The sequence below is a fragment of the Semicossyphus pulcher genome, unplaced genomic scaffold (genome assembly GCF_022749685.1).
Source record: "Semicossyphus pulcher isolate SPU_LCO1_2020_fin unplaced genomic scaffold, fSemPul1.0.p SCAF_4, whole genome shotgun sequence".
NCBI classification, from domain to species: Eukaryota; Metazoa; Chordata; class Actinopteri; order Labriformes; family Labridae; genus Semicossyphus; species Semicossyphus pulcher.
The window spans coordinates 4,658,335-4,719,282 of record NW_027211715.1 but is presented as its reverse complement, the minus strand read 5'-3'; the positions used below and the strand labels follow the sequence as shown (position 1 = coordinate 4,719,282).

The following is a 60,948-nucleotide window of genomic DNA, read 5'->3' as shown; positions in this document are numbered from 1 at the left end:
CCAATGAACCTAACAAGCATGTCTTTGGTTGATTAATCCATCTAAGTGCAAAAGGCCAATATTTACACTTGATTCAACTCTCAAGAATAACAACGTAACGCAAGAAAAGTTTGTGTAACTTGCATTTTATCTGCATAATAAAAAAACAAAATTGCTCTTCACCAAAATAAAATTTTAAGACTATATTTTGGCTCATATTGTGGTCACATTATGCACATCTTCATATAAAGCCTAGAAAATCAAAATCAAACAGAATGGGACACAAACATACACAGCGCTCAAAGAGTTAAGAGGGTTAGGGGGGGACTTTTTGCCCCAAGGCCTCCTAACATGTTGCTTCGGCCATGCACCCCGGACCAAGTGGGTCGACTTTGAGGCACACACGTTTATACAATTAAATTGGGAGCGTTATTTACATAAAGTCAGATACCGTCTTTTATGGTCTTTCGCAGGGGTAATCAGATCAGTGTAATGATAAGGCCTGTGTGCTTTGCTGAGTCTGATGCAGCCTGTTCTTCCTCTCTGCTGTAAACTACGCCCTCTAAACAAACAAAAGATACGGAAGAAGGAAGTTATGCACCTGTTGCTATTGTGCCTCTTGATCTAACTTTCAACACTCTCTGCTACCTGCGATAATTAAAGGTAAGTAAATCCTTTTTACTACCAGCTCTTTGAAATTTTGTCCAAACTCAATCGGGGATTTAATTTTTGTGGCGCGAGTTCAGTTTCGATTCTGAGAAAGTGATGTACATATCACATGAGCGACAGTTTGACAGGTCGAGTAAAGTGTTCCTTTCACTTGTTTACAGAGTCGGTGTTGTTGGTATTTAAAGAGTTGTTGTGAAGTCCCATCATGGCAGAAGCTAAGGAGGAAGTAGTGCCCAGTGAGGAGCAGCAGCAGCAGCTCAGCTCCACTTCCGATGGACCGGAGGACACTCAGCCTTCTGTCCGCTCAGAGGACACAGGGGAGCGGGCAGCGAAGGGCGAAGCGGCCCCTTCCATCCCCCAGCAAGGTGCTGGCTCCGTGGCGTCACCTGTGGACCAGTTTAGGTTGAGGAGGTTCTTCGTGTTGAGGGTAAATAGTTCTACTTTTTAACTTCACAAATTAGCACTTTGTTCTAGCATGATTTGTTTGTGCTACTTCTAAAATGTGCGTGAAACTCATACGGTACTTAAATCACTTTAATTTTTTATTTTGTTGATAGCCTTATACTTCCATACTTCCTAGCATTATATTACACCATATTTCAGAGGCGGTTCCGCTCTCTTTTTTAGCCTTATACTTCTACTTTACATTGTCTTACTAGTATATTTTTGAAGTTATTTAACGGAAAATGACAAGCTTAAATGACAGCTTAGCTTTCGATTTGGCCACAGTCCCATTGTAGGTCACAATTTATGTGCTAGCCTGCTAATGCTAGGTACAGTTTTGTTTTGTGTTTTAGTTGTAAATTGTTTTGCGCCATTATCCATTTTTAAGTCATTTTTTCTTAAATTTAGTTGGAATCTATAATAAGTAGTAAATATTTTATCATTCATTTCAATATCAAGTGACCAGACATGACAGAAAACATACATGCTAGTTTAGCACTTGCAGGTTGAACCAGTATTAGCTTAATGCTTATCTTCCACCTGTTGTCCTGCAGCAGGTCGCAATAAAAACAGTTCTAGGAAACAGATACTTGACAGGTTGATTGTGATACACTGGCATTGATTAACCAATACTCCACTTTGACCAGCAAGTACATTCAAATCCTACTTACATGATATCTGCTCACTGAATTATATAGAGAACAGTATTACCCTGTTAAAGGACTATTCTGGATACATATTTATTTAAAGCTGATAATACATCTGCACTCACTTAAGCAACATCAATCAAAAATTACTCTCAACAACTGTATAAAATACTGGGTAATTAAGTTTAATAACTGCTATCATGTAATTTTATTTTACTAAGACTGTAATGTAAAAGGATGACTGTGCCATAGAGGTGTTGCTTGAACTCTAAATTGGCTCTAGTCCCTTAAATTGGCCCAGCGGTTTTATTGCAGATATATCAGTATCTGTTTATAGTTTGGCCTATATTTATCAGGATATTGCAGCACTGAAAAGCCAAATATATGCTTGAGATAATTTAAAAGCAGCCTGCTCATTACATAGTGTGTAAACTTGTATTATTATTATTTTTTTCACCTTGTGTGCATGAATTAACGTCATGTATGTCCATGTATGCACACACACACACACATATATATACAGCATATAGAATACGACATTTTACCACATTATGCAATCAAGTCAAATTAACGGTTGTAAACTGGAGTAAAATTATTGACACAGTGTCAACTTAAAAAAAGGAATATTCTCAGCATCCCAAAGGAAGTGTTATTGGATTGCAATGGGAAGTCAGTCACACATCCCATGTTGGCTCAGATTACTGTACGACTGTCAGCAGCCCTCACTATGAACTCCTAATCTTTTTAAGTTCTCCAGCTTGGCATTGAAATAATAAAGCACAGAGTGGCAAGAGTAGAATCACTGTCACATGTTATTAGAATGACACGTTGTGTGTGTGGATCGCGCTGGAAATGCCTGCAGATGACATATGAGATGTGTAGTGTTTTATACACTGAAGCTGTTCCTTCAAATACATGAGTTACACAGAAGCTGCACGCTCAGCTTTCTTCATTTGCAGTCATTTTTTAATACGCCGAGGCTTCATGTTTTCGTTTTATTGTTATTTAGTTTGACACACAGACGCGCTGACATTTTGTTGGAGTACCAGTCCCAGCTGCACATCTGCCTCAAAGATTACCCCTTAAGCTTTTATGTGCACACATTGTGTTTGTCACAATGGAAAATTATAAAGTGACACCCGTGCATTTCTGTCTCCGCAGCCTGGCACTCTGAATCAGGCCATCAAAGACGTTGAAGCTCTGGTGGATAAAGAAGTGGATGGCAGCGTTCACAGCATTTGGCTGATGGCAGAGTGAGTTGATGATACCATGTTCTGTTACACAGCTTCTTGTTAATGTTGACATGCAGGGAATTGTCTGCACAGTGAACTAACACTTAACACCATCCCCAACTTACAAATTATAAGCAGTATTTAAACCCTTTATAATTCCCCAAATTCTTCTGATGTACATTATTCTGTAATACAAACCATTTATTGATGTTTTTTAATCAGTGTCTTCACAATTAAAGCTATGTAGCTGCTGTTACTGGTGTTTTAACAGATAATGAATTATTGATCACACAGTGTACACTGTCAATTATGCCATTATTGGGCCTCAATCCCTCAGAAATAATTTGGTCCTGCATTGCCTTTATACCGTACATTCCTATATAACTATATATTTATGAGTACAAGTATGGACAGCTTGTGGCGCAACTACAGCAACACTAACTACCACTATAACCTATTTAACTGGCTTGATAAGGCGTGAGAGCAGAGATGTGTATGCGTCATGAATATTGTAAAACAAAATATCTTGAATAATAATAATAATAATGATAATATTAACAAAAAGGCCTTCTACTATTTTTAAAATGTGTGCTAGATGAGTGCCGCCTTTTGACACAGAAATGGGCCATAAAGTTTCTTATTGTTTTTTATTATGAAACTACTGGTACACAGGACATGAGGCTTAGTTTTTATTATCAGCATTTATTTTGCTTCATAACATTATCCCTTTTGTAGCCTACTGTAGTCTGTGTTTGTTCACCTGTTAAACTTTCTGAAATAGTAGAAGTTTGAAACATGGATGGGTCATGATTTCGAGAGGGGTGTGTCTGCAGACCTGCAGTCTCAGGCCAGTTCCTTTGCAGGCTCAGGACAGGAAGGCTGAATATTCGAATAGTCATTCGTTTTCAAAAAATAAAAAAGTTCATAGAACTATTGTCCCAGCTTCAAATGCATGTTTTCCAAAGTTTTTAACCAGCGCCTGGTGGTGCTGGTCATACGGTGGCTGTAGTGCATCTGAAAGCTGTTTGCTAACTGCCATTAATAACATAAGAGGAAGAAAGCATTATCAAGCAATCTTTATTTGTATAGCACTTTTCATACATGTAAAATGCAGCACAAAGTGCTTCACATAGACAGAAAATATAAACAAAAAGAAACAGTCACCATCCCCTTCCCCCCAATTCATGCACAAGCCTAAAGAAAACATGTAGAGGAAGAGCTCATTGAAAACAGGAACTGATGAAACTGAGGAAACGCTGTCATGAATTCATGATGAGGAAACACTGGAGGTACGATAAGTACCAGGTGCCAGTAAAACAAGTGTGGTGCTAGAGATTTGGAGCTGGAGAAAAATTACTTCTGCAGGCGTCAAAGAGTTCTGTGTGGAACAAGAATGAGGTGAGGTGCAACTTGGAAAGGTAAAACTAGCATATCATTATAATGATAATAATAATATATTTTGTTTATATTGAACTTTAAAAAGTACTCAAAGGCACTTTACATGAAAGAAAGAACAGAAGCAAAAATTAACAAATATATTAAAAACCAAAAACAATCAAAGTACAAAAACTTACAGTTAAATAAAATATGTATATAAAGGTAAGAGAAAGTTAAATGAAGAAATAATAAGAGATCATGGGTTAAAAGCAGATTTAAGTACTGTAGGTGGGTTTTGAGTGCAGTTTTAAAGGAAGGAAATGAGGGAGAGTTTCTGAGGTGTTGGGGCAGCAGTGGAAAAGGCTCTGTCCCCCCAGGTCTGGTGTTTGGTCCGGGCGAGAGGGGTGAGGAGGTTGGCATCAGTAGATCTTAGGTTGCGGGTGGGACTGTATTGGAGAAGGAGGTCAGTGAGGTAGGACGGGGCAGGATTGTGAAGGGCCTTGTAGGTGATTGGTAGGATTTTGAATTGGTTTCTGAATTGGATGGGAAGCCAGTGGTCTTCACCAACGATGTCATTTTAAAGCAAAACAAGATCAACAGAGTGGTGAGAAGGTAAACAGTCTCTCTCTCTCCTTATGTCTGCGTGTGTTTGCATGCACGGTGTGGGAGGGGGTTGGGGTTCTTCAAAAAGTGGTTAGTTCCCAGTGAATATCGGAAAATATTTTTGCTTAATATGCCCATCCCTCGTTTAAAAGTGGTGTCTTTTGTCAAAACACTAAATTAATGACGTAAAGTGTTAAAATAATTTGTTACCTTGTTCTTTAAGTCTGTTTTTTTAGTTCTGCCTTCTGCTTCGATTGGATAAGACTAAAATCACTCAAAGTGCTGTAACTGGAGTTACACTTTTTTCAGCTGAGAGGGATGAAGTGACTGTTGATATACAGTGAGTGTACACTATCCTGTGTTGCTCATCCATTATCCAGCATTAACATATGTACTGTACATCTACAAATGACACACTGCCTATAGGGAGAGAGTGTCTTAAATTCTACACATATAAATATGATCTATAATAATACAGGCCCCCACTACATAAAGATAAACAGATATCCTCATTAAAATGGAAACTAATGCTCTTACAAACCTTAAACTCCAAACACTGTCACATACAAGTCGCAGCAGACGCAGTGATTTAAGTGCCCGGAACACGGAGCAAAATGAAGTGACTGCAGGACATTTACCAAGTGCACTTGCAGATGTCAGGTTGAATCAGTCCTGCAAAAAGCTTTCAGGAAACATTTAAAAGGCCCATGTGAGGATGAATAATACATCCCATTTATGCAGCTCTGTCCGACACACGTTCACGTTTGTCCTACATTTGGCCTCGATGTAGGATTTCTTGCAACAGAAAGAGTGCATTATATGATAATTCAGTGACGCGTCTGCCTTTCCCAAAGGGGAGCCGGTGACTAATGTCAGAGAAATTCCTCAAACGTGTCTTTGCTGAGGAGGATTTTTACGAGCTTTAGAAAGTGTCAAATGATCTAATTTCATCTATTGTTGATTTTAGAGTTTGTTCTTGATTTTCTGATTGGTTATCCTTTTTGTAAAAGCATTTTCTTTGATAGAGTTTATCATGGATTACTTTATTTTCAAATACAAATCGGGAGTAATATAGAGAAAAATACTTGCATAACACTTTCTTAGACCACACCACACTTTTACACTACATGTCACATTCACCCTTTTACACACACATTCAGACACTGTTGGCAGAGGCTGCGATGCAAATTTCCATATCCAATCAGGAAATAGCCTTTCCCGCTCAGTCATACACTGACGGCTTTGCCTTCGGGAGCAATTTGGGATTCAGTGTCTTGCCAAAGGACTCTTGGACATGTAGACTGCTGGAGCCGGGGTCGAACCTTCCAAAATTATTCTGGCTTTTTGGCTGAGAGTTAGATGAGAAGATATGTCGATAGATATGTCAACACATGATGCCTTACGGGGGAAAACACCCAGCCTGCATATGTCCTCAGGTAAAGAAGGTGAAAAGGAAAATCAATACCACTCTTATCACTAAATGACACTAAATATGAAGGTACAGTAGCGCTAGTCGCCAGTTTGTTGAACCACAAAAGATTAAACAAATGTATTATAACTGGCTAAATAGCAAAGTTTAAAAATACGCCAGTAGATGTAAATTTTTCCTTTGAACAGAGACAAGCGAGCTGTTTGCCCCTGCTTCCAGCTTTATTGCTAAGTTAGGTTAATTGACTGCTGGCAGCAGCAACCTATTTACTGTACAGACGCGAGCATAGTGTCAATCATCTCATCTAACTATTGGCAAGAAGGAGCACAAACATGGCCCTAGTTTAGCTCAGCTGGGTTAAATCAGCAGCCCATGTACAGAGGCTACAGTCCGCGATACCCCACCCTGGTCCCACCCTCAGCCCTTTGCCACATGTCATCCCTCTCTCTCTTCCCCTGTTTGCAACACTATCCACTGTCCTCTCTATAAATAAAGGCATAAAGGGCCCAAAAATCTTCTCATCTTTAAAAAGAAAGAGCTCAAACAGGTGTATATCCAAAATATCAAACTACCGGTGTGTGCGTCACAAAATAAAAATATGATCCACTCTAATATTTTTAAGCCCCCCTAAAATTCAATGCGCACAGAAGTAATCGGCACAATTTACCACCGTTTCTTTTTAATGAAGAGATATTAACAGAACAAAGAAATACTTTTTAATTCAGCTCATATACTGAAATAGCACAGACATGAATATTTTTTCTTCTAAAAGTCCAAAACTTGTCAAAATAACTACAGAACATGAGGAAACAGAGTCCAGTTTCTGTACGTGTGTCTGCTACACCTGCTGCAGCAGTTCAAGAGCTGGAGCATCACTTTTCGCTTATGCTCGCTCAATGTTTTCAGGATGTTTGTTGAACTGTAACATTGCACTGGAAGAAAACTTAGAGGCCACAGGGGGCAACATACATGTAATATTTGGTGGTCACAGAGTAACTTTTTGTTGCCAGCTGCCTTTGGTTTTGTCATCTTCTGACTATGCCAACAGCGTATCAGACACCGGATCTCTGCAACACACTCATTTCATTAGCACAGTCGAAGCCCGTCACCCGTACCTTTCCCATAATTCCTTGGCTCGCTTGTTTTTTGGCCTCAACTTCCAACAGCAATCAGGAGTGTTACATTTGGATTTGGCTCCAAGAGAATCCACGCTGCCATGATTTAGTTGCCTGGTGAGGGAGCACCTTTACGTGAAATGGTGCTTTTTTGACATCTAATGATGAGTTTGGTTTGTTTGTTTGAAGGTGCTTCTGTAGTTCTATTCTGGTTTTTTTGGTGGTAAAAATTTAGCATCTTAGAAATGCTTGCATGCATATTGCATGATCTTTGCCAAGGGCATCTTTGGAAATTGTGAAGCTTTTACAGTTCATTATTGAGCAGCTTTGCTTTACATGTTTTTTGTATTAACTTGAAATCACCTCCTGCAGAATACTAACATCACTACTGCTCACAACACAAACTCACAGTGGTTTTCAGCATAGAGGTTTGGACAGCCAGAAGGAGTCACAAAACAGATTTGGGCGTCTTTAGTTTAGTGGCTCCTCGTCCTTCCTTTAAATCAAATCAAAGTCTACTTGCGACCCTCGTCACAGGTTATGGATTAATGGGGACTTGTTTTATGGCCAGTTCAGCGTAAAGACGCTTTTTCCTTTATGGATTTTAAATAGAAAGTCAAGAAGAAGGACTCTTACTGGATGGGACTTGTATTCTAGCCAAGAAGAAGACTGGCACTCATCCTAAACAAAAACAAACAGGATATAAATTCCTAATTAGGAGTCAAAGGCATCAGACGTGTCACACATTGAGGAAAGCATCTTTGTGTCACTGACGTCCCTCTCCTCCTCTGCCTAACTCCTCTCCTGCAGATAACATTGTTTAAAGTAAAGAAGCTTTGGCTCAAAATTTGTGAGCTAATAATTCAATTAACGTATTCCAATATTGTCCCCTGTAGGTCTAACAAACTGCCTCTGTGTTTGTTTCAGGGTGGATCACTGGAACAATGAGAAAGAGCGCCTCGTTCTCATCACAGACAGCTCTCTGCTGGTCTGTAAGTACGACTTCGTCATGTTCATATGTGAATACATCCAGAGGATCCCCCTGAACTTTGTGGACCGCATCTCCTACGGCACCTTCAGCTTCCCCAACAAATCCATACTGAAGTAAGTGCAGTGTTCATTTTGGCAGCTATTTTAGATTTAGGCGAAGTCTTTACATGAAAATACTTATTCGCTTTAGTCACATTGTAGTCATTTTTACACTTTATAGTTTTAGTCGAGGAAAACTCAAAACATTTGAGTCCAGTTTTAGTCCAAAAAAAAAAAGTCATCACATTTTTGTCAGAACATTTTCTCTTTAAACTGATTCAATCAGCCTGCCACAGGTTCAATCTGCTGTACAGGCCTTTCATCCCCTTTTTCTGTGAGCACATTTTAGTCCCGTCTCATCTCGTTAACGAGAACAAAACAGACGTGTCGTCAGAGTTTTTGTTATCAAAGATCTATTTTTAGCTCATCAACGTCTCGTCTTTGTCAAGGTCAAAAGGTCGTTGACGAACAATCTTCGTTAACGAAATTTAACCCTGAGTAAGTGTTACCTCTTTAGCCCACAGTTAGTCCTTCAACAGAAAACTTCTAGTCTGTTAATAAAACTGGTACCTTTGGGAAATGATAACCCAGCTAGCAGGGAACGTTCCCATAACATCAGCTAACATCACCTACAAGTTCTAATGACGTTTTAAAGAAAACATTTTAATCTAACATTCAGAGAACGTTTTAAGGATGTTTATCATTTCAGATAAAGTTCTTGTGACGTTAAAACTTTAACAACAAAACTTTTTAACTGCAACATTCTGAGGATATTTTCAGGATGTTCGTAGGGCCTGAACTATCAGAACGTGATTTATAAAACGTACCTGAAATGTGATTTAAACATTCTCACTGCAACTTTCTGAACATGTTTTCAGAGAACGTTCTCCTGCTATTAAAAGGAACATTCTGGGAACCAAATAAAAACTTCCTGCTTAAAACATTACATTACAAACAAAACATTCTTAGAACAAAACAATTCTAGCTGGGAACCAGGAAACTTCTCAAGTTAAAGGAGCAGTTCTCCCCTGGAAAAAGCCGCTGTCAGTGAAAGCTGGTGTTCTCTGTAATCGATAGAAGCAATAATATTTGAAATTGGCGCCATAGCTGTGGAGAAAGTTGTACAAACAGCTCGTGGTTTCACCCATTCTACATTCCTACAACACCCAGCATGCATTGCGCCCAATCCCTCTGAAAGGAACGGCCCAGCGAGAGACACTGGAGTGAAATACTACCGCTTTCGCTGCAGGCAACGTCTCAGAGCGGGACAGAATCTGAAATACGACGAGAATATACCGGAGGATTGTCTGAAAAACTTCGGGTCTGCAGTCTACATTTCAAACCTGAAGATTTTGAACGAGACATGACTCAGTTATACATGTTGAATGACTGGGAGGGAAAACAGGAGAGCAGGCAGCGTTTTAAGGCACCTCGTGGAACAAATGATTACATTTTACAATGTGTGATTTTTTAAAACTAAACACTGCAGACATCGGAGGCGGGCGTCCTAGATTGAGGAAGTGTAGTCTGGCGTGCTCCCTGGCCTCTGCCAGATGACGCGTTTTACGTAGTCTGGTGGAGGTTTTCCAGGGCCCATTGGAGAAGCGGATAGCGTCCTCCAAAGACACGGAGCGAAATTGCCGTTTTTCTACCATAATGGCATTAGCTCCCCATAATAGCATGATCGGACTGAGGTTGAAATTCGGCGGACTGGCCCTTTAATAGAGACACATTCATTCATTGACATGTGGAAAGTGTGCATTGTGTTACAGAGAAAGCCTTGGGTCTCTGGTGTCCTGACTCATTTTTAGTAATTTCCAGTAAGTCTACTTTAATAAAGCTCTTTGTATTGTTTAGTTTCTGATTAAAAAATTAAAACCCTTACAAATATTAGCTGTAATTATCTGCTCTGCGCTCTAATTTGCTTCACAAAAAGACAAATTTGTTGCTAAAAAAAATCCCTCTCAGCACCTGATTAACGACGGAGCGCAACACGAAACAGGCCGAGTCACTTTAATCGCTAGTTTATAATCGTTTCATAACTTAAAGTAATGCACTTTATCTTACAACACATTCTCAAGTTTTGTGAGGATTTTAAAGAAGTAATGAAAAATGCAGTATGCATGATTTACTAAAAAGTCTCCACGTTGATTTGGGTTGTCAGTGAGAACGGCGACGCGGTGCTGAGGGCAGCATCAGACGGCTGCGCGGTCAGGGGGAAACATGCAGACGATCGTGCAGGGAGCAACTGGGGACACGCGGAAGAGCTGAGCTGAAACGGTCATGGCAGCCAGACGAGTGTGTGGAGAGTTTTTTGAGGCTAAGGAGTGCAGAGCTGTCACTTGGAGCTGTCGCTTAACTGATTAGTGGCAAAATTAATGTAGTCCTTTCATCTAAACCTTTTAAAGACGGCTCAGGGGATACCAAACCAACTAAAACTAATTTGATGAATAAAACGTAATGTGCTGTGAAGAGCTTAGAGAGCGCTGCCTTTATTGGAGGCTTTATCTCTGCACATTACGTTAAATTATACATAAAACGCTCTTGAAAGCCACCCGGGAGTCCGACAGTAAAGAGACGGTTTCAAATGAGAAAGACTGGAGCCTCAAACAGTTCCTCTCTCTGTCTTCATCTGCATCGCTCCCTCCCTCTTTCTCCTTGTCTTCCTCTCTGTCGCTCCCCCAGGAAGTGTCTAATTTTCTGTCTAGGTCATTCTGTCTTATTTTTGGCAGAAAGTGATCCGCAGTAAAGTTCATGTATGTATGAAAATGAAGCCTCCCCAACACTGTGATAGTACGCTAAACTTTGCTTCCACATCACAAAATCAGTGTGACAGAAAAGCACTCAGAGTCAGGCTGTGAGGATCATTCAGACACCCTGATTTATAGACTCCCTTTTTTCCAATAGCTTCCTTTTAGGACTTCTGAAGGCACCAAAGCTGTAAACACAAAGCTGGTTTATTATCCGCCGTTAAGCTGGTATATTTAACTTTACAATCGGCCGCTTGTTAGCACATCCGGCAGACCGGAGGCAACATTAGCACCATTTGGACTCTTATCTTAATTCAATATTTACCTTCCTTTTGGCTCTGATTATGGTTTCCATCAACTCCAGCGGGGTACATCTCTTCAAAGGGATAGTGTTTTTTTGAGTTGGGGTTGAATGAGGTACAGAAGGAATCTGCACAGCATGCGCTAGCAGAGGTCAGGCTACTGCTGGAGGAACGGGTGAACGGCAGAGCTGAGAAAGATGGCGACCACATGTAGGGTCGAAAAATACCTCTGCCCCTGTTTGGGACCTAATGAGAGAGGTGAGCCAGTCGTTGATGAATCTGTGTGTACTACGTGCCTCAGAAAAGTGTGCGCTAAACATGTCCACGCAGCACTTTGTATGGCCAGCATGCCGTGTATTATGCCGACAGCGTAGGATGGAGGATGGCTGCCGAGAGTTACAGTAGGAGTGAAACTTAAAACAGGCGAGCGCAACGACCCGCAAAGCGGAGAGAAAAGGAAAGAGATCAGCGACGTTAAGCAACAGTTCAGCTGTTTTTGTCGCGTGTGTGTGAGATCTGCAAGTCTTGTAATTTGTGTTAACATTTCATATAATCCTGTGTTGTGTAGCAAGACACAAGCCAAGTCCCTACAGACTGAGCTACCGTCTCCTCCACAGATAGGCTGGCACCAAATATCGATATTTTTAATTTACATGAATGATGGTAACGTGAACCGGAGACTATCGGCGGAAAATAGCAATTTGCTGAAACCCGTTACGGTACATCTTTCTTTGTTTTGTGTAAGGTTAATGTTTTTGGGGCATTGTCCCTGCTCTAATAAAGAAACATAACATAACAGAAATGAATTGTCGAAGAAGAAGAAGACAGCAGGATGTCGACAGCGGTGAAAAGAAGTTAAGAGATGCAGCAGCCACTTCCAAATCTAAAGTCCTAAATAATTTTTCTGTCGTTCTGTCAAATTAATTTACAGACTGAAAACACGTTCATTGTTTCATCTCAGTTTGTGTCCTTTCAGTGAAACTGACACCAAATTGCAGTGAATGACTACATTAATCCTGCACTTCACCTTTTTAGGGGCATTTTCTATTCTTCAGTTAATCACATATCATGATGTATAGTTATTAGGGCTGTCAGTCGATTAAAATATTTAATCGTGATTAATCACGTGGTTGTCCATAGTTAATTCGCGATTAATCGCAAATTATCGCATATTTCTTACCTGTTGTAAATGTACCTCAAAGAGAGATTTTTCTAGTTCTTAATACTCCTATCAACATGGGAATGGACAAATGTGCTTCCAAAACAACATGTTCTAAAACAATGACAAACACTGTCCAGAATATTCTACAGAATAACCTCAAAGGTTCTGCATGCTCAAAAAATATGCTGAAAGCAGAACATGGCAAACTGAAGCCCAACAAGCAACAACAGACGGCATGTTGACCTGAATGTAACACAAGTAATAAGTCACTGAGTCTGCAGCAGGAGATAAAAATAACATCATGTTAGTCAAAGTTTAATCACTTAAAGACATTTTCACAACCTGGCGCTCTCTGCATCAGCTGTGTGCTCGGCCAGCAAGCGGTATTTAAGACTCGGCGTACTCCGGTGGTAACTCTGTTCACATCGTAAATACAAATAACTGTTGTCTTGTCCAGAGAACCATCGAGCAGGGCTTTGAGGCTGAACTTGCCATTTAAAAGACCCTTTTCGTTATCCATTTCTGCTCATGGAGGTCTGCATGCTGTCCACAACATTACTGCTGCAACGCTTCCTGATTTCCCAAACTACGGGGCGGGCGGAGGATCATAATAATAGAATGCGTGTGTGTTAGTCGCACGTCAAAATAAATCGTGGCGTTAAAGGGAATGTGCGTTAATGTGTTATTATCACGTTACCTTTGACAGTCCTAATCGTTATATGATTGTCTTGCAATATATCAATAACCGCAGAATCGCTGTATCGTGATATTATCGTTATCGTGGGCCATGTATTGTATCGTGATTTACCCTGCGATTCCCACCCCTAGTGGTTAGCCGTACTGAACATAAACATCAACACTCCACACGCAGAACTGAGAATACTTAGCTGTTTTGTAGTGCAAAAGGAAACAGCTTTACTGTGAAATGTTTCAAAATAAAACATACTCTCAAACTGGTGAAAATACATTTTGCTGCTGGCCCCGTCCACACGGGTATATAGCTCATCTTCTCTCTCAGCACAGCGTCTCACTTCTCCAAACAGGGCCGTGCTATAAGAGTAATGATTGTAGCCACATTAGGATACATAAGAGTGGTATTAGGCTTCTTATCTCGCAGTCTGCATGAATAGAAAAAGCACAATCCTTGAAACCTCATCTTAGTTCTTTAAGGTGTTCGCTCGGGTCTTTTGTGTGGAGTCTGTGCTGCTCTGTGTAACTGTACAAGTGTCCTATTGAATTCTGTCGTTCTATTGACACGGAAAGTGACATCTGCATAAAGACTCATCAAGCTGCACTCAGAGAATACAAAGAAAAAATAAAGATTTCTACATTTACGCAGATTTATGTTACTTATTATATTAGTGCTCACATTCAGCAGAGTGAGAATTCAGTCCACAGCTGACAGTTGTCATCTGACCACTTGATGTCAGTGTACATCCTCCGTACAGGCGGTTCAAGGCAGGAGCACGCCGCATCATATTCCTTCATCTGTTTGATGTTGTCATGGATGATTCTGCAACAGCGTGTGTGAATCGGCGCTACTAGAAAGTCCATCTACGGGCAGACTGCATCACATATGACACCTTCAGAGTTGCGTCAGAAAAGCAATTCCCCTCCTCCTGAAATAATTATAAATGGACAAGAGGGTGGAGGATGTTCAGCATGTTAAATATTAAGTTGTGACTCAAAAACATTCAAAACACACGTTTCAAAAGTACAATCTGTCTCCTTTTAGATTTATATCCAAATGTTCTTGTAGATTTAGTTAGTTTGTTGCCACAGTTGATGATAAAATGTGATTTAATCAGAGTTTAGACATAGCAGACCATCGCAATCATGCCTTTGGATATTATTGTGCTACCCTGTAAATCAAGGCTTTCTTCTTTTAAGGTAAATATCTTACTAACTTACTAAACTGACACCTTCGTGAACATTTGACCCCTGCATTCCCAGACCATCAGCTTCAAAACAAAAGACGTCAGGCCGCCTCTGTAGAGCGTCGTGTTTGGCGTCAGCTCGTCGTTCAGCCTCCCCAAAAACCTTGAAGATGCCAATGGAAAGTGTTGAGGGAGTGTCAGTATTTTTAGCGCTGATGATTTTGTTTTCATCGCACACTCTCCAGGTGCTCCCATGAAGAAAAAGCACACTGTATATATTCTGCATCTGTTGGGAAAGATGCGTTTTAAGTGTCTTCTTTCCAAACTGTCTAGACAAACTAATTACCAGGCACATCATCTATTTTTTTTATTCCTGTCTGAAAGAGATGGGTGTGTGAGTTTAAAGAAACCCCACTAGAGGCTGGTTCAGTTTCTGTTGTAGGAGGTATATATATTTATGATGGTTGGAAATAATCCCAGCCCTGCTCTCCTCTGTTCCCCCTCTGTTCCTCGTCTGATCAGACGGAGCTTTTTCTGTTTCTGGATACAGCTTCAGAGGGAATGATGCCTTATTTAGCCCCCACCTTCAACTACTTAACATTTAAAACTTTTATTAACTAGAATATCTTCCTCACATTGTCAGTAATATAACATAATAGTTTATTTTAATACTCCGATCAATAGGTTGTTAAATCTGTGCAGGAGTTCGTCTCCCTGACCACACCTACACCAGCCCAAGCAGCTTACACCTTCAGACAGCAGAGGGCAGTCAGTTCATAGCAGCTACTTAAGATATCATCAGCATAATGTTCTGTGTGAGACCTCATCACATCATAGTTTAGTCAGAGCCGCGACTGCTGCGACGTGAAGCAGGCGAGTTAAATGTTGAGGATATAAAGAAGAAGGGTGTGCACACACACACAATCAGACTCTGCAAACTTGTAATTCGTTTAAAAGCACTCTGAAAAGACGAGGCTGAAACCTTTTCTGGCTCATCCTTGGTTTGCAACATCCTCGATTAGTCACATAAATAAATAAGTTGCAAAAATTGAAAGAGTATGAAGCCAAGTTGCACCCTTCAAACCACAGCCTCTTCTGGATTACTGAAAGGAGTTTGATAAGCTTCCATTAGTGCAGAAGAGAGTTGCATGTAGCTTCTTAGCTGTTTGAAGGCTGAAGTCAAAAGGAGATCAGAGAGGCAAAACAGTGAGTGACTGTTGCACTTCCCGAAAGCTCAGAGGACAGATAATTTGGAACTTGGAACACTGGATCCTACATTTCCCATAATGCATCGAAAGTGTCTCTTAGTTTTAGCCCCTCAGCCTCCTGATTTTACTGTGCTTTGTTTCAAATCACTTCAGTTTTCTTTTCGCTGTAGTACATACTGCACCTGCCCTTACAAAGTACACACTCTGCATGTAGTATGCACACTACTTTATCATAACATTGCAGCTTGAACTTTGACCCTCTTGTGCATACATCCCTCGTAGTCCCTTGCAAAAATGTTTTAATGTTATTGATAAATGGTTGCCTCGGATATACAAAACTCCATGTGCAGGCAGCTTAATGGCTGTGTCGTTGCTTCTGCTGCAAAGGATTGTGGGTCTGAATAGCCTGTAAAGCATGCTGGCTTGCAAACAGCATACGATGCGCATGAAGTGGAACGTACTCAATCTTTTTCTCGTATACTAAATGATACAGAAGTGCGAGTAATAGAACAAAGCAGACCTGTTTGAAACACCTCTTGTGTGTAATGTGATAAATATTTAGAGCCCAAGCTGAAATCACCCTGATGACATCACTATTACCTAATTAGGGATACTTTTTAAACTGTGGGACGCCCCCTCAAGAGCCTCAGAGAACATTATATATAAAACACATTATGGGCCTAATTCGCTAAAGGATTGCGCTGCTTTTGCTTCCACTAAACCTGTGCAAATGACACAAAAAGACTCGAAGAATCTCTGTGCTCCGGTGCTGTTTGCGTGTATTTCAGTGAGTCAGACATTCAGGGAAAATTGGGTTCCTGCTGGGTTGCAGTGTTATAAGGGATAGTGCAATTTGCTTTGTGAATCAGACCTTATGACGGAGCAGATAGAGGGGGCGAATGATGTGCAATTTATGGTGCTATCAGCGTCTTGGTGAATTCCTCCCTAAATCTCTAATTATCAAGAGAATGTGTTATTAGCTGGAAGCACCCACAGTATTAATATATAGATCAAAGAGAAGGCGTGTTTCCATTAAATGAAAGCCTGACTGATTTTTTAATGATACCATTATTAGCTCAATAACATGTCAAAAACAATAAATCGTCTAATGGACATTTAACATAGTTGCCTTTTGTGAGGAATGCCTGCCATACACTCGACTTTAAGGTATAATAAGGAGGATTTTTCCTTCCATTTTGTCACATTAACACATTCAAACTGGGCCCCTCCTCCTTGGCTCTTTGCACCAGAAGCTCACTCTCACGCTCTTGTGTGAGAACACACCCACCCCGCCGACCTAACACAGCAGCATCACGGTTACCGTTGCGCTAGCATGCTAACCGCTGGTTACCGTTGTCCTACCTGGTTTGAGGCACCTACCTGTCCAACAGAAATAAGGCCAACTCTGCATCGCTCTTCCTATCATGAGTTATTCTAGTTTAGTTATGTTTTGAGTTGTATTTTGGGGTTCAGATATTATTTCCTGTTTTACTTGGTCACTTTGTCTCCTGTTGTCATGTATTCTTATTGTTTAGTTTTGTGCTTAGTTTATTCCATGTTCTTGTCATTGTTTAGTCTACTTTAGTTCTGCATTTCGTTTGTTTCATGGGTTAGATTATTTCCTGTTTTGCTTCGTAGTCCCGTCAGTCCTGAGTTTGGTTTCAAGTGTTTCCTGTTTTATTTTGTAGTTCTTGCCCCAGGTATGTCATGTCTTGTTTTTCTTCCTTCCTTTGTTCCGTTTCCCGCCTTTCAGATTGTGTGCCCTGCCCTCATTGTGTTCACCTGTGTTAATTAGTCTCACCCGTCCCTGATTACCCTGTGTGTGTTTAGTCTCTGTGTTCCTACCCTTCTGTGCCAGTTCACTGAGTCTTTGTCCGTGACCTTCCTCCTGTGAATTTGTTCCTCGTGTTTTTACACTGGATTATTCTTCGTGCCTCCCCTGAGTAAGTGCTCTGCCATTTTGGATCTGGCCTCTTGTTTTATTTAATAAATCTTTAAGTCTGCACCTGGGTCCTCCCCCTTTTTGTTTCACCTCAAATCGTGACTCTTTCGCCATGGTCACCGGTCTGAAAGGGGCCCTGTTGCTAATTTGAACCACTCCCACTCTCACCTGCACGCTGTGATTGGCTCAGGGAACCACAACAGCGCCCCTCCTGAAAACGTCCCGTGCAAAGCAAAACAACAGAATAGATGCAGAGGGAAGGGTCTGCACACACACTCACCAACACACATGTATAGAGGCCCACAAGTGAGGATATATATTATAGTTGTGAAAGTCTATATTTTATTTTCTTGTAAAATCCTACTTATTATACGTTTAAACCAAACACTACTTTTGGCCACAGCTTCCTTTGCCTTCCCCTCCATGTTTACTGTCTATCCCAGCAAACATTGACGCCGCTTGTTTGCTTCTGAAGAGGGCCCGTCTATTAGTTTTAAAACTTCAGATTTGATTTAGCCTCATGTAAAGACAATATATATATTCTTTATCGAGACTATATCCCCACTCTATATGTTCAGGAAGCTGGAGAGATTCTGTTCACTCAGAAAACCGAGCGTACAATGTAACCAAGCGTTCTGTGTTATGCACAGCATTGTGACAGTTTATGATGCCTGCTGGGCATTTTGACACTGAGGACTGACTATATGCAAATAGATGAGGGAAAAAACCCCTTATGTTACATAAATGTCGTCACTGATTAAACTTCACACTTCCTGCTTCCTTGAATGAGTGATTGAAAGTTACCCTCAACCGCACTTTGAAAAGTAGGACAAACTTTGCATGAATTGCAAAAAAACAAAACAAATAGAGACATTAAAAACGAGATCTTTTATATAACTGAAACACTTTATCTCCAGGTATCGTGTTCTACCTGTGGCGTGACTCCCGTTTCAACACTAAACAGAATAAACTCATCCCTAAAAACAAAGCAGAGATCAGGAGCAGAGTCTGCACACCTGCTGCTCCCGGGGTGTACAGCATGAATTGATAACCACCAACAGACGAATAATGTTTCTCGCATGCTGTTTTAAATCCATACACCTTTGGAGCTGTTTCAGCTCGTGGCCTCTGCTTTTTCAAGGTGGAAATATCTTTGCCAACAGCCTGCAGCTATGATATCACAGCTTTTGCATCATGACACCTACAGAACATGGCTGTATGCTCCAGGTTTGAGAGGTTGCAGGAGCAGCTTTATGGTGAATAATGTTAATACAGTTTGAGGCCTGAATATCATAGAGGCTTTGTGTTTAACAGTCAATTCTCTTTGTTTTCCTTTGTTTTTCTAGCCATCGCTCCACCCTTTCCCTCTCCTCTTCGCCCTTTCACATGCTGAATGAAACCTTGTTGGATGGATACATGTATGGATGGCTGACAAACCTGCAGGCACTATTGAGCAATCGGACCAGATTTGTTTGTTCGCTCTGAGACAATGTGGGACACTTGCCATGTCAACTGGAGCTGGGCCTGATATTTATCTTGTGTGTTGACTTATGAAGCTGTAGCACTTGAAAGCCCGGGGAGGAATTTTTCGTCACTTGCCTTTAAGCTCAGAATTCAGTGTTTCTCTTATGCATGTGTGCACTTTTGTGTAAACACTTTGGATTAAGTGGAGCTGTATTGGAAAGGTCAAAAGAGGGTGCATTCCCTCAGTTTGGCCTCTTTCTTGAGGTGTTTGTTTGTCAGTTCTTCGAAATGTCTCCTTGAGAAAGAGGACAAACACGCAGCCTGCTTTCACCGTTTCTGTGCTTTGTGACTGTTTCCAAGTGAGGCGCAGTGAAAGTCCAAACCCCAGCTCTGCCACATAAACACAGTGAAGACTTCCAAGGCCTCTGGCTGCAAAGCCCAGCCCTGCTCTGCCTGTTTGGGCTGGTCCCTCTCCCAGTGATAGCTTACCTGTGGAATTTACCAAAGCTTTTTTATATCCCCATTTATACTACGGCAATGGCTGTGTGCTCTCACAAAGGGCAATGTGTACAAATGTAAACCCGCCATCCCCGTTCGCTTCTGCTGAAATATAATCAGTCTTTTAACCCGGGCTTTGCTTTTGTACGTCTTCTTTCTGTCCTCCCCCTTTCCTCCCTGCACAACATTTGCTCTGGAGGAGGCACAAAATGTTCGGCAGCAGCAGCATTGTCATTTTGAAAGCACTTGTGTAAACAGGGCTGGATGATTGCATTATGATGCAGCCCCTCCCTGGGCTGGTGACATATCAACAGCCTCAGCGCTATTGTTTAGCCTCAGGTGTTTAATTCTGTTTGGCAGGAAGTGTTCTTGCACAAGGTATGTGGTGAAATCAGAGTGACAGATCATTAAGAAAATCAGAACACTGTTGGGAAATCGCCTGCATCCTCATTTATGTGTCTTCTTTTACTTTTTCATGCAAAGCGGCAGGTTCATTATGAGACTGAACCTGCAGACCTCTAATACCACCAACAGTAGTTACAGCTGTTGACAGATCACAATAGCACCAACAAAGGTTTTTTAATTGCAACAACAAGCTCAACTTTATAATTTGATGTGTTCAAGTTGCCTTTTGAAAGCTGCCGACGTCTACTCACAGCAACGAGTGGTAAATGAAAACAGGTAGAGGTGACAAAGGCGGCAAGGGCTGATTTTTTGGTTTGGTTTCATACATTGACTGTATATCAAGATAGCCAATAACGCCCCCGTGACGGGCGCTGCCAACTTGTGCTGGTGACTTCATCTGGAGCCAGAGCTGTGCAGGGTGGAGCCGCCGTAACCACTTCCTCTGACCAAAACACACAATTAAGTTACCGAAAAGAAGCAGCAAAGATCACCTCAGCGTGTTTAACAGCAGAACAGCTTCCTGTGTCGGTCTGAAGCAGATATTCTCGAAGTTCTCAGTTTCGTTCTATTTGGTGCCACCTAATGGCATGAGTTGCGGGCGCATATGTCCCAATTTAACCAGACGTCCACGGTTGGCTCCGGTTGTAACTCTTGATTTTCCTGGCTGACGGTCGCTTTCCTTTTTAGACTGTTTGCTTCATCTGAGCGTCGAGTTTGTTTCTTTCTCTTTGGATTTTCACTTCTTGTTGAAGTTGTATCTGTAGTCATCCATCTTTTCTTTGTTTGTTCAGCCATAGTAGATTACTGTTTACTCGCAACACTTGCAGAGAGCGGAAAAGCAGCCGCTTAGCTCCGCCTACCCTCTCTGGCAGACCAACCACTGCTGGCTGATGGAAAACGCGTCACAAACTGGGCGCTGCTTGTGAATTTTTTCCACTAATGTTGCACCAGACACCCAGTCCATAATAATACTATATAGTGCAATAATACTAATTTTAATTAGTTATTTGATGCTATAAAAAGGGGGCGTGACCTCATGATTGACAGCTCTGTTGACAAATGGGGCTCCTGCAGCGTTCTGTCCCCGAGTAGCAGAGTGGAGGAGGAACGGCGAGAGGAGACGTAACTAACACTAACACTACAGTCATTGAACTTTCCATCAGCGTGAATATCTGCTTCAGACCGACACAAGAAGCTGTTCTGCTGCAGACTGAGCCCATCTGAGGGCTCCAACACGTCAAGGCCACAAGGTCAATGTGTGTTATGGGGTAGCGGAAGGGGCGGGATGTTAATACCGTGGCTCCATCAGCCGATCTCTACTGCACAGACTCTGGATACAAATGTGCAAAATGTGACAAAACTGTGATTTAAGCACAGAAGGGTGATCGACACGGAGGGCAGAGAGATGCTGGACACTGTGAAGTAGGTCCGTGCGACTCCAGTCTTTTGGCTGCTTTGACACTCTCTGTGAGGCTATGCCACTTTTGAACCTTAATCATGTCTGCTGCGCCTGGGACGTCTTGGTGCGTTGGATTTTATAACTGAATATGAGCAGGTTGCAAACTCTTGCTTTCTCTGACTGTGTGGAAATTTGAGCTTTACACAACACAGGTGATGAAGAGAGGCATTGGAACACGAGTCACAGGTAAAGACTCATGATGGCTGATTCAGGAGTGTGGCGATGGACTGAGTAAAAAAGGAACAGTAGTGTCAGGGCAGGGGGGCTGGTGGGTTTAAAACCCTGATGTTACGATGTTAGAGGGCTTCCTGGTCGATGACAGTTAGCCTTTAGCGATGAGTGATGGCATCATCAGCCGGCCCAACCCTGATTAACATTGTTATAATTATGCAGCACATTAATGTTGCAACAATGCACAGTGCCTGAAGAAATGACGAAGTCTTGACAGTCGTGTCTCATATTAAATCTTGTTTGATGACAGGCGAGGGCAGATTTTTTACGAGCGTATTCTATAAAAAGGATAAAAAAAAGAGGTTAAAAAAACACAGGTAATAGGTTTCATCTGTGTTATCGTGTTGCACTTTAGACAAGCGCTCAGTTGGTTTAAAGTCAGCGACTGATTTAATGTTTGTTGTGCGTATAGATTATTTCCACCTGACTTGTTCTGTTGTTTGTAGTGTCATTAAAAGACTAACACTTTTCTTTGTTCTTCTACTACGAGTGTCATTATGCTGGATTAAGAAGTCAAACCTGTCACTGCAGGTTTTTCTAGCTACTGTTTTGAATCAGGGTTTACCTGGCAGTTGTTTACCTGCTTTGTTAAACACGTGATGATCAGCCGGTTACAAAGAGAAGGGAACAGGTTTAGCTTTGTTACATGAATCCTAAATTGGGTCACAGTATTTAATTGTACATCATCAAAACATGTACAAGGCATCTAGATGAAACATTAGTGCACAGACTTAGATTTAAAGATTCTCTGACAAGCTTATATATGCGGTGAATTTTGTCTCCAAAACGTGCAACAAGCCTTATTTAGTGAGCCATCATCTTAAGGTATAACACGGTGGCCGACAGGCTGCAAATTCAGAAATTATGCCAATTCAGAAACACATGCAAAAGTCCAAAACAAATGCAACGCCGGAAACGCGCTGCAAATGAAACAAACGTGCTGCAAAAAGCCAAAACACACCCAGAAAACACATGCACAAAAACCTGCTGCAAATCCAGTCAATACAACAGAAGTGCTCCAGGCCTGTAGGGGCAGCATATTTCTTCTAATGGAAGCTGCTTGGGCTGGTGCTGCACGATTGCCCTTGTAGGCCACCGTAGTTTAAGTTGAATACCCAGAGCATATTAGTTGCAAGTAATTTCATTGGATGTGCAAATGTATTTCTGCAAAACAATTGATTTTTAGTAGTTATAAATGTATCTAACAATTAAATTCTTAATATCAAGTTAATCTAAAATATCATGACAGTTTTCTAGAGCCTGACCAGACTGACGTCAAAGTTTGGGAAGTACTTTTTGAACATAGGGGCTGTGTAATGGAAAGAATAGAAAGAAGTTAGCTTACGACCGCCGAAGCCTTGCCTGTCTGTATCCTGCATCTCCCTGGTTCTGCCTGAGGTTTCTGACTGTTGAATGGAAGTTTTTCTGCCACTGCCGCCAAATGTTGCTCATGGTGGATTCATGTTGGTTCTCTCTCTAAATAACATAAAAAGAGTACGGTCTGACCTGCTCTTTTTGTAAAGTGTCTTGAGGTAACTTTGGTTATGATTTGTCGCTATACAGCTCAATGCCAAATGAGCTGTTTCTACCATCACACACTGAAACTCTGACTGGCTGCAGCTGAATTGCTTTGCGGGAAAAAGAAGAAGAATGTATTGAATAAAAAAGATTATATTTCTGTTTGATCTGAAATCCACAAACGTTATAGGACTTTGCTGCAAACTTGGTGTCGTACTCTTGAAGTTTACTAACACTTACAACCAGGGGAAGCAACAAATCTTCACAACCAAGAAGCTGGAAGCAACAAATATTTTGCAATTCTGATTGAAAAATATAAAAAATGTTAATTTATGATTTGTTAAAAGTTTTTATGTTCATTTGCTATACTTGGATTTGTGTTGCATGTTCCTAAAGTAAAGTCAGTAATGATGCAGGGCACCCATACTGCCCAGTGTATCACAGTGGAGCATTTGAAGAGCCACTGAAGACAGACCTTTCCCATGTTCAATCAGCTGCCGTGACTGGAGGAGACGGCTCCTACAAACTGGATTTTGAACTAATATCAGAGAAATGCTTTTTAACTTTTGCAGATCTCTTTTGTGTTTTAGGTTTGTTTTTTTAATATTCTGCAGAATGTTAAAGTTGGCCTACAGAGAGATGCAGAGGAGGGTGTGTTGAACTCTCAGTGACCTTGCTCCTTTTGAACGGTAACAAAGATACTGTATAGCCCACAGATACTTCAGTCTTAAAACTATAAGAGCCCCAGATCAAATGTGATGGACGAACAGTAAACACAGAGTTGTAAGGATCTTCACAGCGTGTAGATCAACACCAACATAGTTTCAAAGGTGGGATCTGCGAGTGTTCGGAGGTCTGTTTGCTCTCAGTCTTCTGAGGTTTCATTCAGCCGAGGAAAGACATAACCCCGGGGCAATTTCATTAAACCTTCAGTATTTACTTTAAAATGAGTCAAAAGGAGGAAAAGGAGAAGAAAGAATAAGATGAACAGTCTGTAGATTAGCTCTAAACCTGGCAAACAGAGATTCCTCTCACATTAAGTATTTGCCCCGAGGACAGATTAGTGTCATTTATTTTAAATATTATTCTTACTTTGTTTCATGGAACCAGCAGGTCTGGTGGACACGCATTGGTGAAATAATGTGGGCTGTTGGTAAAGCAAAAATAATGGTCCTGAATTACACATTGCAAGGTAGCTGGAAGTTTTTATTTATGTGCATAATGTAAAGAACTTTAAGGCTAAAACAGAGAGACAGTAAAGGTACAGGACACTGAACCTTTGATGCAGCTCTGGATTTTCATTTGTTTTGGACACTGCATGAAGGATTTAATATTTGGTGCTATAGAAGAGACACAAAGACGTACTAAACGTGCTTTTTGTTTATGTGCAACACGTGCAGACCAAACAATGGAACATTGATTTAAATCGAAAGATGTTTCTCTCACAAAGCTTTCTTTCTCTGCCAGCAGCTGGTCCTGTGATTCTAGACATAATGGTAAATTCACTTCTTAGGTAGTCTTCTGATCGCTCAGCGTGTTACACTACAAGGTGCCAGGCTGCTCACCGTTACTGATCTACTTTACACAAAGATGGCTCCAGGAGCTATTTTAAAGCAAATCTAGACATGGACTGCTGGAGCCGGGGATCTAACTGCATATCTACCACTTAAAAGATGACCCGCTTTACCTCCGAGCCAGAGACGCACCATGTTACTGCCATTAAGATGTCTGAAGGGAAAGACTCTAAATATCCATGTGGAGTTTGAGATACAAAAACGTCCTGTTTGGTGGCGAAATCTCAATGTTTCACAAAATAAAAACGTACATTTTTGTTGTTAGGGTCTGTGTCCACTAACGGAGTTTTTGTGCTGGCAGTGCCCACGGTCTTGATTTCAGAGCACTTCTCATCGGCACTTACTGTTGCTAGGTAATGAAAGTTGTCTGTCGACACTTCCCTCGGTAGTGACCGTTAAGCCTGTTTTAAATCGCTCTGTATGCTTCATATTTGCTTTTATTCAAGGAAATGTTACAAAGAAAACATAAAAACGATGTAAAGGAATCGTGTCCTGGCGTTAGCAGCAGCTCAAGGAAGTTGTACCCTCAAAAAAATGAAAGGATTTACTTCTTCTCCGCTAATTGTTGTTGACAAAGTTAATTTTGGAATACCCGCCCCTTCTTGATTTTGATTGGTCGGTGATGGAGAAGTGACACTGACGAGCGTGGCGGTGTTCCAAAAGTTAAACTATTTTCAACTGAGAGCACGGCGACAAAAAACAGCTGACTCCAAGGGTGTTTTAGCGCTGAGGACACTGAGCTCTGAAAACGCTGCACAGGTTGGTTTTGTACCGACAATAGGCGCTGCCAGCACAAAAAATGCCGTTAGTGGACATGGGCCCATAAGGACTTTTTTAATGGCTGAATTAATTAATTTCCTAGGATGAATTTTTCAAGTATGAGGCTTGTTAGTGACCAAAAATACACTTTAATTTCAAAATATATTAAGAATGGCTGACTTTCTGTTTGGTTAAAGTCATGGCACCAAAAGACTTTTATTTTTTAAGTCTTGTTATACGATAAATTATTACAAAATTCAACATCAACAAATTGTGTCTGACATGTTTTTTCTGCAAAATACGTTTAATTACCTTGTAAAAATCCTCCCAAGGCGTCTCCTCCTTCTCCCTCGTTAAAAATTCCCCAATCTGCATAGGCCCCGCCCACTATGCACATTTCCAACCGCCCCCTCTCTGCCATCGTTTAGTGGCAACTAACTGTTGAAACTTAGCTAGCTTGAAATGTAGTAATTAGTAGTAGTAGCAATGTTAACGTTAGTAGTCAGTAGTGAGTTTGTGTCACCCCGTCCGTTAACGGGATTGGCTCCTTAGGTTTGTGACGTCACAAACCTGCCAATCTTAAAACGTGTTGTTCGGCCTGTCCTTGGTACACTGCAGGTTAAAAGCAGACAGGCCCAGTCATGGAGATGACTGCTGATGTTGTCCCTGATATTTCTTGTAGCACATGAAAGACACCACATGGAGATGTTTACAAGGTTAAACACTTGATGTTCACTGGAGGGGGTCTTTAATAAATCTTTAGGCCTTGCTATGTAGTCATTGGATGCTCCTTACTGCGTCCAAAGAGGCAATAAGAAACCAGAATACAGTAAATACAGAGCCAGCATGAAGTTCCTGCAGTTTGATATACTGTATTTTTAGCACTGTTAGCGTTCCTTATCCTACATGATGCCTTGAATAAGAGCTAAAGTAGAAAACGTGTATGCCATTAGTTGTAGCTATTATGGATGCAGCCAGAGGCAAGAAAAACCATTTAAATTCATTGTTTTGTGTCTGATCAGGTGACAACATGAACTGTGGAATATAAAGATTTGTCACATGGTTGAGTAAACGTGTCGTTTTGTTGTGTGTGTTTGTGTGTAGGAGAGAGGGGGAGGGGGTGCGGGTCTTCTGGGACCGGCTGAGAGAGCCCTCCTTCACCTCCAGGTGGAACCCCTTCGCCACAGACTTCCCCTTCATCACCTTCACCCACCACCCTGTGAGGAACATCGGCGACAAATTCACGACTCTCTGCGACGTAAGTTCACCAATCAGTGACAACAGGGGACATTGTTTAAAGGTTTAGTTCACTCAAATCACACAAAAACATTTGACCTATTTTCTCTCTTTGATCACAAGCTGTGGTTTTAATGTTGTTTTCTTATTTTTGACATATTAATCTTCCACAACCGAAAATCAATGAGGAAGACCGGTATGAAACTAAAGGTGCGAATAGCTTTGACAAACAAAAATTCCCCGCAATATTTCTTTCCAGGAACAATATCCACACTGCAAAATGTGACATTTAAGTAACAGCGAATATCTTTAATCAGGGATAACTTTATTTTTACTTTATTTATTAAATTTTTTAAGGAACAATGCGTATTAATCAGCATTTCTGTAAATATGCCAGAGTTAGCCAAAAGGCTAGTTTACATCTGTAGTCCCTGGCCAGATGTTAAAATAAGCTCCCTAGAGAAAAAAGACAACAACAGCTTGTGAAAAAAACAACAACATTGATAAAATATACAGTTGCAATCAGACATATTCAACCCCCTCACCTCGAAAGACATTATTGTGAAGCGCCTGGCCTTTGTCATGCAGACATCCCGCTGGTCCACGTGTCCAAAAAGTTCCAGTTTGGTTTCGTCTGTCTCCCACAACTCTGCAGTCTCATCCAAATTTCTCCTGGCGTATTCTAGTCGACCTTTAATGTTCTTCTTGGTCAAGAGTGGAGTGCGTCTCGGAGTCCGGCCATGAAGTCCTTGTTCATTCAGTGCTCGCTGAAGCACTTGTCCCGGCCTTCATCAGGTCATCCTGTTGGCATTTTGCAGTAACACAGGGTTTTTTCTTAGTTGTCCTGATTAAGTTGTGAAGGGCTCTTTTGGGCTTTCTCCCTCGGCCAGGCAGGTTTGCAACTGTTCCATATGTTTTTAAACTTCCTTATAATGCTCTAATGGTGTCTCTTGGAATGTTTTATATTTTGGAAATCTTCTGTTGCCCTTCAGGTGCGATGAAATAATTTCCTCTCTCAGGATTTGTGAAAGCCTCTTTGTCTTACATGCTTGCAACTCACCTTGCACACCTTCATGGGTGGGGTTTATCTATGCAACACAGTTAAAGCAAATTAGGGATCATTATAGAGATCCCAAAGGCTTCATTATGTTTTCACTCCACTTAAAGCCGTAACAACTTTCAAAAGGTTTTAAAAGCAGGCATATTTTAAAGAGGTTGATTGTGACGTGGCTATATTAGCAAAATTTTACATCATACATTTTCTTTGTTGATTTTATGCATCACTCAACTGATAGAGAAGTCACCCAAAGCAAAATCCTGACAGTCTTTGTGGGGTTGAATATTTCTTATTGCAATTGTATATATAGAAAGTGTCATGATGGTGTTAAAAGTTAAAAAGTTAGTAGCCAGTGGCATAAAATACACAAAGCATGCAGGACACACCAACAACATTAGACATGTGCTAATAAAAACACCCAGGCAGGATTTTACAAAGGCACATGGAGCGAAGCACGCAGCATCACATTAAACAGCATTAGGCAACAATCAGTTAAGACCGGTTCAGATCAATGATTCACAGCGAGACTGGATTCAACTGTCAAAAGAATCCCCTGACATCTGATCGTAAACGTTCGAAAACTGGGCCGTTCACATCAAAGCAATGCCACGCAGCTGACCGTCTCCATAGCAACGTCGCACTGACATACCCCACTACTTCTGCGTTAATACTATAAGGATCGTATGAGGCCTAGGTCACATGAATTATCACAATGTGTCACAATGTTAGCTGTAACATTGATTCATAAACGTCTAACGTCGAGTTTGGAAAGAGGATCTGGAGCCGTCTTTAGCTACTGCAGCGCCAGAGACAGGGTGCCTATGCCAATTTATGCTGTTTCCTGACTGGCTGAAGTGAAACAGCTACATCATTCAGTTCTAAAACTGCATTTGGAGATTTGACAAGTCAAATCTTTTGCAACTCTACACAACGGCTTCAAACGCTCTGCAACTGCATAAGACATGCGCACAACAGGACAACATTTAACAGCATTGCACAAGTATTGGCATCAAGCAAGCAGGCATACCAATCATAAAAGAAGCAGTACATGCAATACATGTGAAGCACAAGAAACAATGTGAGAGAGCGGCACCAGAAGCACACCACAATGGACAACACAATGAACAGATTCACAAACAACATGACACAAACTTTATCTCGCATGATATTTCTTATTACCGGGTACATTTTTCTGTCGGAACTTTCACTTAAAGTTTATTTGTCCTAAATGATCTTTATAAAACAGTATTTCTTGTTACAGAGGTTTTATTTGTGGTTCTATTTAAAAGGCTGTTTGATCAACTTTGGACTCTTTGGACTGATTCCAGTAAAAGATGACGTGTGTTTCCGTGTCTTTTATCTTAGAACATCTCTGCAAATAAATCTCTTACAACAGAACAGCTGCAGGTCTCTGAACGGACAGGAGAGAGTACATTATCATGCTGAACTGAACTTTGAACTAGTCAGAGTTTCTGTGGAAATATCTGATTTGATTGTTTAATGACTAATGCAGGTGGAGGCGTGTGCTCTGAGAATCATTGAGACACTTAACGTGGTCGGATGAGTCATCGCACAGAAAAGACTTACAGGAATTAGGCTTCAGATATCATTATGTGTAATCTGTCAGTTTGGACGCCTCATCAAACACTCACACTTGGGTCCAAAGACCTCACAGTTATCAGTCATATATAAAGAATACATATTTAATGTTTTAGGTTCAGACTCATTTACTGACACATCTCAATTTGGTTTCATAACTAAAAACAAAAGAACATGGTGTGTTGGCAGAACTTTAAAAGGACTTTCAACATCACCCAGATGTTTATGAGCAAGCAGGTGAGTCAGCCTGAGGAGGAGAAAAGAGCGGAACAATCTCATTCTGGGTAATTTCAACAGTGTCAAAGGTTTGGTAATATTTTAAACCCTCCACACGAGCTGTTTGAGCCAGTATGCAGAGTCAGAGAGAGAAAGGTGTGATCGGACACATTTCAATGACTGCACACAAATGGTGACGGGCAGCTGAGCCTGAAACATGTGTGCAAAGACCTGGAAAAACATTTAGCAAGAATCCAAAGTAATGATGATGTGACACAGTGAGTGGGCAACAAGTAGTATTTTAGTTTTTACAGTGTAGTGTTGATCAGCTAACTTCACAGTTATTAGTACACAATGAAGAATGTCCCAACATGAGTGGGGTAAGCAGGAGAGGCTTGATAAGATTTAGCAGAGAAAGCAGACAAAATAAAAGACTGTCTGACCTCAAAGCAAGTTAAAAGACTTCTGGGATCAAATCTAAAGGTATAAAATAGTTATTGTTATCAACAGCGTGTGTGTGTGTGTGCCATAAGCCCATTTCACACATGCACTGCACTCCTGAAAATGTCTTTTTGCAGACATTTTCCTGCCAGCCTCCGAGTAAAATGTAAGTCGATGTGTTTGAATGCAGCAGGTAACTTGCCACGAGCAAGTAGGCGGAGTTATGACATTTGCCTTAAAATTCAGTGTATAAGACAAACTTTTAATACAGTTTTTTTCATCTAAAAAGTGGGCTGCCTCCTATAAACCGGTGCAACCAGTACACCGGTATAAAATGCAGAGAGATGTATTTTATTGTGTTATGGTATTTTACGCAGGCGATTGTGCTATAAGCTAGCTAACGCTTCATTCCGGACATGCGCTGTCACGGACGTGCGACGTCATGACCGCCAGTGCAGCCGCCACCCTCACATCAATCAAGCTGGACACCAGCAGCTCGCAGGATTGCAAACTCGACATGGTGAAAACAGATGGTGGGCTGTGATTTGTGTGTGTTTTAAATGAAAATAAAGTAAAATAGTGTTAAAATAACTTCCACGTTTTTATTGATAAATAGCTATAGAAACCGTTTTCCCTCGGGGATACTCCCGTGATATTCAGTCTCATATTCCGGTGCGACTTATATTCCGGATTTTACAGTACGGACACATAACACATGAAGAAGGATCATTTACAAGTTGACGACAGCAGAGAAATCTGCAAAGTGGAGAGATGAAGAGATTTAGGCAGTTTTCTTGAAATTGTGAGGAGTGCATGAGTGTATTAAGCAATATCACATGAGAGGGAGTGATGTTGTACCGAAGCACTGCTGTCAGTCGGTCGTAGTAAGATAATCTTGCTTTTATACAACAGTTACACAAGCTGCAGATAGAAGGTAAAAGTAACAACAGATTGTTTTTTGCTCCACCAACTCGACTAGTTCCACAACTTAACTGAACTGCTGTTGCCAAGCAACCCAAATTATCTCCTGCTCTCTGTGTCTACAGGTAACCACAGATCAGCTGTTTTTTTATCATGTACATTTATCTGTTTGTTTTAATGTATCATCAACCAGTGAAATAAGAGTCTGCTGTGTGATTCAGAGGAACCAGCTTGATTAATGTTGACATACACGGTCTGCTGTAACATTAATAAATAGTATTCAGAACACCTGGCTGAGGCGGAGTGATACACAGAGTGAAAAGTCCCAGTGATGTTGTTCTCTATATCAGCACTCATGAGCTGTGTCCCAATCCAGGGGCTGCAGGCTTCGAAGGCCGTATTTGAAGGCTGATTGCGTCACAGCCGCATGTGGAAGGCTGTCCCATTTCGAAGGCTCCTTCAGATGCAGCCATAAAGGATCCATCGGGTGCATCCTCTGTGGCCCAACATACCAACATATACCATAACAGATTCAGTGCCTATTCAAACGAGATGGCGGACTCTAACACGGCCGAGGAATATACTTTTAAAGGTTTTTGGTTTCAACTCAGTTGAATGGCTGCGATACAAATGTTAAAAAAACAAATTGTCTTTAAAATCATAAGTTACGTGACGTTAGTTATGCTAGCTAATTAGCCCACTAGCTACCTTTTGCTAGGCGACAGGAGCAGCGTTTGGTGAAGCAAGGGTAACAGCTGGTGACGCACACGGGAAGTCCTCCGTGGACCAGACCGTCTCATTGCAGTTCGGCTTTAACGGTCTGCGCAGGCCATGAACCGAGCATCCTCCGTGGACCGCCTCCTTTGAAGGATGCAGCCCGTGGATTGGGACAATGCCTCTTGTCCAATCAGATTACTTGGTCGGAACTAACTGTTGTATAAGAAGTCTTTTTTCCACGACTCTCCCTGTCTACCCATACACACTACAACCCAATACAAAATAGAACAGGGTCAGCAGTGTTTCCAATATGCACACGGATGTGCATGTATTATTGTGGAACATATACTGAGGGCATTTATACATATATATATATAGAGTATCCCTGTGGCCTACTCAAATATATTAAATCACTCAATATAGGATATTGTAACCTCCTGTATGTCGCGCCCTTACTAAGGCAAGGAGTCAAAGAGCTGTAAAAAGGAAGTAAATGTGTCCCACCTTCTCGTTCACAGATCCAGACCTTCCGTGAGCAGCTCAAAGATGCAGCGCAGAGAGTCCACGCCATGAAGCCGGTCCCTGGGAAGGCCAACGGCGTCCTGGTCCTGAATCAGAACATCCACATCGATGCCTACGTGGGCATCATGTCTTTCCTCGGGAACCAGAACAAACTGGGATACTGCATGGCTCGAGGAAACATCGGCTTCTAACTCGTGTGCATTTATATAACAGCCTTGTAGTTCAGACTCTTGAATTCATGTTCATATGTTTGTTTATTTAAATTCTACAAGGATTGACCAAAGATTCCTCCACATTCAGGTTTGTGTCACAGTGAAGCTGGATTGTCAGGATGTTCTGTGTGAGCTTTAAAGACTGAGTGATCTCCCCCGCTGCTTATTACCAGTGTGTGGTGTGCGAGCACTCCGAAATATCCACATTTCAACACTGCTCTTCACTGGATGACGGATCCCCCGCTGCTCTCAAGGAGCTTTGTATTTGCTCCTCAGTGATATGGTAATTCAACTCTTTCGCAATGGGACTCCTTTCTTCCTCCCCCGTTCCTCTGTTAAAGCTCATTCCCATGCCGTTCAGCCCCTTAGAGATTCACTGGAGCATGGGGGCACATTTGTCAGTTTAGTTTTATCATTGCTGGTGTATTTTTACAGTGAGTACAGTGTTGGAATTTCCCTTGATTTGTGTGTTTACTGCGCGTCACTCTGCAGTGTTTTAGTATCATCTGTTTGTCTTGTGAGCCTGTGACAGACGAGGAACCGCAGTCTAACATATTTTGTTCTCTTTTCCCTTTAAAGCTGTATAAAACATGCAGATTTGTTATGCAGATTCCTTTGCACTGTTTTTGTTCAGTGCACTTTATCAGACCTCATCCCTGCTAAATAAGAATGTATGTTTGTTGAAAGATAAACCAAGTGGGGCTATTAGCACCTCAGAATTGCCACAGCTTGTGATGTGTTTTGTTGCAGTCAATTTTTGTAATCACAAATGTTTTCCCTGGTTGTTCAGACACACCTGTGGTCACCGTGGTAACAGGAAGGGCAGTTTAATACAACAGTGAACCCTTATTGAACACATATTTGAACAGAAGTAGAGCTAAAGATGTGCAGACTTAAATTCATATTGTTTTAATGAAACAGGTGATTAATAATGACTGACACCACATTTTCATGCTTCAAACAGTGCAGATAGTTTTTCACACAGCAGGACCCACTCGGTTACCTTGCAGAGAAGTTGGAGGTGTGCATCCTAAAGCTTCCACGTCCACACATCACATTTCTTATTTTATATATGTAGACATTTGTAGACAATGTAGAAATTAGACATTTTGTAGACTGTATGTTGGAAGTGGACACAGCCAAGGTGATGTCACGTTGAAATGGGCTTTTGGACAATCCTTTTGAAGCCTTGAGTTTGGCATTGAGATTTGCCATCACCATCTTCTTGTTGTTTTTGGAGACAGAGGTGACCATGTTGGTGGATATATTTATTGCTGCGCCTCGACATATCTGTCAATAACCAGGGTTCCCACGCGTCCTGGAAAACCTCAAAATTTAGAGATTAGTTTTCCAGTCCTGGAAACACCTGGAAATTGATTAAAATTACCAAATATCCTGGAAATAATTTATGTTGTCCTGGAAAATTTAAATTTACTTTAGCCCCTCACTCAGTTTGCATACATAAAGCTAGGTGCGTATTTTAGTTTGAAACATGACTGTTGGTGGGATAAGCTGTGCGGTAAGAAAGGTTTGCTCTCATCTGGCACGCAATGTCTCCTCCTAGTGGTGGCGGTATTTTTAAACCCATTGCGTTTCTGAGTTTTGACCCTTTGAGGTTGCTGTACCTGGTTAGTGTGCAGTATTGAAGCAGCAGATTGTTAGCAATGTAAAGTGAGCAGCTAATAGTTAGTAAAGTAATTTTGTTTGTTTAGATAATATTATTAGCGATCGTGATGCTCATTTCCGCAACTAAAACACTGGATCTTTTGACTTAAAATTACTTGATATTTTCTAATTTCAGCTCCGGTAGCACAAGTTTGCTGTCTCGGCTCCAGGAGCAGTCACATTTGCGATTGAGTCCTGCGAGCGATATAAGGTTGCCGCCTTGAGACACTTTCTAAGCAACTGAAAGACGATAGAAAAGTATGACACTGTATTAGAATCTTTTTGTCCTGGAAAATGATTTCTTAAAAAGAGTGTGAACCCTGCTATCAGTTAGCCACACCTTAAACCATACCCTGCATCATCATCTATCTTATTTTTAATAGGACCACAGTTTACGAAATCAGCATCATGCTTTAGAGAAGACTTGAAACTAGCAACTGAGATCATAAACTCTTTTTCAAGTCTTTTTCTCATCTGATTACATTCAATATGACTTCTTTTTGCAGTCGCTCCCTGCTGGCCATTCGAAAGAATACAGCTTTAAGGCACTTCAACATTGGCTTCACATTTGAAACCAAGAGGCTATGATAACTTCTTTTATGAAGTCAGTGTGCTGAACAAACAAGTGGAAACTGTCCTGATGTCCTGGTGAAGCTGTGTGGTTCACACACCTACAGATAAGTTTACCCAGGGTAATGTTAACCAGCCAGCTAACCGGGACACACAACATTTGAATAGAACAACAAACACTTGGAGCTGCTTGTCTCGTTATTGTGGTGACATTTCTGCCATTCTGGAGAAGACTAACAAACTCCCCTCACCTCCATCTTAGCTAAGCTAGCACGCCTTCTAACAGTCTGCACCCACTGACCAAACTGACTTTCACTGTGCATCAAATTCCCAGCAAGACGGAGAACAAGCTCACTAACATATCATCACTGGGGCGCTGGTTTAGCTGTAGAGCAGCGGCCCCATGTACAGAAGCTACTGTCCTCAATGCATCGGCTGCAGGTTTCGACCCTCGGCATCTTTAAAGAAAACAAAGTAACAAAGCATTACAAGGATTAGCAAATACCAATATTCATATATTTGATTGCTAGATTTGAAATTGCTTGTAACTGAAAATAGTCCCGTTACTGTTACTCTTTACTATAACACATATAGTAAACAGTAAGGCTGCTATCTAATGGATACCATTATAAACAGTAACGTTGGATTGCATGCATTGCATTGCAAGTTAATAATTACAGCTTTAAAGTGAAATAATTACATCAGATTGTTTTATTTCTTGTTTATTTATTTGAGACGTTTACAAGAGCAGTACAAAAACACAGGATGTAAACGTGAGAGTGTGCAAGAATGCTCATTTACAAACATTGTCCCTGGGCAGGCAACAAAAGCAGGAATGTTTCATGTGAAAATGTACAGATATATACATAAAAATTTTAACTGCACGTCTATTCCTAAGTGACAGATACAAATGACTACAGACGAACTAATCCTGCAGTGTTTAGTCACTTCTCAGGGTTTCTCTTCAGGAAACAGGGTTAAGTAGTGACCGTCCCAGCATTACTTGCAGCTGTTATTCCACAAAGTAAAGTTAATGGTGAAGTTCAGCACCTTCAGTATCGTGTATCATTCCCTGAGGGTTTGAAGGGGTTAACATGTTTCCTCAGATTCCTGGATCAAGCGCTGCTCTGGCCCGAAGCGAAGCAGCTCGTCCATATTTCAGCTCTGCAGGTTGTAAAAGATGTTCAGAAAACAGAATTAACTGCCGGATAAATGAGCAGATAAACTTCAAGAGATATTTTCGTTAAGGTCACCTGATTATTATTTGAAAAGTTCCCAGCTGTGTGTTTTTATTTTGTTCTGGTTTCCATGGGTTATGTTATTACCTGTAATTATTTTATTCTCTAATTGTCCTGACTTTATCTTAGCTGCAGGTGAAGCAGACTCCCAAAACACTGAGGCGTAGCACGACAATGAAGGCTTCAAACGCTGTCATGTCACAAATCATTGATATAATGAAGGATTTCCTCACATGATGTTGTGATCATGTTGTTTCTGTTCCAGTGATGCACTTTACATGTCCCGTCATGATTGATCTGAACTCCTATCTAACCTTTCCTCTCGTTTTCTGTCAACCTTGTCGTTGAGTCTTTAGGTAAGAGCATCACTTCACTTTCCCGACGTCTAAATGTGATGTGACTTACTTTTAATGCCAAGATATATAGAATAAACACGGGCCAGTCTAGGTGCAGATGTGCGTGCAGGAGAGCAGAGGGAGTGTGGGTGTGTTGTTGTGTACGCTCCAGCTCTGTCCTCAGATGCTCTTTTGCAGCTTTAGAGATCATTATGTTCAGCCCTGGAGGTGCTTCATCTGAATAAGAGCTCTGATTTGCTCTGAAAGTTGCACGTACAGTCTGTACCGCTCAAGATCCACTGATGAGGCAGCACTGACACGGGCACGTCATGTTACAGACATTTATTATGCGCAGTTATTAGACTTAATTGAGGGATTTCCAGAGATGATCAGAGTTTTTATTTTATATAAGTGTTGGATATACTGTCCGCAAAGGTACATAAAAGCAACAATAACAGATCATACAATTATAAATGTTTACATCAATAGGCAACGTAGTTAAAAAGCAAGACTAAAGCAAACCAAGAGAGTAACATGTGGAGGTTAAAGCAAACACTGCAGACACTCTCCACCCACAAGCTCTACGTCCAAATTGGGGGCCTCACCCGGCTCCCTTAGCCACATATCAAATGAAGGCACAGCATCAAACTTAAGTAACTGTAACATAAGCTTTTAAAGCCAATGCACTACCAAGATGCACCAGTCGTTTGTCGCTGGCAGAGTTTAGAGCAGTGACACGTAGGCCCCACAACAGCCGATGTTTTTGTCCATGAGAAACAAAATGATGCAGTCCCTTACAGGGATCGTTCGGGTTTGGTGAAGTGGGGTTGTATGAGCTTCAGCGAGTGTTACGTTTGGATCATACACAAAAAGGGAGAAGACTCAGACGCAGACAAGGATATTTATTCATAACGAAAAAGCAAAATGCAAAACAAGAGGCTTTCTGTGAGTCCAGGCAACAAATAATCCAAAGGAGGAATAAAACAGCCAAAGATGAAAAAACACAGGGAGTAACAAGGACTCTGGGAGAAGGGTTGACGAAATATGAAGGAAAGGTTTCACAGAGGATCAGCGAAGATTGACCAAGGGTTTCACAAAGGAACACAAACTGAATACACACGTAATCAAACACAGGTGAAACTAAAAAGACACAGGTAAAAACAATAAGGATGGGGCACATCAATACAAAGGCAGGAAGCAAAGAAACACGAGGGTAGTGAATGACAAAAAACTAACAGGAAATGATACTAAACAACCAAATACAGCCAAACAAGGATCATCCATGACAGCAGGGCTCTGAAGAAGCAGGCCGGAGTTCCTGCACAGAAGCTGAGCTATGAACCTCTGTACAAAGCATGCGCAGTAATACGGAGCAGTTGTACGGTTCAAAACATAGTCCCAAAGGAAAGGACTGTCAGATGTCAAAGTGAAGCGGTTCTATATATATATATATATATATATTTATTTATTTTTTTCTTTATAGATGTAGCATGCTAGATGTTTCTTGTGACCCCTTCTGCAGTGGTACAGAGCTGGTATATTCTAAAAATACCTTTAACCTTTGCATTCAGTGAAAACACGCTGAAAGCTGAGAAGCCCTATGTGGACAAGCATCCATACATTATATTTACTGTTTCCCCGTGATAATGAGTTATTTCCGGCTGTTTTCTCGAGATCCCAACTCATTTTCTGATGATCCAGAAAGCAGAGATGTGGACTTGAGACTTGGTGACTTGGACTCGAGTTGACTCAAGTCACTGTTTTGATGACTTGACAAAAAGTAAATAACTTGAGACTCGACTTGACTTGAGGCCTGATGACTCGGATGACTTGCGTGTGTTCATAAGTTTGAATGTTAGCTGTTAAATATAAAAAGATAACATTCAGTGTTGTCAAGTTTCTAACTATCAAGTATGTTCGCAGCGCAAACTGGGAATCATGATTGGACGACTCAAAAAGCTCCCCGGTATGTGATTGTCATGACTGGATGAATGGCTGTCAGTCAAACTCCTCACTATGGCAACAACATCAAAGCCCCCAAAGAGAAGCCTCATCAGTCGTACTCGTTACTACTCAATACGGTCTCAGAGCAGACCATCATCATGGCTGCGTCTGTGCCAAGATAATAGAGATACGATTTACTGTCATACTCTTTGAACAGGTTATATAAACTGGCCTAAATATCATTATTAGACGGGCTGCTAACACCTTGTGTTTTCTCTTTATAAAGACCGGATACTACAGGTGAGAGTGCTGGATGTAGGGTGGGAAAAAAGTGACTTGACTTGGGACTTGACTTGCCTTAACTAAGGACTCGATTTGACTTGACTTGACATAACCTGCGACTTGATTGACTTGCCCCAAGAAAAAATGACTCGAGACTTGCTTCAGACTTGGACCAAATGACTTGAGACTTACTTGGGACTTGAGCAAAGATGACTTGGTCACAACACTGCTGGAAAACAAAGCAACAGGCTGGTCACTGTGATATTACAGAGCAGGACGTGCCATGCTGCCATCGCCCACACTAATGACGTAAGTTAGCATGTTTCTATTGCTTTGTGCTTTTGCAGCTCTGGGGATACGAGTTCTGATCATCTAATGTTACGGTGCTGCAAGTGAATCAGAAACAAATAAGTTGAGATCTTGAGAAAACAAATGTAATTTACTCGTTATAATGGGAAAACGGAGTAAATAAAATGTATGCATGTCCGGGGCCTCCATACAGCAGCCCCATGTGTGTGCAGTGGCTCATTCGTTGACAATCTTCCCGATTTGCCACTTCCTGTTTGGTTGCTGGAGAGAGAGCACCTTGTGGTTGGTGACATCATTCATGTCATTGAACTTCCTGATTTACATGAGCATTTTTAGAACTTCAGAACAAGAATAAGTCTGGTCTAAACAGGTCAGACACACGTTATCTGTGACAGGAAATTGCTTAAAAAATAGTTTAGCAATGAGGCCTCTATAGAACCACTCTGGCTTAAATCTTGATGAACACATTAAACAACCATATTATGTTACTTGCTCCTAATCTGTCTGATTAAATTCCTCATCACGTTTTAAACACAGTACTGTACGCGTGTCTTTGTCGAAGAGCAGCACATGGACTCACAAGATAAATGACTTTCAAAGCTAATGATTGCATTCCTTTCTGCAAAGGTAAGTTAGCGCCGCGGGCTAGATAATATGGCTTCACTTCACTCCAATTATTTTCCACCAGCAGAACATCCAACTGATCAACTGGCAGTTTACGGCTTTGGACTGACACCAGGCTGCACTTCTGACAGGGGAAAAAAAGCCAGAATGAGAGTCTGAATTCTGCAAAATAAAAGGCCCTGAGAGTTTTCTTCACTTTCTGATGGAAACACAAGAGGCATGATGTGTTTAAAAACAGCATAAAGAAAGCCAGTAAACATAAGGCCTGTTGGAGAGACAGCCTGGTCCAAGTTTTTTTGGAGGTCAAGGTCACAGAAAGTTGTGTCGGAAGTCTCCTCCGTGTCCGACTCGACAGGTCCAAGTGGATATTTTGCTTGATTGTGATGTGAGATGATTTTGCCCCGCAGAGGAATGTGATCGGGAAAGTGAGAGGCTTAAAAACTGCCCATCAGCGCCTGTGACCCCGCATGGCCCCGGCTAACAACCAGAGCTGCCTGGGATGCTCGGGGCGAGTAACATAAGACAAATTCTGCGAGACACTGTTGCAACCCTGGTGTGGCACGCAGTCTTCTCATCTCACTGAAATACCTTCAAAGCCCTCATAGATATGCCAGCTTGGATACCAGCTTCTTTTCACAGGTCATGCAACCTCCGGTCACCGTTTTACTTTCTCTCACATGTGTGTTGCTTGTTTGTTTGGTAAACATGTTACACCTGTCACAGGAATGCTGGTTGCTAACGGGCCAAGTCCAACAGCATTTATTCTGCCCTGCAGACGCTTTCCCCTTCTTCTCGCCTCGCTCCTTTTTCCATCTGTTGCCCTCGCAGCGGTGAACACAGTAAGTGTGAAGCAGTGAATGTGTGAGGAGAAGCGTGCGTGTGTGTGTGTGCTGTTGGTGGATGTGTCAGCACACGCGCACAGAGGCTACTGGGTTGTTGTTTGGATTGCTGTCTTGTAATGGAGATAGAGACACTGTTTTTATTTATCCCTCCCCCAGCTGTCACTGTTGTGTCTGGAGCGAGTTCGCTGAACTCCGGGCGATGGGACACTTGGAGAACTGTCAAATCCACTAACCCTCCCAACTATGCAGAATGCTACAGAACACTCCCTGATTCTTATTATGGACAACAAAAGCTGAGACGGACATTCAGGAAATGTGCAACCTTTATCTGACTCTCCTACCTTTATATTTCTATGAAGAGTGAAAGCAGAGCAGCAACAAACAGATGATTATTACATTTTTTATGCATTTAAGAAGAAGAGTTATGCCGCTTCTCATGAAGGGAAATGACAAAGGTTGTACTGGAAACAGTGGAAACATTTAAACCTTAAACCTCAAAATTCAAATGCTGTGAAACCAAATGAAGCAGTTACATTATATTATAAATATCTTAGATAACTTTAGTTAAGATCCTGCACTTAAATATCAAGTTTACGGCATTATAATAAAAAGTCTGAGTCATTATAAACTGAAATATTTAGAACAAAAATTTAAAAAGAGTCAAAACTAAAGGTAGTCATTCAGAAGAATAGTCCCTGTCTGTGCTTTATTATTACAGATTGTATTATTGGACTAATATTACTGAAGCATAATGATTAAAAAACACATATTTTCTATATAAAAACATGTCGTGCAAAGTAAAAACAGCTGTCAGATATTTTTAGTTAAGTACTGCCTTGTAAAAAGCAGCAGACAATTACAAGTACCATGAAGTTGTACATGCAGTACTCTGTTACATCTTTACTCAGTGTTATGCAAGAGCACATCCTGCATTGAAACTGATAATTGCATTATTATATAATACATTTTGTATCATCGAGCCTCAGGCGTGAGGTTATATAAATATTTACAAGCATTTTAATTGGACAAAATGACCCTGAACACAAGTAATGTGACTTTCAGCCCAACTTTGCAGTTTAAAAACTATCCAAGTCTCAGAGAAATAGTTGGACATTTAGTAAATGACACTGGCTGTTGTGTCAAGAGCTGGATGTTAAGATCAATACCACTCTCATGTCTGTACGATAAGTATTAGGCTCAAGCTGGAGACAGTTAGCTTAGCTTAGCAGTGTTGTGACCAAGTCATCTTTGCTCAAGTCCCAAGTAAGTCTCAAGTCATTTGGTCCAAGTCTCAAGCAAGTCATGAGTCAAGTCAAGTCAAGTCGAGTCCTTAGTTTAGGCAAGTCAAGTCCCGAGTCAAGTCACTTTTTTTCCACCCAAGATCCAACACCTGTAGTACCCGGTCTTTATAAAGAGAATAGACAAGGTGTTAGCAGCCCGTCTAATAATGATATTATTGGCCAATTTATATAACCTGTTCAAAAAGTATGACAATGAATTGTATCTGTATCTGAAGGGTAACAGCGAGCCTGGATCAAGATGTAGTTTTCCTGGGCCTTGAGGTGGGGTGCAGTGACATGGTGTTTCAACACTTGTGGCCATTTTTTTTAACAGTTTTCGGTTTAGTTAAAAATATATTTTTTAGCACATTTTTGTTGCCATTATTAGACAGTGACATCTAAAGAAAGACGGGAAAGGCCACACTGTAGGCAAGAAAACTAATTAGCATATGTATTTAGATCTTAAAGTGTTCCTAGACAAGTAGACTGACACTGTTTCTCCATATTCAAAAGTGATGCTTGTAGACATTTTGCTAAGACACAAATAAAACTGTGTGCGTTGATATTATTAGGCTTTAAAGCTGCTGCAGGGACAAATGTGAATGTGAGGGCTCATTTGCAAATTGCTTGTTTTAAGCCCAAAGGGACGAGAGCTGGTTTCAGACGGTTGGTGTTAAAAATTCATTTTAGAAAGGTTTCTCACAGTAACTTATTATATGATCCAACATTTGAAGCCCTCACAGAAGAACTGTCTGTTTTAATTATGTATATAGTACTTATTCTATAAAAAGCAGATCATTCTTTATATTCAGCATCTGTCTTTAACTCTACATAAACTTCACCAGAGCGCTCCAGTCTGATCAGAAAAGTGTGCTGCCAGTCTGTACACGCTGCTTGTGTAACTCATGTAAATCACCACACTGGCATGTATTCAGCATTAGACAGATCTTTTCACTGGCTCGATAGTGATTGCACTCGCTGCCATTTTTCACATGTCAGACAGTAAGCGAGAGTGAGTCTGTGTTTTCCTGTCACTCATCCTGCTCCTTGCTTTCGGTTGCTGCCATCAGACGCTGGGCAGACGTTCAGCGGCGGGGAGACTAAGCACTGATGACAAGCTGCTGGACAGGCTGCAGCCAAGGAGAGGAGTCACACACACACACACACACACACACATACATATACTGATACCATAGTCATATTGAACTCCACATACACATAGCTGTCTGCAATCTGATGCTCATGATGATATTTTACTGCTGCAGTGGAAAACATCACGTTTGATTTATGTCTGAGGTATGATTTACAAAGTTAGACGATAAATTTAATCAACTTTAAAATCCTTTAAATTAAGTTTAAGGTTCAGCATTTAACCTTTGACCTTCTTGCCAACAGTCAGCATAGTTTTCTATTAATAGTAAGAGATTTTTTTCACATTTAACATTTTAATTTGCTTAATTAGGATGTTGCTTTTGGTCGTCTCAGCAGACGTGTGTTTCAAAATGTTATCAAGTCCGATATGAGCCTCAGTATTTTATCAGAGATCGAGGTTTCAGGTCAGTTTATGTCCAACAGTGTAAGCGGCAAACTCATCAGAGGTTACAAAGTGCTTTGACAGGCAGGATACTCAGAAGGAAACATAACAACAGAAACCCAAACAATAAGGCCGAACTAAGCGACGCAAACACAGCAGAGAGGAGGCTGATCGTGAAGGATGACGACGCTCAAAGAGATTAAAGAAAATAAAAAAACATTAAAAATTAAAATATAAAAAGATGCAAATAAATAAATTTTTTACATTTATTTTACAAGCTCAAGTTGTGCAGATAAGTTTTATTAATCCTCAGATCTTTACATTAAATTTGCATGAAAACAAAGTTTTTGAAGATATTTCAGTTGGAATTTCAAGTAAATCTGCATAAAGTGAAAGATGTCTGTAATTAAAACGACAAACCCTTCTTTAAATATAGTTTGTAATATTTTAAGCTGAGTGAGGATCAGTTTGTGGTTTTAAAAAATTAATAAAAGTGAAAAGGAAAATTAAATATTGCCCCTGAATCAGAAGCATCAACAGACATGTGGTATTGTATTCTTGTAGAGCCACTTCCACTCCCACTGTTATTAATAACATTAACATTAACAAATATAATCTGCTTTAAATCATAATAGATCAACAAAGTCAGAATCAGGTTTATTGACCAGTTGGTTTTCACATACAAGGAATTTGACCTGGTGTTTAGGTGCAAAAACAATAAACACAGAAGAAGGCAGCTAGGAGCAGCAGTCGGCCTGCTGTTAGGGAACTTAAAGAAAGGAATAATGTAACGATAAACAGTAAAGAATAAGAATATAAAACAGTATAACACAAAAAATGAACAGCAAGTGAATGAAAGAGATGTCCAGGTTTGTGCAAAATGTTGACGAGTGCAGTATAAAAATAAAAACAGTGCAATGTAAGAACCAACAACAACAAGAAAGTAGGGTTTTTTTTCATATGTTAATGCATCAGTAATGATCTATTTACAATGTCAACTTTACTTTGGATTATTTAATTTTGCTGCTACTACAGCTGTAATTTTACTCAAGTATCATCATGAAAGATTGAGCGTTACAGTGTGATACTGCTACTTATGATATATGATATTAAACAATTCATATATTTAAGGGCTATTTTTCTCTTCTTCCTTTAAATGAAAACCTAAAATCTGAGAAAACCTGCCGAACCACCGTCTGCCAGCGTGAAAACACACCACATGAGCCATATGTCAAAATAGTGTTATTATCCTCTAAGAATGTTAATCACACTGGCCTGAGCGGTGGCCATTTCTGCCTCTGGGGCCTGTTTCCTCAGCGAGCGGAGCGGTTTATGAGTGAGGTTAAGATGTCACTGTGGGCTGGTTAAAGACAGCGCTGCTCTCCCCGTCCCCCAGCCTGACCTCCGGCACAGGAGGGAGGAATGTGATGGCTTGACGCTAAGTGAGCGCCCCTGCTCTCCCTTCCCTCTGACCCCCTCCGCCCAGCAGTGCGGCCCCCGGGGCTGCTTGTGTCGGCCACAGTGTCCCCAGCAACCTCCCCGCAGTTTGCAAATATGTCCTTGATATGGCTGGAATGTCGTACGCACATGTCCCAGTGGCAGGAGATAAATTTGAGAGCAAGGAGATGTCAGGCTGGCGACAGCTGTGAGCTTCAGTTTCACCAGATGTCCGCTGTTACTAACCTTCAGCAGACGTGAGCTGGTAACCCCCTGGACGTACTTTACATGCACTGTAAATATTTTCTCAACACGAAGCTCATACGAGGCGCAAACCAGATATTCGTTTGTCACGGCTCGTATGGCCGGAGCCTTCAGAGGCCTGATTTATAAGATCAGGAGGCACGTACGGATGAGACACAGCCTGAGCTTTACTTATAGAGAACCACAGCTGGAGCCCTGACAGACAGAGTGAGACAGGACAGTATGTGTACGTGCTCTCACTGCTCATTGGATGATCCATGTAGATAGTGTTCTGCAATAGATTGTTTATAAGAAGATATAGAAGTGATATACCGGGCTATCACTGATAAATTGATTACCGCTTAACTTTTTTTCCGGTATGTGGCAATATGTAAACCTTTATTACAGAATATATGATGCAGAAAACAATGCTCAGTGTGATTAGAAATGGTGTCGTCACATAGTTTGTCCAGCAGAGTGCGCTCAGGCTCTGTAGTTGACAATACTCTCAGCACTGTCTGCAGCACATGCAGCAGAGCATCACAGCTGAGCAGACATTGCTCTGCTCTAGCATTGACTGACAATGTACACTAATAGTAAACATTCCTTAATAAAGTAATAATCTATTTAAGAAAGCATCCTCCTGACTAACTTTTCATAGCCATGTTGGTGCACAATCAACGTTTAAACTGTCTATTTTTTATCAACAGCTTTATCAGTAATTGATAAAATTATAATTTTATTAAAATATTATGAAAATATAAAATATAAATATAAAATTCGTTAACGCTGTCGGTCCAAACAATCTGATATTGACCAGGCTCTGATTTATTAGGATGCTGATTTTGTCAAGCAAAAAACAGCCTTTAAATACACTGTAGTTAACAAAAGAAGTAAGACATGTGGCAGCTGCGGCTCAGAAGTAGAGTCACAATTGCTCCCGAAGGCATAGCCAACATATGACTCTGAATTATTACTTCAAGGTATAACAAGTAGGATTTTTCTTTCCATTTTGTCAACAACACATCCAAACTGGGCCCCTCCTCCTGGGCTCTGCGTCACCAGAAGCTCTCTCTCACTCTCTCGTGCGAGAACACACCCACCCCGCCGAGCTAACACCGACAGCATTAAGGTTACCTTTGCGCTACCATGCTAAACGCCGGTTGGCTCGTCCTACCCGGTTTGAGGCACCTACCTGTCCAACAGAAAGAAGGCCAACTCTGCATCGCTCTTTCGCCATGTTCGCTGGTCTGATCGGGGCCCAGTTGCTAATTTGAACCACTCCCACACTCATAAGCTGTGATTCGCTCAGGGGACCACAACCCTCCTGAAAACGTCCCATGCAAAGTAAAACAACAGAATAGATGCAGAGGGAAGGGTCTCACAAGGACACACACACGCACCAACACACATGTATAGAGACCCATAAGTGATGATTTATATTATATTATATTTGTAAAAGTCTATATTTTATTTTTCTAGGAAAATCCTACTTATTATACCTTTTAATATCAGTTGATTTACCATATCCCATCACAACATAGCCACGCTCTAAAGTCTATTTTACTCTAAATGGGACCGAAATATTTTGAAAAAGACTTGAAACTATCGATGGAGACCAGAAAAAGTTTACCGAGGTAATAAGTGAAGTGAGAAATAGGGTCATTTTCTACAGTCTGGCTTCATTTTGCAACAAGCAGAGTCGCCCCCTACTGGCCATTATAAAAAATACAGGTTTAAGACACTTGACTGCCATACTGCCTTCATCTTTTAGACCCGAAGGCTGTGTCCACTTCTTATATACGGTCTATGGTTCCTACCCAGAAAAGATTGTTTCAAAAGCATTTGTTTCAGGACCTGCGGGTGTCACTGTCACGCCTTCCTGTTGGTCAGACAGTGCTGACGGGTGTGAAGTCTGTGTGTGGGTACAGTTTACATTCCAGCCGCGGTGCCACGAGACACAAGGTGCCACCGACATGGCCGTGGCATTTCCTGCTGGGCTGCAGGTCTGACTCGGGCGCAGAGTGCAGATTGGTCACAGACGCTCCCCGGTCCCTTCAACGTGATCTGAACCGAGCCTGCAAAGACTTCAGTTACATTTCTGCGCTTCCTGGCATCGCTGAAATCCGTTCAACCCTTTTCAAAATTGTTTTGATAAGTGGGATAGTGTGGTGTTTTGAAAGGCCTCGCATGGTGAAAGATAAGCCTCTTTTCTTTGTGCGAGGACTCTCAGTGACTAATACTGACAGAGGGAGAAGAGGTGCGATGACGCCTGTGTGTGTGTGTGTGTGTGTGTGTGTGTGTGTGTGTGTGTGTGTGTGTGTGTGCGCGTGTGTGTGTGTGTGTGTGCGTGTGTGTGTGTGTGTGTGTGCGTGTTTGGCATTCAATGGCAGTGCGTCCGCAGAATCACCTTACAGTAAATTTGGCACTTGAACTATTTGTCCGAGTTCACCCCACAGTTGATCTCTTTCCCATCCTTCCTTTCGGTGCAGACCACCTGAGGGTGTGTGAGCAGCTCCCTTGAGTGTGTGTATGCGTGTGTGTTGCAACCAAGCACTTGGCTGTGTCAGGATGGGGTGGGGCTGAAAAGGAGCAATTTTACGTCAGTAGATTACACGGAAAAGCTGACTGATGACATATTCATCACATTTTCCACTCTTCCATGTATTTTCCCAAACAAATCCAGAGGAATAATCGGTGCTTAAAAGCCACCAATGCACATCACGCTTCACTGGTTGCACTTACATTCATTGAAACTCACTGTCGACTTGAAGTGTTTGCTTTAGAAGTGAAAGTTCACAGGTTTGTCATCAGGTGGGTTTTTTTTCCTGCTCAGCGAGAGTGTCACGGCTCTGAGATCTTTTGGGATCACGGCCGAGCAGCATAAGAGCGTCTCTCAGGATTACACATATTTCAAATTGACTTATGTAGAAGTAAAGTGCTGTACTGTAGGAGCAGAGAGAGGAGGGAGCCGTATGGGATCCACAGGCCCCTCAGGCTCAACAAACCTGTCCTGCAGCCTCCTCAGCCCGCCTGCTGCAGTCTTAAGAACGGATTTGTTTTTCAGCCCTGTTATTTTCCTGCTTGGTTAAAACTGACTTCTTGTTTCACAAAGCAGAAAACAAACACAGGGAACAGCAACAGTATGCGTCACACAGAGAGTGATGCATTTGTGTTTCTTGTTAATCTGATAAGCTTTTATTATGAGATCGCATATTAAAAAAAACACTCCCAGGAATGTCAACGGTGACTTGACACCAACTAACTTCTCTGGTCCAACTTCCCTTTGTCTGATTTAGCCTGAAGTAGAGCACTAAGGTTAAAGGTGTGTCTGTTTTTTCTTATCTTTCTGACGTGTATTTTTTTCATTAGAAGAGCCAATCAGTCAACAAGTAGCTTCTGTTAAAGGACTGAATAAATAAAGACATCATCTATTAACTAAAACTTGTGCAGTTTAACTGCACACAGTTTTAGTTTGACAGTAGGAATCAGTTGCACCTTCACCAATACATAATAAATAGTGCATTTATTAATTAGCCTGATAGACAGTGGAACAGATCAGTAATCATAAATCACACCAAGTTCAGTTTCTTAACTAAGCCTACATGACTGTTTTATTTGATATATTTTGATTGGATTGGACAAGAGGCATCCCATGAGTGGCGATATAGAGAACAACATCACTGGGACTTTTCACTTTGTGTATCACTCATCACCTCAGCCCAGTGTTCTGAATACTGTTACTTGACATTACAGCAGACCGTGTATGTTTACTTTAATCAAGCTGGTACCTCTGAATCACACAGCAGGCTCTTATTCCACTGGTTGATGATAAATGAAAACCTACAGATTAACGTACATGATAAAAAAAAACAGCTGATCTGTGGTAACCTGTAGACACAGAGTGCAGGAGAATGTTTGGGTTGCTTGGCAACCACAGTCAAGATTCAGTTAAATTGTGGAACTAGTTCAGTTGGCAAAAAGTAAACTGTTGGTGACTGTTACTTTTTACTACTGTTTGCCGCTTGTAAAACTGTCGCCTGCGGCCTCTTGCCTACGACCGAATCACAGCCGTGATGATATTCAGTACGTCATCACTCCTTCTCATGTGATATTGCTTAATTATATGCTAATTCACTTACTTGTAAAGAGTTCAGTTGGTGTTGCTTTTTAGTCACGGGGAAAATACAAGCATGAAGAAAAGCAGAAAATAGTTTTAAAATAGGCTTTTTAGGAGTCAACCCTAACATATGATCATTGTCTTAAGTTGTTAAAGTGAACTGTTAGCTAGCAAGTTAGCTGTCATAAATAATAATGTGATTGAGTAGCATAAAAGATGTCAGTTATCTCAAATGTTTGAACAGAACAAAATGATTAAAAATCAGTGCTGTGTAATTTCCTACTCTGTCTCTCAGGTATGAACGCATATCAAGCTAGAGCTAGCAAGCAGTTAGCTTAGCTTAGCAGGGTAAAATGGAACAGCTAGCCTGGTTTCATAGCTTTAAAACAGTTGAATGAAAAGCAACTCTGAAGCTTACTCATTGGCATGTCATATATTGTCAATGATGATGATCATACTTTATTGTTTACAAAGTAGGCTATAAATGTGTTCTCGTATCACAGCAGCTCCACGTGTGACATACAATTGTAGATTCATTTTGTTACATACAAAAATACTACATTAAACACTTAGGTTAGCTTTTTGTGCTTGGTTCCACTATTTTTGCTAAGCTAAGCTAAGTTAGCTAACATGTTTCTGGCTGCTACATATCTAATTTTCAGAGTATATAAGGGTGGTATCAATCTCCTTACTCTCAGTTAGAAAGGAAAGTGTACTTTCCAGAAAGTCGAACCACTCCTTCAAATAATAAGAAGTTATCTTGTTACAAGTTAAATTAGATATAAAGCTAAATGTGATACCACCATTTTATGGAAATAGGAATGATGTCGATGTAGGTATTTTGAAACAAAGTTGTACATTTGCCTGTTTGAGTGTCAACAGAAACATTGTTCTTAAAAACCCCCCAAAAAACTCAAGAAAGTCTTTATATTTCTGGTTTGTTCAGGGCTTGTGAACTTACAGGGTTAATGAAGGTGTTTGCACTCTGTGTCAGTGAGCCAGGTGTCACTCAGACAGGCTGCCGAGTGACTCACTCTCCACTTTAGTTGTGTGACGTGAAAGTGATGTGAGGTTGACTCTGACACCAGCGCTTATGAACTTAACAGATGCAGAGATTGGCAAAGTTATCATGCCCTTAATGTAAGACTGTATGGGTGTATTTAACAGCTGGGATATAGGATCCAATTTACTCTGACATTTTAATTTAAGGTGAAGTCATAAATTCTGTGACACATTTAATTATTCTGGCATCATGACACACACTAACCTGTCTTACAAACAATTATGTTTGTAACTACTTTCCTTCTATTGTTGTAGTGACACAGTAAGTGGGTCAGTACAAAACGCAGGGCTGTCACAACAGACTGACTCTGGTCTGTGGTTAAAGGACAAAACAAATTCAAATTTCAAATTCAACCTAGACCCTATTTTCCCATGTGTTTGTGTGTAAGTGACTATTGGAGACAACAATTATTGATCCGATATGCAGGGAGGGAGCACCGGCCGGCAGCAGCGCAATGAGATACAATGTAACTAAACGGGGCACCGCGCATACGCCAATATACAGCCACAAAAAGCGCTTGCTTTTGCTACTGACAGGCTCAGATCGTTATAATAAGTGTCTGTCAACACTGTGGCAGCCATGCTACTTTACCTTATGCTCTCTGTTGTTGTCTGTAACCAAGTCTTGCTCACGGAGAAGTCTTGTGCAGGAAGAAGGAGAGAGGAGTGAGAGAAGACGAAGTCGAAGAGTTTGTTGTGTTGGAGTACAGAAAGCGTTACTCAGTGCTATCAAAAAGATTGTCATGGCTGAAGATTTATCTGATTTCTACGATTCACTCCTCTCTCCTTCTTCCTGCAACAACTACGGTCTCGCGTGAGACTTCTCCATGAGCGAGACTTGGTTACAGACAACAACAGAGAGCAGAAGGTAAAGTAGCTGTAATACCATCTACGCCGGTCTCTGACGAAGATTGACCTTTTTCATAATCTCTATTAACAAACATCTGAATTCAAGTGAGCTAAGAATCCCATTTTAGATGTCGTATCTCAACTCCAACTCCACTCTCACTTTTCAAGTTGCTATTCAGACAGTTAACAATGCAGCGCACGCAAATTGATCACAGGCAGATTACACTCAAGCCTTTAAAATGTACATAAACATATAAATGAATAATCCCACATCCCCTCCCCTTTAAGGATTCCTGGCCTGGAGGACAAGAGCATCACTAGGGGTGACTTTCTATTGTTGTCCGGACAACGTACAGCCTTTGGTCAGGGGGCTAAAATAAGTGGGGAGAAGCCTCTTTTTGTTGTCTCACACTAATGGACCTTCATGTATCGTTCCTTTTTATGTATTTTATTTGCCTTTTTGTGGCTCTTTTTTTGACTATTTGCCTGGGGACAGCAGGTATAGATAAGCTGCTATGTAACCCTGCTGTAATCACTATCAATGAAGCGCCAATCCCACAAAAAAACTGTAATAAAATGAATAATACAATTAAAATAATTTCACTATCAGCATCCGTCCCTGTCTCACAGCACCAGCCCCTGTGAAGGCCTTTTGCAGCCCTGGTATGTTTTGGCAGCAGACAGAGAAATCATATCTCGCTATAGTCAGAGTAAGACGAGAGCAGCGGATCTGGCCTTCAGCTCTTTGCATGTCTGTTTCACACATGCTCACACATCCGCCATGGCAGCTAAACAGATACACAATCACACTCCATTAACAGAGATTGACGTGTGACGTTATCCTGCTGGAACCTGGTCTACCTGACACTGCTAACATTCCCGTCCCGCTGCCTCCTGCCGTCCAGGATCAACTTTCACATGTGGTCATTGCCACGTAAATTCTCTAAGCCGTTAAATTAGCGAAAAGGATTTCGCTTACGTTGACGTCACCTCCTGTACATCGAAAATAGGTCGGCTAAAAAAGATCAACAAAAGTAATAAACTCAAGGTCACTGCTGAACATTGAGGGTCATGGAGGTTTACTGACTCTGACTCATGAGGTGAATCAAACAGTAAAATCGGCACGGATGAGCCTTTCTCCTTGTTATAATATAAATTACAAAACGTTATTGCAAATTAAATACTTCTTATCTTTAAATACTTCACTTGTCCAACTGCAGAAATCTGAAATATCTCATTTTACATTCTTACTCGTTACATTCCCAAGATGACATACAACATTTTTTATTAGTTCGAATTCAATTTGCGATAAAATTGATTTCAATTTCTCAAATCTGTATTGTTAGTAGATTTTTTCCCCCCCTTATATATATAATGGTCATTGGGACTATTAAGACTATTTAGAATTTAACAATCAACAATTGATATCAGCGCTTGTAAAATTCAGCCTCTGTACCTAAATAATGAGTAAATAGTGAAATTGTTACAAATATAATTTTCATTAGTAAATTAAATAAAGTTTAAACTTAATTATACAGTAACTTGAATACATTGAATGTGATTTTTGTTATCTTAAATGCAAGTCTAGGTGTGATATTACATCTTTACTATGTATTTAAAGTAAAATTGTCTCAATTGTAATACTGTCTCTAGTACATTTAATAAAGTTTACAGTTAATTTTTTAGTTTATTTATTGTATTACATATATCTAATTCTAGATATCTGAATTTACATTCGTACTAGTTACAGTTCCTATCATATCGATAATCAATCAATTTATATCAATGAATCAATAATTTGACTAATCAGAACTATATTTTAATGATCTATTTCATTTATGATATTTGTAATGTAAAAACAACTGTAGAAATCAATGCAACGATCAATGTAACTGCTAATTAATTTGCTGAAAACAACAATTAACAAAAATTGATGTGTAAATATCAATAATAACAACGGAACGAGTCAAAACTACATTATCGATGCGTCAAATTGGAGTAACAAAACAACAAATTTGAGTTTTACGTATCTCTGAGTTTGAGTAGAAGTCAATGACAAGAGTTGACCTGTTGGAATTAAGTCAGTTATAAACATCTTTCATCAATAGGAAATTAATAGTTGATATCAAGACAATGCAATCAATGGTAAAAGAAAAAAGGCAATTAATAACATCTACAACTGAAATAACCACCACTGATTAAATGTTTAAATGGTTGCCATACACCTCGTGTACATTAAGAATTGGTCGCCAAAACAACGACTACAACTATTGTTTGCTGTTGGCGGTCTGTCTAACAGAGAAGTCAGCACCAATGAAAGAAAGAATCTCTCCTGCAACATACACTCTCTGAACTGAGGCTAATGTGAACACAGGATTTGTTTGCCTGCATCTAAAAGAGAAAATGTCCCAGTTTTGTGGTATTTGGGGATTTTCTTGTTCTGGCATCTCGATGCAGAGCATGTTAGACATGTAATTGTTTGATGGCTGTGGTATGTTACAGATGAACTATATCCATCTACTCATCAGAGACTCTGAGAAATGCCTCTGAAATATCCACTTTCATTCAAGCATCCCAGAACATCGACAGGGTGTTTTATTTTTAAAGCGTATCCAGTGACAAAGGACACTTCAACCCCTCGCTTAGATTACATGTGGACGAGTGTAAGCTCATGGATGGGGGGTAATGTGTCTTTGAGCCGCCCCCAGGCATCATTATGTCCTACGCATACATGCTTTTTAATGGGTTGAGGGGCAGACCAATCACACTTGTCAACCTGTTGCCAGGATACCGGCGGTGTGGTTGCTAAACACCGGTCCTCAACTTTTACATCATGGACTATATTTCTGAAAGTTAGAATATGAAAGATTGTGTTACCTCGCAGAAGTGCTGAAGCAGGTCCCAGGAACACCTGCTCTTTCAGTGTAAAATATCATCACCCCTGCTCCTGAGTACAGACAATTTCCTCACTTAATACCTGCCCTCAACTGAAAGGATGATCACCATCTAATCCAAATAAATCATCTGCCCAGAAACTACTACTACTTCACACAGCGGCTATTTTCCTCTGGATTCACGCTCAGGGTGGGGAGCTCAAGGGTTGTAAACTTTGTTAATCCAGGGAATCTGATAAATCATTACCATTTGACTGTTTCAAGATTCAAGAAGGAACATCAGGTCATATTTCATAACCCATTAGCTACCATCAAATAATCATTTGATAATGTGATAAATGATACGATAGAGAAGGCGTTACGTAATGTTTGCTTGGAATTAGTTGAATGCCTACATTGCTGTTTGATTCTGTTATTTAGTATGAAAAGAAAGGCATAAAGACCTGGCAAATGTTAGCTAACTGGCTAAATGCTAACATTACCGTTTGGTACATGATCTGATAAAAAAAAAGGCATAAAAAAAACTAGCTTATGGTAATGTTGGAAGTAGTTGAATTTTCACATTATTGTTGGATTGTGTTATAATATATGATAGGACAGCCTGAAAAACTAGCTAACAGTAATGTTAGCTTAAAAGTGGTCTAATGTTAACAATACTTTTTTATTGTGTCATTCAATATGATAAGGTGTAAAACCTTGTGAAAATAAATATTAGCTAAGAAGTGGGTTAATGCTAACATTAGGTTACCATTTAATAATGTCATTAGGAGTGGAAAGGTGTAAAAACCTCGCTAACGGTAATGTAAGCTAGGAAGTAGCAATACTAACATTAACGTTATAGTGTTATATTATACATTAGGAAATGTGTTAAAAAAAAAAAACTAGCTAACGGTAATATTTGCTTTGAATTGGTTGAAAGCTAACATTACCATTTGATGATGTCATATGATACAAAAGGAGAGAAACCTATCTTAAAGTAAAGTTAGTGAGGAAATGGTATAATTCTAACATTTGATGTGTTATTCAATACGATAGGAAGGCTGGCATGTTAACTAGGAATAGGTTGAATGCTAATAACATAATTTGATAGTGTTATACAGTACAATAGGAAAGGTGTAAAAATATTTAGCTTAAAGCAATGTTAGCTAAGAAGTGGTTTAATGCTAACACTACCGTTTGATAATGCCATATGTTAGGACAGGAAAATTGTTAAAAACCTAGCTAATGGTAATGTAAGCTGGAAGATGGATAAATACTAACATTAATGTTTGACAGTGTTATATTATGCAATAGGAAAGGTGTAAGAACCTAGCTTGAAGATTTGCTTGGAATTGGTTGAAGGCTAACTTCACTGTTTGATTGTGTTATTTAACAAAAGGTATAAAAACCTAGCTTTATTACCATTTGATAATGTTTTATGATATGATAGGAAAGGTGTTAAAACCTAGTTAACGGTAATGTTAGAAAGGAAGCGGTTCAGTTCTATAATTGTCATTTGACTGTGTTATGATACATTCTCTTTTCAGCTGCTGATCAATCAGGAACATTTACAACGTATAGCTTAGAACACAAAGGTACAACAATAACATCCCTTACTGGGCGTGACATCAGAGAAAAATGGCTGTCATGTGAATTAGGTGAATAAGTAAGGTAGAGGAACATGTTAAGTAGCCTTTTAAATTAAGCGTTATGTATTGTAAGTATTGTAAGTATATGTATTTTATCTCTGGTGATGATTGCTCAGTAACATTTTATCTTTAGTATGCTAATGATGGAGATTTAGCATTTATTTTAGTAAATGTGGGCCACTTGAATATCACATTAGATAATTATTGATGTAATTATGTGGTAATAAGCCCACATTTGAGTTCATCTCCCCATTGGGAATGTGAAATTACACTGCGCCACGCTAACACCAAGCCATGAGTGATGTTGACTGACATCAAAAGAAGGCAAAGACAGGTTTAGTGTTGGATTACTGTGATTGATGGTTCGTGGTTCACTGGTTGTCTGCCTCTCAGATCTGGGACTGGTTGGTGGGAAGCTTTGATTGTGTTTACCAAAAGTGCTCCGCTCTAGTCAGCGATGGGATTTCTGTGCCCTTGGGAAGAAACACAAAGTAACTCCAGTAGTACTCGTTTGAACCGGAGCAGTTTTTAATCCACAGTTTCGTGCTTTGTTGAGTCTGCAATCCCTGGTGGCCTGCTAGTTCTCTAAATATGTGTGCTGTACACAAGGTTCAGTTTGAGGAACCACTGTTTTCAGTGTCGTTCTCTGATGACAGTGTTCCCCTTAACACTGTCCTCTTTTTGAGAGTCTGCCTGCATAGGCTCATTATCCCTTAATATAAGTGCAGCATGCTCTATGACTCAAACATTTCCAGTTTTGGTGAACAAAAAGTGAACATTTTATCAAACAGGAAATCAAGTTACATCAGTATTATTCTTGTTAACAATATAATAGACTATTATCTGAAAATAATCTTATTTGAGCTGAAAAATTAACTTGGTTATTCAATCTTTCTACTGACATACAATTAACCTTCAGCCATTTTAAATCTTTTTATCGTTTTTGTTGTTTTGGTTTTTTGCAAAACTTTCACACATCACTGGTTCAAGCTTGTTAAGTGGAAGGATTTGTGTGCACCACCTGTGGCTAAAATCATCTCTACAATGATTAAATAATCATCAGAACATCTAGCTGCTTGCAGAGACTAACTAATTATCACCCCAACTGCTATTCCTGTTAGCTCTACCTGTTAGCTTTTAGCCACTTTTAGTTCATTGTTTTGGATTAGCATTAACCCTGGCTCCAGCCCAAAAATCGCAGTTGTTTTCAACCAGGAAGCTTTAATACACCTGACTGCGCGGGACCTGCCCAGAACCAAACAACAGACTATTTTTATACTATATCATTAATAATATTAGTACACAAATTAATGCCAACATGCCAGCATTACAACAAAGTTAAATTTAAGGGGCTAGCAAAGCTGGAAACCACTCGATGTCCCTGTCACTGTATAGTTATCACCCGACTCTAATGCTTTGTCCTGGCACCTGTTTGTCTTCGTTAAGCGATTAACAGTAGCCATTTTTAGCTGTTAGCTAAAACTAAACTATGGAATAGCAAGATGTCCCAAGACAATCAGGCACGGGAGTTAAATTTTTTGTGCAACATTTTTTTGTTACTTTCAAACTAAATATTTTCAACTTACTGTTCAGTGTGCTCTTTGCTCGCTAATTTAACAGAGAACATCCGTATTGCCGACTCAACTCAACAGTTAGACCAAAAATATGGACACATAGAGTGGATACAGGACCTTTACTCTGAAGATCACCATTGCAATCGAAAGTCCATGTTTGCTTGATGTTTAGCAATTGTTTGCTAACTGTTTATTTGCTAGCTAACAGTTTTATAAGTTAGAGCTGTGTTTGTCGTTCCACTGCCCCATGTAATCAAATATGAGTTACTGCTTTAACGTGGGCTCAAAACAATTTTTTTTTTTTTTTAATTATACATTTATTATGTTTAAAAGCCATTTTTCATAATGCGTTCCTATTTTTTTAATTGCCTTTTTTGTTATTCAGCAGTTCCACAATAATAAATTATTACTCATAATCAGTCATGCAGTGAATAAACCAAAAAAATTGGTTCCCACTGAAGCTTGTTATACAGGTGGTGTTATCCAATTTTGGCTCGCTGCCTTTATGTTGCTGCAGGCAAGATTGATTTTCCCAACGTGACAACGACCTAATATCAGGTGTAAAAGTCACTGTGACAAAAGACACACACAAAAAGTTGAATCACACCGTGGGAAAGCATCAATAATTGTCTGGGAGTCTGGATATTACCGCAAGTAGTGAATCAGTGAATGGAAGTACAGGTTTTACTGGTCACATGTGACAGCTCAACGTTGGAGCTTTATCTTTAGCGCCCTTTTGAAAAAGCAGGACTGGTTGTGTGAGACTGAAAATATGCCACGCTCCAGGAAGTGAATTTATATTTTTATATTGTTTTATTTGAGCACTATGTTCATGTTTTTGATTCTTTCATATGAGCCCACTTGACATGTTGTCAGTTAAAATAGAGCCTTCCCTATAGGGATGGTACGAACAATGTCAAGTTGCTGGGCAGTTTAGTGCATAGGCTGTAAATTATCACCTCTCAGACACTGCACCGGACACTGGTAGTTTTGACTCATCTGGATTTCCCCTGCATTAGTCACCAACTGGAATATACACACAGACGCACACAAGTATGCCCACATAACCCCCTCAGAGTGTGAGAGTGATTGGCCACAGTGTGGTGTGTGTGACTGACACTGATAATACAGCTCTTCATAGAGCAGCAAACGTGGGAGCTACTTCATCAGCTGCTCCACCAACTGCTGTCTGGCATCTCGTATGTAAACTCTGGACATTAATAAGGCTGTGTGAATGGGGCCTTGTAATGCCTGCAGGACTCAGGACAATGAACACACCAAACTGAATTAAGGAGATATCGGGCTGTTCGGTCACTCAGGCTGGTTGCCATCGTTGGTTTTGACTGCTGATACAATTGCAGATTAAAGCGAGCTTAGCACTCTCAAAGAGGAGCCTTGCGAGGATAATAACCACATTAGACTTACGCGCACTCCTACTGATGACAGTGCCAGAGATGTCACTGACGTAGCTGTCAACTCATAAACACACACATACATCTCAAATGAAGTAATAGGGTTTTCGTGACTGCTGCCCAACGCCTGTGACTTAGAGTAATTAGTGATGTAAGGGTTTCGGATGTCGTTGTAAATATCAGATTTAATGACATCTTGAGGTCAGTTTGTCCTTGTTATGTTGAGAGGTGGACACGGACAAAGCTGCAATGTGGTAAAAGGTTTATTGGCGGGAAATTGCTGTAATAATAACATATTAATCAGCCATAATAATCTGGACTGAAGTAAGTTACTGTGTTGGAATCTTTATTCTCCAACAGGGAAACTTATTAAATTGAGCAAGCTGATAACAACAACCTCAGTGTCCTTGGAAAGCAGCTACTTAGACAGTCAGACAGTTGCAGTGCTCTGGTGTTTATACGGATTCACTTCACATGCTAACAGCAAAGTTATTGTCTTAAGGTTTGACGTCAAGCTATTTTTCCTTTTATCCAAATATATAAAACGTTTTTCTGTCAGGAAATGTGATAAAATGTCATATAATGATGATTAAGATATTTAATGTTAAGTTACGTTATGAAAATGCAACATAAGGATTCAGTATCTTAAAAAATACTTTTATATATAAAATGACATGACTTAGGATACGTTGTAATACTACTTAAGATCCAAATCCCGTTTAATATTTCACAACATATGTGATTGCAAGTTTTATATTTACGAGTCATTGTCCTGGTGTTCTGTCAATATGTGCTACAAAGCAAGATGTGCTACCCAGTGGTTCTGGTTCTAATCCAAAGGTCAACTGGATTGGAAGTTCTTGAAGACGTTTCACCTCTCATCTGAAAGGCTTCTTTGGTTCTAACTGACTGGTGGACAGAGCTAGAAATATAAGCCTCTGTAGGTCAATAGTATGTAATAGAATAATAGATAGATGTGTAATCAGGGGCTGAATACACAGTCAGTTAGAACTGAAGAAGCCTTTCGGATGAGAGGTGAAACATCTTCAATGACCTGGATGACTGAGAACCTTCACAGACTTCAATAAAGATATAATATTTTAACATGCTTCTAATACTCTTACAGTATACATGAAGTGAGTGGTGGTGTAATATAAAATGAATTTTTGGAGCTAGCATTATTCGAGAGGGGTTATTGGTCTGTCAAAACATGCCACCCCTGAAATCAGAATCAGAATCAGGGTTTATTGCCAAGTAGGTCTGCACATATAAGGAACTTGTTTTGGTGTTTTTGGTGCAGAACTAGAATGAAAATAAGATAAAGAAAATAGGCAATAAGAATAAGAATATAAAAAGCAATACGTATAATACAAAATATGTACAACAGGTGTAAAGATAAGATGTTATATTACTGTTGAAATATATCCCAATGCAACAAACTTAGACCTGTTTGTAATAAAAACTCATAAAGATGTCATACTACTATATGTACTATAAGTCTTTTTTAAAGATATTTTTGGGGGGGTTTTGCCTTTATTATGTCGGACAGCTGAAGTTAGACAGGAAATGTGGGGAGTAGAGATTAGGGGATGACATGCACCAAATGATCGGCGGACCGGAAGTCGATCAATGCGCCGAGGACTCCAGCCTCTGTATATGGGTTGTATCTCTACCAACTGAGCTAAACCAGCGCCACATACTTCTATGTAAGTTTCACCTTTATTTGATTGGACCACTGTGGTAGCATTTTTTGACAAGGAAGCATATTGCACTAGAACACAGAAAATCCCAGCCAAAGATGACAACAATACAGGCGATCAAAACTATTCACAAACACTTTTATGAATGGGTGCTGGTTTAGCTCAGTTTAGCTCAGATGGTAGAGCAGCTCTGCTCCCCACACTTCCTGTTTCTCTTCAGCTTCCTATAAATAAAGGCAGAAAAAAAGAACACTTTAATGAATCAAGAATTAATTTTAGTTATAGTCATGTTAGTTGCAACCTAGGTCCCTCAGATGTTGAGTATTTTTGGCCTTTTATGATTGATAGAGAGGACAGTGGAGTGTTGAAAAAGGGGAAGAGAGAATGGGGGAAGACACGCTGCAAAGGGCAGAGGGTGGGAGTTGAACCCTGGGCCACCACATCAAGGACTAATGCCTCTACACAGGCTGCTGATTTATCCGCTGAGCTGAGTCAGTGCCCAGATGTTGAGTTTCAATGAGTTTCCTGTTGGTTTAATGTCTCACTCCACCATGAGGTTGTTGTTTTCTTCTTTAAAATGTCTCAACTACTATTGGATGGATCTCCACGACAAATTCAGGTGATCTCCTAACTCTTCATCCAGCGCCCTCATCAGGTCAAAGTTTTCAGTTGTCCAATACTGCAAAATGCTAGTTAGTTAGTTTGGTAGTTAGTTAGAGCTAACTAGCTAAAGTTAGCATGTTAACTATTGACTGTAGCTATAGTAAACATTAGTTAAACATCAAGATTAGCACTGGCATTGCAAGTATGTT

At 40.5% G+C, this 60,948-nt stretch overlaps 1 protein-coding gene across 1 annotated transcript; it reads left to right on the top strand.

The window, feature by feature from the left end:
- Nucleotides 1-489: 489 nt before the first annotated feature.
- tprg1 (tumor protein p63 regulated 1) lies at nucleotides 490-33,358 on the top strand. Its single transcript, XM_069680186.1, has 6 exons — nucleotides 490-642; nucleotides 810-1,075; nucleotides 2,901-2,992; nucleotides 8,423-8,599; nucleotides 26,778-26,931; nucleotides 32,379-33,358. The coding sequence occupies exons 2-6, from the start codon at nucleotides 854-856 to the stop codon at nucleotides 32,571-32,573; spliced, it is 840 nt and encodes a 279-aa protein (XP_069536287.1). The 5' UTR covers nucleotides 490-642; nucleotides 810-853; the 3' UTR covers nucleotides 32,574-33,358.
- Nucleotides 33,359-60,948: the final 27,590 nt, after the last annotated feature.

Excerpts from the sequence above, each read along its gene's own strand:
- tprg1 (XM_069680186.1), top strand. The coding sequence starts at position 854 with ATGGCAGAAGCTAAGGAGGAAGTAGTGCCCAGTGAGGAGCAGCAGCAG. Across the intron at positions 8,600-26,777 it reads CCCAACAAATCCATACTGAA|GAGAGAGGGGGAGGGGGTGC; the intron begins GTAAGTGCAGTG and ends GTTTGTGTGTAG. Across the intron at positions 26,932-32,378 it reads AATTCACGACTCTCTGCGAC|ATCCAGACCTTCCGTGAGCA; the intron begins GTAAGTTCACCA and ends TCTCGTTCACAG.